This window comes from Protomyctophum bolini (assembly GCF_963924005.1).
Source record: "Protomyctophum bolini genome assembly, chromosome: 15".
Classification (NCBI taxonomy): domain Eukaryota; kingdom Metazoa; phylum Chordata; class Actinopteri; order Myctophiformes; family Myctophidae; genus Protomyctophum; species Protomyctophum bolini.
This window is the reverse complement of record NC_137876.1, coordinates 13,611,726-13,672,673: the sequence shown is the minus strand read 5'-3', so window position 1 is coordinate 13,672,673 and position 60,948 is coordinate 13,611,726. Positions and strand designations below refer to the sequence as shown.

At 42.3% G+C, this 60,948-nt stretch overlaps 1 protein-coding gene across 1 annotated transcript; it reads left to right on the top strand.

Annotated features, from left to right (window-relative positions):
- Positions 1–290: 290 nt before the first annotated feature.
- Positions 291–47,783, top strand: LOC308329245 (pleckstrin homology domain-containing family G member 3-like). Its single transcript, XM_080783451.1, has 17 exons — positions 291–421; positions 6,350–6,417; positions 23,996–24,447; positions 29,693–29,793; positions 33,023–33,092; positions 33,197–33,243; positions 33,889–34,039; positions 34,810–34,941; positions 35,229–35,411; positions 36,350–36,442; positions 36,688–36,781; positions 37,158–37,247; positions 37,746–37,782; positions 40,674–41,064; positions 42,523–42,639; positions 44,118–45,615; positions 46,058–47,783. The coding sequence occupies exons 1-17, from the start codon at positions 318–320 to the stop codon at positions 46,888–46,890; spliced, it is 4,461 nt and encodes a 1,486-aa protein (XP_080639577.1). The 5' UTR covers positions 291–317; the 3' UTR covers positions 46,891–47,783.
- Positions 47,784–60,948: the final 13,165 nt, after the last annotated feature.

Genomic DNA, 60,948 nt, shown 5'->3' with positions numbered 1-60,948 from the left:
TCTACAAGCTCACAACATGTCACACTGTGACACGTGAGACACCTGTGACACGTGTATATCGGGTATTTTCGCAATTGTGGAAAAAATGTGGTTTAAGGGGTTATGTTTGTGCACTCTGGAGACTAGAGACTGGAGGTTAGAGTGAGTGTTTGTTCCTCCAACACATTGTTGACAGATGAGCCTTCAAACTTGACATGAAGGCAAACGCCACGTAATGCACCTTTAAGTGGGCACACGCCAGATCTATTTCTGAAAACTTGCCCTCTAATTTTAAACCAGCCACCATCTCCTCTCCCCTCCTCACATTTCAGCAGATAATGGAGGACCACTCAGACACTCGTTCTGTACCACGCACACTCTATTGGACGGTGAAGTCTTCACTTGTCGTTACTCAATTATGGGGGCGATTTTCACTTGCCAGGTATGCATTTCCAACATGCCTTTAGTCTTATATGGTTGCAGGTCGTTGGTGGTGAGGTGAAAATTACCCTGCGTTCTCTGCCACAGCGGGAAATAATTATACCGCCATTAGGGCCATTTTGGCTGTGGTGCTTGTACGCGCGCACTGTGCGGGTACAGCTCTTTGTTTGTCTTCACAGCTCTCTGGTAATCCAGAGGAAAGGACTGCTTAAGATCACCCCAGCTAGGCAGCAAAATGCAATTGTGAGGATAAAAAGACTAAACTCATATGTTGTTGTCTTGTCTTGTGGGAAGTGTCACAGGTTTTGAGCCGTGCTATTCTAGGGGCCGTTTGGATTTGATTGAAGCGGAGGGAGAGCGTCTGGTTTATTGTATTCCCGAGTGAATGAGAAGCTGTTAGTCACTTAAACTAAAGGCCCCAATGTCAGGGACAAACTGCAGGAGTAATGTGGGAAAGAAGGCACCAAGAGAAAGGCTGTTTGTCAGAGTATTTTCTACTGGGGTAGTTCAGGGGTAAGAGGGTACGAAGGAGGTCATGCAGTATAAACATAGCCCCCGATGTTGAAATAATAAAGGCTCTCTGTCTCCAGACCCTCGGACCTCTGCCTGCCATTCGCATGTTGGCTTTTTATTTTCACTTTCAGAGGGTCCCTGCTGACTGATGGGGTCTGGACGAAATGCCACACCATCATGTTGGAAGACGTCCTACAAGGCTTTGGTCGCATTTCCACCGAATTACCCCACCGGGTCTTGTTGGGGGTAGACGGTGCATGCATGCATGGGCAAAGACAATGTCGTGTGGTGTGTGTGTGTGTGTGTGTGTGTGTGTGTGTGTGTGTGTGTGTGTGTGTGTGAGAGAGATGGAGAGCACAATTTCTCTTGAGTATTTTTAACTCCTATTTAACGGTTCATCAGCTGCTTCCACTCAAGTTAACGTTGGCAATTTGCGTGTGTGTTTGTGTGATGCTCACTAAAAGTGTCGTTGACTTATAGAGTCGGCTAGAACCGGGGTTCCTAAACCTTTCCATGCCAAAGTCCCCCAAATAGCCATAGCCTCTAGCTAAAATATTAATAATATATTTTTTTCTTTTTTAAGCACTTTCACATGAGACACCAGCACGAGAATAAAAATGTTCATGGTTCAAATCCAGATAATGTTGATTGGCAGCAGACTTGTATATGGCCATAATGAGGTCATATCCTTCCTGTCCTGTCTGTGACCCCTCTATCCCTTCCTGGAGAGACAGAGACAGAGTGGCATGATGTCTGCCCAGCCCAGGAGCACAACTCCTCTCACTTTCTGCTGTCTGCATGGAGCAGTGAGTGAGGACCCACTTCATGGTTTCACTTCCTTGATGGACTGCCAAGTTAACGGTGAAAAACAATCCAGATAGTCATCACTCCCAGAGGAACGGTGTGTGTGTGTGTGTGTGTGTGTGTGTGTGTGTGTGTGTGTGTGTGTGTGTGTGTGTGTGTGTGTGTGTGTGTGTGTGTGTGTGTGTGTGTGTGTGTGTGTGTGTGTGTGTGTGTGTGTGTGTGTGTGTGTGTGTGTGTGTGTGTGTGTGTGTGTGTGTGTGTGTGTGTGTGTGTGTGTGTGTGTGTGTGTGTGTGTGTGTGTGTGTGTGTGTGTGTGTGTGTGTGTGTGTGTGTGTGTGTGTGTGTGTGTGTGTGTGTGTGTGTGTGTGTGTGTGTGTGTGTGTGTGTACATTACTACAAGCTTGCTCGCCTGTGGCGCGCTCACGTCTAACGCCACACATCTATGGGTGAAACACACACAAACCGTACAACAAAGGACTGACAGCGATTTATCTTTGGCCACTGACAACGCAGAGTTAAAGGCGGTGACGTATCACGACCACCAAGCACAGGCGTAAATGCCACCTCCACATAAGTCACAGTCTATGTCGTGGCTAACCAAACCGTGCACAAAGTGTGCTCTTCTCAATTGTGTATATTTATAGATACTTGTAGTGTCAAATGTCCCCACGGGTAAAAAAAGATTAGTATTAGGCATTTAGAGGTTAGGGTTGGAGATACACCTGATTTATGATTACTTGTGTACCAATGTCAAGCACCAAAAATGGCAGATCTGTAAACTAACAATATGTCGCAGATGCGACGTGTTGTGAGCTTGAAGATCTGCTATAACTCTACTAAGTAGAACTCTCGCTTTATGCTGGGTTAAGGTTAAAAATAGCCTTTATACAATTGCCGTCCTAAAATCTTGATGTCCTCACAAGTATAGTAATATGTGTGTGCATGACTGCACGCAATTTTGTGTATCACACATTTGTGGTGGCGATGACTCAACCTTGAATTTCCTCAGCGTTTTCATGAGTCCGATATCTTGACCAACATCTGTCTTCCTTAAGCGTCTGCTTGTTGTTGTTTTGAAACAAAAGCTCTCTGTCGGAATTCCCGGTTCAGAGACGTCGCCTGGATCAGCTTTAATCCAGACGGTTTAGAGGAACAAGGAAAAGTTGTATCTCTCCATCTGATAGGGACACAGGAGAAGTGATCCATTGCAGTCTTTAGTTTAACAGCCAGAAGATTGGCTCTTGTAACATCTGTCATCTATTAAGGAGGTCCATTCCCATACGGGAGGTTCATGTTGCGGCTAACGTAATCATCAGCTGTGGTGGGAAACAAATGCTCTCCATTTGGGTGGAAAGGGCTGCTGGCTCCAGCACAGGTGGCTGACTAGACTACTCCACATGAATGTCAGCCTGTATCACAGTGTTTTTCTTAGGACTTTGAACATAACCTTGCTGCTTCACTCTCCTCCTTAGGAAAACACTGATTTTTGGAATTGCCATTGCTCAGCAAACTGGAGATGAGGGATAATGAGTTAGAATGGTTGAAGTCTGTCCATATGTTGAAAGTTACTCTGCTTTATACTAGGTCCTTGCAGTGAGACATTTTACAAATCTTTAACCACTTTAAACCTGGCATCCCTAATAATGTTGGGCATGTCATCATAGGTGAAAATAAGCAGATCTACAAGCTCGCAGCGTAACAAGATGCGACACATTGTGAGCTTGTAAATTGGCTATTTTTGCTATTCGTCGTGCAATGAACTGTTTAGCTGCCTGCCATAGCTGAATGGGTAGAGAGGCCGTCAGGGAAACAGAGGGTCTCGCGGCCTGGCCCCTGGTCCTTGTTGAAGTGTCCCTGAGCAAAACACTTAACCCTTTATTGCTCCCCGGATGCTACCCCCGTAGCACGGCGCCCACTGCTCCTAATGGCTAGAATGGGTTAAATTTCCCAAAGGAGCGGGGAATATTATTAGTAGGGCTTAAAGGACAACTTTAGTTTTCTTTCAACCACGGTTCATGTTTTAGGTTGTCATTAGAGAAAGTAAAAGATGAGTGTTCATTTTTTTGTTTTTGTTTTAGGGATTTTAGCTGTTTTTGACAGGGGGGCGGGGGCATTTTATTATTTACTATAGTCCTACTAGACCCCAAGAAATTATATCTGGCCAGAAAAGATCACGGGATCTACTGAATGTGTCAAACTGGCAAATTGAGCCCCATGTTCGAAAATATATACATTTACATCTACAATAACAATTCAGAGCAGAGCGACCTACAAATTGCGAGGTCTGAGTAAGGGGCATTTGTCAACCAACAACAATAACATCAGCAGTGATTGAGGAACTGTCGACCTTTTGAGAACCCTTGTTTTTCAGCCTGGCCACTCACTGTCCAGAAAGATAATAGCATAGTTCTGGTCTGGGTATTGAGCAGGGATAGTTGTGGGGATTTGACTAGTTCAAAGCATGCCCTTTGACCTCAACACCCTCCCCACTGTGTGTACAGGCTCTCCACAAACCACTTGGAAATCAATGGGCCTCACTTGGAGAATGAGCGTCGGGGAAGGCTTCACTGTGTAAGAATGTCATTCTAGTAGTTCTTCATTGACAGAGCCCAAGAAAGACTCCGGCTCAGTTGGCTCACAACATAATTTTCCCTTCACGGTAAAATTCAGAGTGTTAAATCAACGCTGAGAGTGTAAATGCTCTCAGCGTTAAATTAATGCCCTGGATTTCACAGTGTATTTTCTTTTGACGTTGCAATGAGAAAACCGATGGTGCCTCACAAGTTATGCCCTTGTTTAAGATGGATAAATGATAATAACCGTGTTCCTTGGCTACTTGAGCCTCCTGACTTAGCACACATCCTTTCCTCTGGTGCGGTCCACAGCTGCAGGCAACCAGCTCAGTGATCACGATGTGCACATCCATCCAACACTGTGAGTGTCTGTCTCCCTCCCCCCACCCCGGCTCGCTCTTCCTGTGCATCTTAATTGACAAACCTGCCCTTGGCAGCGAGCTTTGCTTGGCCTGGAGTCCAGGACCAGAAGAAGTACACTACTCAGATTTACTTAAGTACAAAAGTAGCGGTGTGAGAATACACTAAAGTCTTAATTAGTAAAAAACCTTTTTACATCGTGATGCGATGCATTGTGAGCTTGTACATTGTCTATTTTCTAAATCTAAATCGGCAACGTAACTTGTCGTGGAGTAAAAAGTACAATACATTTGCCTCTGAGATGTAGTGGAGAAGAAGTAATAAAGAAAAAAAAATGGGAATACTCAAGTAAAGTAAAAGTACCTCAATATCTTACTCAAGTTCAGCACTTGAGTAACAAATATACTTAATTACTTTCCACCACTGTCCAGGACGACTGGGTTGGCTGTCAGCTCGGGACAGTGGCCACTGGCCAGCGGTGCACTCGGGAACAATGCCCGTCTTAATCCGCCAAGAATTCCCGCTTCTCTGATGTGCCTGGCCCGAGTATGGGACTGTTTGAAAGGCTGCAGGCTCACTTGGAATCACAGGAGACAAGTTCTCAGGCACAGTCCTCTGTGTTCATTTGCTGTAAAGAGGCCAGAGAGGGAGAAAAAAAACGTGACTGACTGTGTGAGCGCTTTGGTTTGCTCTGCTGTGACACTCGCTGGACGTGGAGATATTAAAGAAGCCGTGCCAGGCAGCCGATGAGCATGAACTTTTCAGCCTCATCTGACATATCGATGATGGGAAAGTTCCTTCAATGTAACGCAAAATGAATTACCGAAAGTGCTTGTTACATAATACATGTTCTTATCTTTTTCAGAATCAAGCCTTTCTTTCTCGTATATAATTCTTTTAGCGGACCTTGTATTGTACGGTACTGCCCTGTGTTTGTTAATACAGTATTCAATCAATCTATATTTGATTTAGTCTTATGGAATCCGTTTTGTTTTTAAAAATTATATGCCAAGCATTTTTATAAAGCACAGGTTATTTCATCTATTTGTTGCGCGAAGTTGCATGGATTCTTTTGGATTCATTTACCCTGTGAGGACAGCTGTTTCAGTAAAGGTCTGGGTTTCCGAGGCTACTGTTTCAGTGACTTTAAGCTTTTTGTAGTATGACAAAAGTGAAAATAGCGGATCTACAACCTCACAACGTGTCGCGTTGCAACACATTGTTACCTTTCAGATCTACAATTCTTTTCTATATAGAGACACAGTGTAATAATGGTTTGATCAGTCTCAAACGCCTGCCGTCTATGGCCCCAGGGTCCTATATGTCGGCATGTGTCTGGCTGGCAGCACAAGCTAGCGAGTAGCTATGCAAGCAGTGGAATGAGAAGAATTTCCCATTTCAATACAGATAAGACCTGGATAGTTTTAACTTCACTTCAGCTTCGCGGAAAGTATTCGACTTTTAAGGCGGCCTCCAAAACGTATGACGCACAAGACAAGAGAACTATGACTCGCCTAATAAGAGGTTTTATTATTAACTAATGGCATTGTTTCTGTGACTGCGCTTTCACAACTCTTATGTGTGAAAGATCAATATTGCTGCAATGTATGTACAGTAAACTCTGATATGGAGTGCTAAAGTGTTGTTCAACGCTTAATGTTTGTTTTTTGTCCCGTCAGCTCCAGAGGCCAGAGTGCCATGCCAGAGGAGTCGCACCGTGCTCTCCACCAGCGCCCAATGGGGGAAGGTAAGACCCTTATCTTAGAGATTAAGGACACAGTCATGCCTCTCACTGCGGTCCTTTACTAAGTACACCTGAGAAATGGCCAGACGTGCATTAACACACATTAACACATTATCTTTGGTGAGTTCTTTCTCATGGATGGAACTGTGCTCTCTTGCTTGAACGTGTATGTGGTGCTATAAAGTGGTCAACATGTTGATTCCAGCAGCTGAAGTGCAGCAGAGGTAAGTGGAAACGTGCTGGAAGTGAGAGTACAGAGGAAATCCAGCGTTTCTTTAAGGGTAAGAAGCGGTGAGCAGTGGAACGTCCCTCCTACGTCTTCTAGGCTGGTAGAGAGGCTCTTTGTGTGGCTCTGGAAGTGGGCCAGTCCGTCCCCCCCCCCCCCCTCCTTTAAACAGCTGAAAACTCAGTGTACCCAGACATAAAAACCGAAAAGTGTTGGAATCCCCAACAAATCCATCGTGCAACAACTCCCTGTACGCTGGGGGGCACTCGCTCAAATTACATATTATTTCACTGTTCATTATCTTCAGCATCAGAGGTCTACTGCAGCATTGACACAGTGCCTCTTTGTATCTGCATGTCCACATTGTGCCTCTCCACCCCCACCACCGCCCCTTCCTATCCCTCTCTCTCTCTCTCTCTCTCTCTGGCCCTTCTCTCTCTACTGAACACATTTGGCGCTTGACTTCCACTTTGGCTGGAGAATACCGATGTGTCAATGGTTCCCTTTTTCCTTTTCCGCCCGTCCCTTTGATTCAGCCGTGGCCAAAAGAGGCCGCTGGCTGGGGGGAAAACGTGTGCCGCCCTCGTGAAGATTTGTGTTTCTCCGTCCGTCAAAAGGTCGCATAGCTTCTCAGGGTGCATGTTCTCACAGCTCGTTTCCAAACTCCAAACTCGCCTGACATCTTTACTCAAGATGACCCACTTGTAGCTGAGACATTTTTGGATTGGTTTGTTTGTGGACCAGTTGGAGTTGGGTCAGTGTTGGTTAAATCTGTAAGATTCATGTCCTACCCACGATTCAAATCCGGGTATCCTGTGCGAGTGCAGAAATGTAAACCACTGAGCTCATAGAGCATGTCTGATTGCTCAGGAGAGAGAATGCATTCTTTTGCCCCCGGGAAGTTCCACATCAGAATTTCTCAATATAAGAGCAGGCCAGGGAGACCAAATTCATGTACAACCGCAGTGATTGTACATGCTCTACCATGCAGATTAGGCAAAGTAAAGTTTTATTCACTAAAAAGTGTTATGGAATGCAGCTTTAAACTCTCAGTCAGGGCAGCTGGAATGCTGTGTCCACATGAGGTGGTGAGTTGATGTAGTTTAAAGAGGCAGGAGGAATGCATGCGTTAAGGGGAAGCCTTAGCTCTGTGTCAAGGTAAACAATTAAAGAGACTATCTAGTTCCACCTCACCTCAGAGAGTCACAAGAGCCAGAGGGTTTGTGAAGTGACCACGCCATTGAAACAGAACCCAGGGGGGATTCTCGATGCGTGTAATGTCACTGTGGTAGGCATGATGTAAACATTTTAGCGCTGCTACATGACGCACCCACCTCACCTAGGTTGTAATGTAGAATCATACATGAGTGATTCTAGTTAAGAGTTTAAGTTTTTTCCCTATTCATGCCTACTTCATTGTCATTGAAAGCCTAAAATGTCCTTAGCCTTTTCATTTTAACTTTACTCAAATGTGAGTCTGCTGCATTGTCAATAAAACGTTTGTTTTGTTGTGCATGGCCACTCCTTGGCAAACCAGTACGACTGTAATCATCCTCTGAAACCCCAAACTATGAGACATGTCCAAGCTGACGTCCATCCCGGTCCCAGTCTGTCAGCTCAAGAGAGCTGACTTCACCCATCCACCATGCAGCCAACCTGAGGCGGGCCGGGCACCGCGCTGCTCACATAAACACACGGCAGATTGATAAGGGCTCCCTCTGACCTACTTAACCCTGGGCATGGAATGTGTCTGTGTCTGCAGAATGTACAGCTTTAAAGAGGGTCCTGTGGGATGGATGGATCATCCCCATTGACTGCAGCTTTTCCAGACCAGTGGGCATAGGGGTTGTGGATTCAGGGATGGTTGCACCCCTGAGTGAGCTTGTTAACCGGAGCTCCCCCCACCAAACACACACACACACACACACACACACACACACTGCAACGCCTCCACTGCTTAATGGGCTGTAGCAGTGCTTCCTAAATGGTGGGCACAACACATGTCCAGATGTCCTGTGAGACACATTATCATTAATGATTATACTATGTACCGTAATAATTGTTTTAATTTACTTAACCCATTTTGACCTGGGAACTATTCCATAAATGTTTTCTAAATCCTGACGGTTTTCTGAAAAAGCTATGTTTCTGTCAGTCGTTCTTCGACTTTTCAAAAATAGCAGACTTACAAGCTCATAGAGCTTGTAGATCTGATATTTTTCAATAGCTAAAGCATAACATAATGCTTACACCAAAAGGGGTTCCCGCCCAAAATGGGTTAATCAGTATTTGTGCGCACTTATTCCCCCCCCCCCCCCCACTTTAACCACTTTGAATCTGGCATCCCTATTTTGGGTGAATTAATTCTTCACAAATTAATTAATTGTGAGCCTGTAGTCTTGTAGATCTGCTATTTTAATGAATTCATTGTGAGCCTGTAGATCTGCTATTTTAATGAATTAATTGTGAGCCTGTAGATCTGCTATTTTAATGAATTCACTGTGAGCCTGTAGATCTGTAGATCTGCTATTTTAATGAATTCATTGTGAGCCTGTAGATCTGCTATTTTAATGAATTAATTGTGAGCCTGTAGATCTGCTATTTTAATGAATTCACTGTGAGCCTGTAGATCTGTAGATCTGCTATTTTAATGAATTCATTGTGAGCCTGTAGATCTGCTATTTTAATGAATTAATTGTGAGCCTGTAGATCTGCTATTTTAATGAATTCACTGTGAGCCTGTAGATCTGTAGATCTGCTATTTGCGCTGTGAATACTGAGGAGCGACTTGAGATTTTTGACTTGCCCATTGGTGTGCCTTAATTGTGCACAAAAAGTTTGAAAAGAACCACTTCTGGGTAGCATTAGTCACTTGCTGCTTTAAGGACATGCTGTAGCAGAAAAACCTGAACGACTAGGGTTGGACATTTGCACCACCAGCGTGCCGGGTTCTGCATCTATATTTAAGTAGATCTGTGTATTGTGATATTGTGGAATTTGTACAGAACTACAGTCGCTGTATTTAATTTCATTGTTCGGCCCGTCGACTCCTGCACTCTCCACAAAACCCATTTCTTTCAATGTAAATTATTTTATTGCCTTGTACAATAGCATTCCTACCATTGAAGTCTTCCAGTGGATTAAACACATTAGTTACAGGCTGCTGTCAGATGGCCTCTCAGAATCTCATTTGAATCTGTAAAACTCATTCCTAGCCTGTTGCGTAATTGTTTACGTGCAGTCAAGTGTTATGCAATGTTTCAACACAATTTACCATGATGGTAATCATGGTATGGTATGCACCAACCATATTTTATAGGAGCTAAAACCTCTGCATTGCGGTGTATGCTCAAGTGTTGGGGCACATAATGAACAACGCATGTGACACCGTCTCCTCTGACAAAGTGTCTGAACACTCTTCTGCATGATGATGCTGGTGAGATTCAATATTCAAAGTTTCTAAGCTGTTTATTTGTCACTCACTTATACAAGTTCAAACAACTAAATGACAGTGTATGCTCTGCTTTGAGCAAAAATAACTCTTTACAGTTTTGACCTTGCTGTTTTGTCTTGTCTTTGTCCAGGGTTCTGATAGGGGGGGGGGACATGATGACATCACAGGCACTTGTTTGTCCGCATTGAATAAAGCGCTCCATTGATGGTGTGATATTTGTCCTTCAAAGTCCTTTTAGCTCTGCTCAACACTATTGTATTAAAAGGATTTATAAAGTTGGTTAAAAGGAGGTAGGCTGGACTCTGGAGTTGTATCTCTTACTCCTCCTATCACAGTAAACATGAATGTTCATGTGCGCTGATGGCAGTGTCATTTAGTTGTGGCATCTGCCCTCCACACAGCTGTCAGTGCATGTGGACCCTCCAGAGAGGTGCTAACAGGAATGTAGCATGGCTGTTGACTGTTGGCCTGGTGGTAAAGTCTACAATGGACTCACACCTCAGGACTACATCAGGCCCCAGATGTGTGGGTGTGTTTGTGTGTGTACGTGTGTGAGTTAGAGCCCAACCTATCTGTCACGCCACGTCATTATTTGACTTTTGTATCAGCAGTTACGCACCTGATTTGTCCCGTTTTTTTTTACCACTTTCAACCTTTCAGTCCATATATTTTGGTCATGTAATTGCTCATGTAAGAGCTCACAATTGTAGATCGGCTATTTTTTACATTTGTTAACTGGGCAAGTGTATGTATATATTCTAGATGTTCTCAAAAGGAAACTAAACAAATTAGTTTAGATTTTTTTCAAATTGATTGGAAAATGTTGCACTTTTTGACAACATATCGGTCAAAATAATAATAATCGGTGGTCTAGGACTCTCCAAAATCTGGCATCGGACGGGCTCTAGTGAGTGTGTGTGTGTGTGTGTGTGTGTGTGTGTTGTCCTGAGGAATAGAGGGTATGCACGTGACATCATCGTCAAACCAGGAAGTTATGCAGGAACGCCTACTGAGTGGCAAAAAACTACTTTCTGGCCTTGACAGCCCATGCATCCACACAGAAAAGTCATATCTGATTGCATTAAACAACATTAAACAATGTTAAACTCACTTTGCATGTTGCTTTGCCACTCGATTTGCCACTCGATGTGCCATTCACTTTAAGCATGCATGCTATACACTATTGCGAGTGTGGACCGGCCCCAGGTCTGACAGGGGGCCTCTTGGTGGGGTATAGGCGTGTTGAATGGCGGACCTTCCTTAAGTGGATCATCACATGCCTATGGACTGAGGTCAGTGGGCACTGCGGGAAGCTTTAAGATCCGGAGGCCGAGAGCACAAGAGAAGTTCACAGGATTAAACGTGAGCCTTTTGAGTTAGCTTTATCTTTACAGGTACTTTGGAGAGATCCCCAGCCTGTCTTTATTGCAGTGATTGACTCAGCCTCTTTGAAAGGTGTCAGCAAACCTTTTTCAAATCTCGACTTTTATTGGTGTAAATTACAAGTTTGAGTCCTACAATCTTCCTGGCGCTTAAGCATATTCTGTCGTGCCTATGTTTTATGATGAGATTACAGTTCAGCAGCCACTATAGTAATAGTAATTCACAGGGAAATCTTTTAGGTCACGGCTTCTGAATCTGAACAGATAACCAATTTCGACACGCTCCAGCCGCCAATCCTGGGAGTTACAGGGAGTTAACTTACAGGTCACACTATCTCATTGAGCTCCCAGACACTTACCCTGACCGTAACACACCAAACCAATGGCTACACATACTATCTCAAATGTTATGTCTAAACAATCATTTTAGCATTAGAACAACATTTGGGTTTATTTCCACTGTGGCTGATCATGCAATAATAACGATTTTTAAATGGGTCTGTGATGTACAGTAAATGGTTCAGTTTTCAGTTTTTATGACCCAGATAAAATAAAATAAAAATTCCCTTGTGGTTGTTTCACCAAATGCAATAATTTGAGTTGCAATTTAAACCCACATCAATCACACAGTACTTTCACTTTTGAACAGAGGAATTTCCCCCCAAACTTCCCAACACAATATTTTTTTTTTACCGTGTCTGTCTGTGGAATGCAAGTCCAACATGTATGTATGTGTGCCTAGTCCCTGTTTGTCCACAGTGGTTTATTTACTGACCTTCATGTTAACTATTAACCACTTAAACCACCGGAGTCCCCCAGGGCTCTAAACTTGATCATCCAATTTCTTCCCTCTACAATCTATCAATCTCTTTGCCAAAAATAGCCAATCTACAAGTGTTGTGAGCTTGTACACTCGCTATTTTTGAATATCTGCCCCAGAATAAGGTTGTAAGGGTTCGCGGTATGTAAAGGTCCTCGCAAGGTCACAGGGGGAGGCGTTGATAAAACAAAATCCAGTCACAGAGGTGTCGGAAGCAGAAACTTTCAAAATGCCTCAAACTCCACTGCCTGTAGGGTCGGTGGGGGGGGCATCAGTTGTTATTGTCATTATTGTTGTGTTTCCCGCTGCGTGATAATGGTCTGCAGAGACTCGAACCCTAATCCTCTGTCACCCTCTGTGCATGAGCCCCCTGCACTCCTGCCATTCACCGTTGTCAGGTGGGGAGGAGTCTTTCACAAGGGGATAAACTACAAACTACCCCTGGCCCACCTCTCTCTCTCTCTCTCTCCATCTCTCTGCCCTCTCTCTCTCTCTCTCTCTCTCTCCTATCTATTCAATTCAAATTCAGTTGAATTTGGATCTCCCCCCACTTCTCTCTCCATCCTAAATCAACCTCCGTGGGTGGGAGGTGTAGAGAGCCAGTGGGGGGCGGGCGACTGTATCTTGAGGGAATCGGAAAAGCTTTATTGAGATGTGGTGCAAAACATGATTCCTTCTGTATCCCCAAGGAAAACAGTTTAACGTGATAACATGATTCCTTCTGTATCCCCAAGGAAAACAGTTTAACGCCGGGTCCCCTCGCCTCTGAGATGATGAGTGAGCTGATTAACGCCGGCTTTTATAAGCTGTGAGAAGCCCCCCCCCCCATCCCCCTCTTGGTCTGCTACGTAAATGGCGGCAACACACAAGAAAGGGCCATTTAGCATGAGCCGCTAGAGCCAATTCTTGTTTGCATTAATGCATCATTTACAGTACGACGTGGCAGTGTGTTGCTAGTTTAGTTTAGATCGGCTATTGCTATTTCATCCTATTTCATCCATGCTTCACCGTCATACATAGTATAAATTATAAATCAGGCTTTAATGTGGAAGGCGAAAGTTGTGTTTATGACCGACTGACTGGTGGTGGGGAATCTCCACAATATGGTGACTCTGTGAGAGAGAACACTGTAAGGAGAACCAGATGCACGGACGTCAGGAATGTCCCGGTGACGTGATTTTATTTTATTTTATTGTATTTTGTCTGTCGGGACCGTGTGGACTAGAGAGTGCTTTTATTGGAGACATAAATCCTGATGAAGAGACTAGTGTTTGTGTTGTAGACCCATCATTCCCAGACTAATCATGTCTTGTAGAATGGTTTTGTGTCTGAAGTGAACAGCAGTGGGTTATCAGGGAGGCTTTTGCGTGCCATGCACTGCCATGATGCATCGCCTCTCTGTTTACCCAATTTTATTAATGTTGTGAGTCAACAAGGTGTAAGCACCTTTTATTGTTTTTCCAGGCATATTCATCATTATTGTAACATGATCAAGCCAGTGTCTGCCTGGTGGGCAGGACGCAACACAGTGGTTTCGTCTTAGCTGTGACTCACTGTGAGCTTGAGTCGGCGTGAATAGGTGAACATGTACCCTGAAGCCAGGGTTAAAGTGCAAGGCAGGTAAAGGCATGTGTCGTTGCTGTAGGGTTAGGTCTCCCCCTCCTCCAAGTCCCTACAAGCTGCGGTTGTTTATCGTTGTGGTTCGTGTCCGCACTGGAAAAGGAATTGTGACACTGACGCAAATGCACATGTTCAGAAGGGCAGTTGTGTGTGTGTGTGTGTGTGTGTGTGTGTGTGTGTGTGTGTGTGTGTGTGTGTGTGTGAAGTCTAATTTATGCTTCTGCGTCACACGACTGTGTCGCACGGTGAAAACTACGAGCTCACAACGTGTCACATCCATGACACGTTTTGAGGTTGTAAGTCTCCTATTTCCGTGCGATAAAGTGTGAATCGAGCTTCAGAGTGGCCTCTCCTATCTGGCACCGGTTGCTCGTTGTAGAATCGATTTTCAAATCCTTTTAAGCACTTATAAAGCACTAGACAGCCTGAGCCTGGCCCGGCTCTACATCTCACTGCATCCACTTGCCAATGTGAGATCTTTCCCAAAAACACTTTAGACTCAACTAAGGGTGATCAACTCTCTGAAACCATCTGACCTTAGTTTTTCTTTCTATGTGGTTTATAATGGGTTTTATATTGTTTAGTTCTTTTTATTCGTCATTATTTCTATGTATTGTGATATTTGCACCTATTTTTTTGAAAAGTGCTTTCTGATCAAAGTTTACGTATACTTCTCTGACAAAACCACAAGCCACAACTGTAGCTACAGCATGACGTTCACTGTGGGTTGCAATTTGCAACACACATGTTGTTAACTTGTTGCTACGAATAACGTCTAACTGATCATCATCAGTTCATGCAAAGTAGATTCAGATCCTGATGCAAACTACTCCACATGTCTGCCCAGCTGAAGTAGCTGCTGGCATGGGACAGTTTTATTGCCACACTACATAAAAATGATGGCATAATAAAGTAGACTCAAACAAAATACCAAGTTAGATTTAGTGATAAGAAACAAACATGATGTAAGGTGTATTGGTAACAATAATATCACAAGTCATGTTCAAAAACGGTATAGGAATGGTTTAAAAGACTCACTGAGTATAATAAAAATGCTTATGCTATGATCAGACTGGCAGCCCAAATTACATTTTCTGGCCAATCCAGATTTGAATCAGGCTGCTTGTAAGTCTGATCAGCGTAAAACAACGTGGAAACGGATATTTGTAAATGAACTGCATAAAACCAACCCGACTCCAATGTTCAATCTGATGAGTACATCAGATTTGAGCAGGATTTAGTCAGCCAGTCTGAACAAGGCCTGATATATGAATTACCTACTGCGATGATGAAACTCTTCCACCCTGTTAAGAAGCTTGAGAGAACATGAGGTGAGAACTTCCAGTCAACCTCCTCTCTGAACTCATCAATGTTGTTCAACTCATCTCCAATCTTGCCAACCTCTGTGATTCAGTGTTTAATAATGATGAGAAAGCACCAGTAGATGACCTGTCCTCATAACTAGTACGAGACACACCCGTATGACTCCTCTACCTGCAGTTACTAGTTGGCACCCGATCTCACACTTGTGCTCATGCATCAGCAACAATACATTTCTAAACTATACACAGCATGAATGGGATAAAATCTGGATTTGATGCTTCACCATCAACAGCATCTGTTTGCCACAGTGATAACAATTATATGTTTGACTTGGATCAGAGTTGGACTTTTGTTTTTGTCCCAGTCAAAAAGTTAATGTCAAAATAGTCAAAGTCTAACCACCTTTAACCTGACATCCCAATTTGTCAGGCAAAAACAATATTTCACAAACTGCGCAAACTTCTAAACATTCCGAAATAGCGAAAATAGCAGATCTGACAACACATTGCATGTGAGCTTGTACGGAACAAAGTGGTTCAGCCCAAGTGGTTCACCCTATGATTATACAGAGCGCGTGGCTTGGGTGCAGCATCTCTAGTGTTACTGAGGGTCCTTTGATTTCCAAGCAAATAAGGGTCAAGGTCGAGGCACCAACGACGCCTACGACAACATCTACCATGCAAAGCTCCGGTGGTACATACACATGGAGTAGGGGTGTACATTATTTCCTCTCACCACTAGGCGAGTGACAGCCTTGTAGAGCAGCTAACACTGGCATAATATGTGACCTACGTTGTGTAGCCCAGTGCTTCTCAAAGTGGGGTCTGGGGGTCTGTGAACGAATGCATGCCAAACTGGTTGTCCATGATATTATAAAGTTTGACCATTGTAGCCTATTTTTTACAGTAAGAGTCCAGCATTATTGGACTAACAACTCTGTGGTAAAAAGTGCATTGCAGTGGTTGGAACACTTAGGTCTTTTTGCATTCCAAAGAACACGACAGTGGAGGAGCATAGTAACGTATTTGCTACTCTCCTGTCATTGCCTAAGACGTGCAAATATCGTCATTACATGGGTTATACATTTTTTCCATAATACAGGCTGGAAGTCTTTTGTATCCGTGACATAAAGGCCTGGCTAATAAGACAGTCTATGATAGACAAATCACTGTCATTTACAAGGAGCTGTTGCCTCCCAGAGAGAGACTAATAAGTAGGTGCTGCTGAGAGGTGTTCATTTCAGAGCCTCCGTTTCTATACCTCTGCCACTGCCTTATTAGGGAACACACTGCATATAACCATGAGGTCATCGTCAGACGAATATATCGGCCGGCTGTGTTGTCGGTTGTCGGATAACTCGAGCCTGGAATGGAAACAATCCTAGACTTTATACATCTGTTTCTAGACAAGTTACTCATCAAGCACCCCGTGCCCCCTCCCCCCTGTACAGTACTCTGTGGGTGAACGTCTTACCTGCCGTCGGCTATGAAAACACAGCTTTATCCTTCTACCCTGAGACTGAAGCGTTCACACTAAATCAGCCAGGCTATTCCTCACGCTGACATGTTTCCCCATTGAGGGAATATGCTTCCAGACTTTGGGCTTTAATAAATCAGACCGTTTCGTTTGGACTGGTTCTACACTCCATTGATCGCTCGGTTTACTGACATGTATGCTGTGCAGTAGCCCGATTTGGTGTCTCCCCGGCCCAGGATCCAACTTTACAAAAAATCATTATGAATTATTAACCACAAAGCATTTCCAATTCTTTTCATTTCACAGAACGCTTCTAATTGAATTTATATAAATCTCTATCTCTATCTCTATCCACAATAAAAAAATAATCATATATATATATATATATATATATATATATTAAAAAATATTGTGTAAATCATTATAAAATAAATGTAGGAAACATTACTTGCGACCCATAAAAGCGAGTCTGTGGCCCAAAACTGGGTCCCGTCCCATTGTTTGGGAGTCACTGCAGTAGCCTATAGCAACGCTCCATTAAAGCCAACCACTTGCCAGAGGCTCGTGGATTCGGGGAAGCAACAAAGAGAAGAAGCAGAGCTCCTGCTTGTAGCGTTAACATGCCTTTGTCTGTAATGTTAACCTGCGCTTAACAGGCGGCAAACTGGAATTTGAAGAATTGTAATGAGGGGTTAAGAGGGAATACTGTCTGGAATTTCTAAAAAAAAAAAACTTTTTAAGCAACAACATTCATACAATATGAAGCTTATCCTATAAGCATCTAAGCTGTTACACAAAAAAAGGTTGACTTCCAAAGCTTTGTCATTGAGTTATTGAGGTTAATGTGATGTCTGACGTGTCTCTAAATACTATACTATCTCCCTCACCTTGACTTTGTTAATGGTTATGTCTTTAAGTTAATGATTACATGCCAGGTTGAAACAAATAGGGGCTTTGTCTTGTGTTTGGCCTGAAATTGTGGTTTGTCGATATTTGAGTCCACAACTTGGCTATGGATGATATTTTAGTATTGTAGTGTACTTAGTATAGTAGCTCTCATGAACATTTCCTTTCCAAACTCTCATGCAGCACAGCACACATGGTGATAGACCGGCTGGGAAGGAAGGACCAGGAGCTATTCATAAAAAATGCAAATATTCTTGCAAATCCACACACAAGGATTATGGAAAGTTTGGAAAATCACCCACTCCTAGGTGACATGCAAGAACATTTTGCAACTTTGTCCTCTGCCATTGTAACAAGGCATAGATGCATTGGATCACCATCTGTCCTCAAATCTACTGGTCCTGCCTACACATGTCCCATCTGTATGGAGATAAAACCATAAGCCCTCTTATCAGTCATGGAAAGTAACTAAGTACATTACATTACATTTACATTTACTGAGAATTTTTAGGTACATTCACATTCACAAAAATCAGAGGCCAATTTTTTCTTTTATGTAATTATGATTATATTGTTTTTCTCATGATTGGCTGATGGCCGATACCGATCTTGTGCGTAAGGGGAAAATTTGAATATTTCCAAAATGATGAACTGTGAAAACCTAGTCTAATAAGGTATAATGACATAGTTCATTGTTTCAATGATGTTGAAAATGAGTGCCCTATTTTATACTTCAGCTATTTGAAAGTAGTTAATCTGCAAGTTAACAGTATTTTCATGTTTTGGTATTGCTACTTTTACTTGAGTAAAAAGGAGTACTTCTATCTATCCTGTACATCGGCTGTCTGCTTTGCTGTCGGTGCTTAGCAACTGATCTGTGTGGCAATTGTATCTACCATTTAAAGTGTTAAAAAGTACCGATTATGCGGTTGACACACGGTTATCACCCTTTTGAAACCTGTGAGATGAAATGGTAGGGTGTGTGTGTGTGTGTGTGACCCTGAAGCACGCTAAGAATGTGTGCACCTGTGAGGAGATGTTCTGTTTTGACTATGAGCAAGAGATCTGTACAAAACACATGTATTGGCTTGAAGTCGTTTGTTCTCTCTTTCCTAAGCTGGTAAAAAAAGACAGCGGATCAGCTGTTCTTTATGCTTATTGACAAAAACCCATGGCATCAGTAGAATGGGTGAGAGATGACTGCTCTCTCTCTCTAATGGAACGGGGTCCTTCAAATTCAAAATGTTGTTTGTATTTTTTACCACTTTCAACCTGCCCATCCCCATTAGGAGAAATAGGTGAACATGATTGAACATTAACACAAGATTTGCAGAATTTGCTAAAATACCAGATCTACAAGATCACAACATATCGCGATGCGTGTAAATCGGCTATTTCCGCTTCGACACCACCGTATCACAAAGTATAATATGGGTCTTTAGATTATTTGATGGTGGATATAGTCAGGAAAGAGAGTAAAGGAATGACATGCAGCAAACCGTCTGAGCAGCCAGGAATCGAACCAGAGACTGGCTGGCGGCTGCTTGGAGCATTTACTTCCATGTGGGATGTGGCCTAACCGCTCAGCTAGTGGGGTGTCCTGATTATTACTAATTAATCCAATTTAAAACGTGTTGTCAGTAAATGGAATGTTGTTTGAGCGTGGCAGAGTGTTATGCTTGTGTTTAGAGCCCATTGGGGGGTGGGGGTAATGAACAGGGTAGTGCCAGTGGTGGATCCCTCGGGGATGGATCAGGGATAACTGTTGGCAGATGCTGACATCGCTAAGTGGCACCGGGCAGAACATCTGTTTGTTGTCTGATTGGAATGTGTTCCACAACATCAATCCATCCAGAGTTTTAACTAAAACTAAGATGAGAGAACATATTGCTCCAGTTTTAGCTTCACTGCATTGGCTTTCGGTTGTTTTTGGGATTGATTTTTAAATTCTTTCACTTGTTTATAAAGCTCTCAATGGTCTCGCACCTTCCTACCTACATGTCGGGGCGGTGGTGGCTCAGGGGCAGAGTGGCTGGATGGCAACCGCAAGGTTGCCAGCTTGAACCCGGGCTCCCCCAGAGTTGGTGTCAAAGTGCTTGAGCAAAACACTGAACCCCTAATTACTCCTGATGTGCTGTGTATGAATGTGTGTGTGAATGGGTGAATGTAATGCACAATATATGTAAGGCGCCTTGGATAAAGGTGCTATATAAATGCACCATTTACCATTTACACGTCTGCCTGCCTAGATCCCAAACCCACCCCCCCCCCCTCAGGTCGGGAAGCACCCTATGATCCGACGGACCATTGCTCAGAAGGAGCATTGGTCCGAGGTGCGCTGGGGGTCGGGAGAGGGTGGGTGGTTAGGTTTAGGTGTCTGCCCCGGGGGAGGTTAGGGTGAGGGTTTGAGGTAGGTTGTCGATCGGACCAATGGACCGTCGGCATATTGACGCGGACCCCTCAGGTCCTCCACTGCTGGTCTGATCGATGTGCCTAAAAATGGCAACTAAAAAACACGGTGAAGCAGTTTTCCCACTATACCTTCGACAGGCAGCCTCTGTACACACATCTTGTATGGCAGTCCCTGGCACAAAATCTTTTCAGATGGGGGTCTGTGGACAAATGCATATTCATTTGGTGGTGCTTGACATGAAAATGTTTGAGAACCACTGGTTTAAACGACATTAGGAAGAAAGCCCAAATAAGCAAACAAACTGCCAAAACTGCAACCAGCTACTATCAATATTTACAAGTGACTTTACAGAAAAACAATGGAATGGCAACACTGATTCAGACTTGGAGCTGATCATGAGGTCCACCCTCTTTGTCCTGATGAAGTGCAGCAGGATGGAAACACTTGGCCCTGCAGCGCAGTGGGCCAGCTAGCCCTCCGCTTATCAGCCACCCACATGTTTACAAGGTCATTTGCATTCCTCCACAATGCCTGTTTCAACAAAGTCACTCAGTGGACTGGTACAGCGCTACGCTCACAGCCTCACACTAGTGGTTTGTAATGTGTATGTGTGTGTGGTGCACTCAGACTATCGGGGTGACATTCTCACCTGAGCAAGTGACAAATTATGAGTATAGGGGACGACATCACAACGATGGGATGTGGGTTAATGGGCCATGTAGACTCAACATTGAAAACAAGTCAATGTTGGCATTGAAAACAAGTTTGACATACTGACAGAAGCGTGCTTGGGCAAAATACGCATTTTGGTGCATGTCGTATGAGGCTGGGTGTCCGTCTGTATAGAACTGGGACTCAAAACTCCAATCTGAGACTTATTTTAATTTATAAAACATCTTAATTAACCATCTGTATAGTTTGTTAATACAACTATTTGCAGCGGTTGGAGGTGGACTAACTCCTCTGTTCCATTGAGACATTTTGACCTTGGTGTTGACTTTTGACACCTACTGGCTGACAAGTAGTACTGCCAGAAGCTCAAGCACAATATACTGTATCTATATCCCCATGGCCAAGCAGGGAAGCACAATATATCCCCATGGCCAAGCAGGGAAGCACAATATATCCCAATGGCCAAGCAGGGAAGCACAATGTATCCCCGTGGCCAAGCAGGGAAGCACAATATATCCCAATGGCCAAGCAGGGAAGCACAATGTATCCCCGTGGCCAAGCAGGGAAGCACAATATATCCCAATGGCCAAGCAGGGAAGCACAATGTATCCCCGTGGCCAAGCAGGGAAGCACAATATATCCCCGTGGCCAAGCAGCTAAGCACAATATATCCCCATGGACAAGCAGGGAGGCACAATATATCCCCATGGACAAGCAGGGAGGCACAATATATCTGCATGGCCAAGCGGGGAAGCACAATATATCCCCTTGCCAAGCAGGGATTTTGTCCTGGCAGAGCGACAGAATCGCTAGAGATCTGGTTCATATGCCAGGTAGGACATGAAACGTAGGGATTCTGGCTTGAAGTGGCAGAGCTGCTGGTGTGGCTTACTGTAAGTGTTTACTGTTATAGTAAGTCATGCGTACATCTGGATAAGGCATGGTTTCCAACAGTGTTCGTGCTTTAGCACTGGGCAGTTTGTTTGTTATGTCTGGTCTTGTCTTGAGCTGGGACCACGCAGCTACTATCAGCTGGTAGGTCAAGATTCAAGAAGAATGTTGTGCACAGTGAAATGTTGGTCTGACATGCTCTGCCAGACTGTGCTAACAGTAATAAAAACAATAAATAAGATGTAAAAAAAACAGGCGTAATAAAGTTGAAATCTAGTAATAAAATATAAAGTTTATTCAGTATGGCAGCCAGGCAGTGTGTACAGTAGACAATTCAGAATAATCTTATAGGTGCTCTGTAGGCCAGACAAACTGTCTGTCTAAAACACTTCAAGCTCAAACCGACAGTTGTGAACCGGTGCGCTCAGACTGAAACTTGGCTAACGTGACTCTGGTTACAGCTGCTGAGTCGCCCATGGTCTTTTAGTGCTATACCCACAGCATCTTTTTTGAGTGGAGCTGGAGGAGGAGTGGGAGGAATAGCGCGAAGGAGCTTCGAAATGGCTGACTCAGAACAACTCAAAACCAAAAGTAAAGACAAGACGGGAGTAGTAGTGAGGGAAAACAGCGTCCTCATTCTAACTCCCGCAGTGAGTGAGTGAGTACAGCCGCTTCCCACTACACTCCCTTCCTGCTGGCCCCAGGCCAAACCCACGGCTTGTCATGGAGCTTTAACCCTGCGTTTCTCAAGTGGTCACTCGGCCTGCCAGCTCATCCGCTGTCCTCCGAGAGGCTTGGCATGGGAACGCTGTTGATGCCGATCGCACTGGATTGTTGTGTACTGTGGGCCAAGCGGTACAGAATGCAGTGAGCTCAGTACTGACTCATGGAAAGTTTAAAGATGCCGGGAGGGAAGTGTGTGCGTGCGGCCATAAATAGAGAGGAAGTTCGATTCTGTTTATTTCTCTATTAGACATTTTCTTTCCCCATATCCTGGAAAGTTTGGTTCATTATTTACATTAGATGATATACGATATGTTATGTTGTCCGATGAGGATCATATGCTTCCTAAGGCGCTGTGTCCTTGCTTATCTCTGCAGCAACAGGCCTGTGTTGTTGCTGTTGCTTGCCTGCCAGTGACGTACATAACTACCGCCTTAATCATTAAGTCTACAATTTGTCATCACTGCTACACTGTGCTGTAAGAACCTGTTCCAAACATGCCCATGATGACATAGTCTGTCTGCAGGCCACAGCCTGATTCATACCTCATCGTACGACCGCAGCTCGCATCAGAAATAGCAGACCTAAGCTGAAAATATCAGACCTACAAGCTCACAACGCGTTGCGGCGCGCTGTGAGTTTGAAGGTCTGCTATTTCCGACTTCTCACACAGCATCGTGTAACGGAGAATAAATTAGGCTTATCAACCCGTTTTCTCCACTTGGTAATAATCGCAGACTTGACTTAAACAACAAAAAACTAAAAAAGATACATGTATTAGTCCAAAGTCGAATTGCACGACAAAAAGTCCTTTTCTTTAGACTTTGTAAAATGGTTTTGACCCGTAGACCTTTCAAATATTTAAGGAAATCGAGCGCTATGCACAGTGGCCACCGACCGCTCCGATGTCATACCGCAATGACTTCATATATTTGGGGAACGTTTATGCGGGAAGAATTTCCCATCTGGCCAGGAAGGATGTGAAATTGTATATGGATTCCATTTCTCTTGATTTCAGACGTTGGCCAATAAAAAGACATATAAACAAAGGCCCTGGTCCCCCTGCCCTCTTTTTTTCTCATCAGCTCCCCTCCCTCTGTTTTTCTAAGGTTAAGCCTTCACCAGTCAGTGGAGCGAGAGGAAATGGCTGGGTTTTCCACAGAATGTGCAGCGTCGTAATTAGGCAATGTCAGTAATGATTTGAACAAGGCCTTTTACAGTAAACTACTGGCTGCGCTCTACAGCTGGGAGTCAGTGTAGTAACTCAACTGAATTACTATGTTTGAATGAATTATATTGATCTGAAGTCGTCCCCGGACAATGTCTCCGTTGTTTCCAATTTAGACATTTTTAAGCCTATTCTCCCAGTGAGTATCGAATTCATTCTGAGTCTGACTCGCCACTTACCTCCGCCAGTGATTCTCAAAGTGGGGCCCGGGGACGCTATGGGATCCTTAAAGGGTCTCACGGGATACCCTGGCTCAACTATTGTTAGTCAGGAGCTAAATTGACCCTTACACATCTGTAACTCTTAGCACTTGCAAATAGACGTTCTCTGAGTTATGAGGGGCAGTGGCCTAATGCATCCCAAACTGGAAGTCCTTAAAATTTAAAGGTTTGAGAAACACTGACCTCCCCATTTCTTTTCTCTCCTATTCTTCTCTCCCTCCTCCAGAATCTCCTCGGCTGTGCTCTCCCCTCTCCACCAGTGAACATGACCAGGCAGGTGTGGACCTGCTGGGACCAGACTGTTATGGCCGGCTGTGCGCGGAGCCCCCCGGTGGAAGCAGCGGGGGCGAAGGCGAGCGTCCGGTGAGCCTCGTGTCCACGCTGTCCTCCGACTCGTCCAGGGACGGACACAGCCTCTTTGGCAGCACGGCGGCTTTCCCGTCCTCGTCCACCCCGCCCATACCCAGTGAGGACGACATAGACCTGGAGCTGAGCCCTGCCGAAGATCAGCTGGAGCCCAGGGTGATACGCTTGCAGTGGAACAACAACAGCGCTGGGTCGCCTGTCATTGCAGACGCCATGGCGCCCAACCCAAATCTGACGTACTCGGACCGGGTCGTCATGGAGATCATAGAGACGGAGCGCATGTACGTGCGGGACCTTCGCAGCATCGTGGAGGTGAGTTGGATTATGATGTTTTATGACAGCTGAAGCTTAGCATGAAGTTTCCATTCCAACAAATGCATTTCAGGGCCTTCACCTTTAGCCAAGTATTCACTCTGAGCCAGACGCCTGATGCTGCAGAAAGTGCAACTTTACGGGATTTCCAAGTGTGTTTCACTTGGATTGGTATGAAACTATGACTTCATGTCTGCGCTGAAAGACTTTTTTTGTTAGGTGATTTACTGGATTTTCTCAGCTAGGAGACGAAAAAAGGAACGGGTCTTAACGGTTGTTGAGATTCAAATAGTCTACTGTGTTCCTAGAGAGTGTTTGTGGCCATAAATGGGCCCTGCACCCGTAAAATACCCATTTGATTGTTTTTCCAGAATCCGGTTTGATTTCCTGTGTTCTACATCAGAAATGTGTGTCCAATATTTGACAGTTTGTTATGTATGGTTTTGTTGTTGTTTCAGATCACGATTTTATGGTCTGACTGTGATGTTGTGTATAACTCATTCTGTATATTTACTTTACAGTTAAAGCTACATCTTAGAGAGCCTGGAGGAATCTTGGCCTCTGCTAAAGTCTGGAGTTCAAACGTAGTCAGAACCCAGACACAGAGCAGGTCTTTGAACGCGGCAATCTTGGGCTCTGTGATCTTTGCTTAAAGATAGCAAAAACCTCTGTGCATCTCTGAGCCGTGAGCTACAGCAGTGCGCGACATGGGCAGGGGGATGGATTCCCCAGTGCGGCAGCTCGCTGATCTATCATCGCATCTTTTGTAGTCTCTCTAAAGTACTTCCAGAGGGAGCGATCTCTCAGCTTTCCTCCGTATCTGGACATTCATCTTCCATGTCCTTTCTTCACAGAGAAACAGGAGCACTCCACTTTCCTACAGCCTCCTCTATTGATGTTAATGTCTTAAACACGTGAGGCAGCTTTGTGGCAGACTGGCGTGGTATGCTAGCCAGCACCTGTCCTCACCTTGTCTCTGTGATTGACTTCGCTGGCGCCCGGGAGGTCGGCATGGGGGGGCAGTGCCCTCGCTGTAGTCTGAGTAACTAACGACGTGCTCCTGACGCGGACACTCCCAGGACTTCCTCTGGACTTCAAACCATGTCAGTAACAGGAGCAGGAGCCCCCTGCCCAGTCTGGTTGTGGCTCTATAGGTCCCAGACCAGCCTGATCCTTCTGGGTCTCTCACCGGCCAACACAAACACGTCCATCTTGACGCCAACTGGAGTTTTTCCATACACTACAGTGTGGGAATATGGCCTAGTCCAGTAGCCTCTATAAAATATGTCCAACTAGTAATTGACTCAAATGGATTCCATATGTTTCATTAATTCAGACTAGGATTTAAATTGGTCAAAGATGCGTGAAACTGGACTCTTTTTGGTGTTGTCCTCCAGCAAATGGATGTGCCGTGCTGCAGTGAACTGACCTGCAAAAGTTAAGATGGCATCAAAACAAATTTAACAACCTAAATACCTATTTATCAGCTACCCCCCCCCCCCCCCCCACACACACACACACACACAAAAATGTAAGAACCCAAATCTTGGGTATGGGTGGTCTCTTGCACAATATAAAATATATTTTCAGGTATGGAGCCTAGGAGGTCTGGGGGTTCTTGACTTGATCAGAAAGTTAGAAAACCACTGCCTTTTGGATGCACTGTGTCACGCCTGGCGTTTGTCTTGTCTCCTTGTCTATTGATCACGGGTCGTTGAGCCAAGAACAGCTGTGTGACTCAGCTGGTCCCTCGAGGCTACATCCACCTCAACACCTGGCCTGGACACACCCAGGGTGTCCATACCCCAAATTCTAGGAATAGGAATGTAGGGAGGCGCTCTGTGCGTCCAGAGATGATCCCCCGTAGCGGAACATTCCTTGGATGATTTGGAACGCAACTGTTTTTTATGTGGCCACTTCTTGTTGCAGTGATGGAAAAAGTACTCACGTTTTGTTTAAGTAAAAGTATACTGTATTGTAGACATACAAGTAAAAGTCCCGTAATCAAAACGGTACAAAAGTAGTGTCATCAAAATATATAGTACCAAAAGTACCAGTAGGACACCCTGAGGGTGAGAAGCGACCTCGCCCCTAAACAACAGAACTTTTTAATATGGCACAGTTGAGAAGCAGGAGTTAAACTATTAATCTGGTGTCAGTGAGGTCAGTTGCTGGTCGGCTCCATATATGCAGATCTAGTATGTCAAACCATTTATGGATATCCAGGGTCTGATGAGGTCAGTGTCGTGATCTTCATATATGGAGATCCAGATGATAATAGTCAGCTCCACATACAGTATGGAGAGCCATGTGTTGTACCAACTTGGTTCATTTGCAAGTGTGACTTGCGTTGCGGCAACCACACTGGTTATCACGAGACTGTCACAATTTGGCCATATATTGATATTCCCATATATGGGCTTAATATCGATAACATCAGGGATGTCCATATATGGGCATAACCGGGATTGTATTAGGCCATTGGCTGGGAATGCCCATATAATGGACCTATGGATTGGATATGTTATATTTCCGGCCCGAAAATATTCACGTTTTCGGGCCAGGTAGGGCAGAAAATGTGTGCTAATTAGAAAGGCCAGACGGGGCCTCGGGCCACCCCAGTAGCCCAGGCCGGGCCTTAATTTCCGGCCCTGTTGAGAACGCTATTCGAGCCTGGTAGGCTCGCGACGGCGTCCTCCGTGAAGCGGTGGCGCCGCTGCTGCTCTCTGCTCAGGCGGCGCTGGCTCGCGATGGCGTCCTCCGTGAGACTCTGGCCGTGGCGCCGAGTCCATTTGTTCCATGGCCTAACTCACTGATTTATCGGATACCACCACACAATGGAACGTTTCCACTGCACTGGCTGTCATTCATGAAAGCAGCAGCCAGTGAGTGTGTATCAGGGCTTCAATGGCGGTGCGTGCGTGTACGGTATTAACCCTATAGAGGACTGTGACTACAGGAGCCTATGAGACGCCCTGCTGAATGCCAGTCAGCATTGCTGTCACTACAGTGGAATGCTTTTTGTTCAGTGTATGGTGTGTGTGTGTGTGTGTGTGTGAGAGAGAGCGCGTCAGTATCGCTGTCTGTTTGCCTTATGTATACCACATCACTGGGAGTCTGGGTGTGTGTACACAGTTGTTTACTGGTGCTGAATGTTTAGTCTCTGCCTGTGTGTTTGTCCCCTGTCATTTTGCTCCTCTGAGTATCTGGTTAAACTTATTTGTATGGCACATGAGTGTGTAATTGGATAAAGGGGCTGGGTGGGCGGGTGGGTGGGGCGGGGAGGGTCTTCTCAATAGTGGCATGTATCTGGCCAGAATGGCCACAGTGTGCCTGTGTTGTATTTGTTCTTCCCTTCTTCAGAATAGCCCTCTGGTCCATAGGGAGTTGGGGTTTTGGAAGCGGGGCAGACTGTGGTTAATGTTTTTAGTCTGCATTCAACAGAGGCACTGCCAGACTCCCAGTCAATGGAAAAATCCTTAAAAGGATCACATTAGTTTGAAGATCACATCCCCAATAGATTAGCGATTTCTTTTAACGAAGAATTCACAGAATTCCGGACAAGGAAACAAAACAAAGCTAAGGACCTTTTCATGAGCTGCACATCTCTCAGCATGAACTGCAGTCTCTCCAGTGCCATGGCTGGCTGTACAAACACAATGTCATGTGATAGGTATGTGATATTTTGAACAGATCTCACACCAAAGCATTAATGGGGGAGAGAGCCATAGTTGTGGGTTCCACAATACATGCACTCCCTCTGCTGGAAAGAAGTTGGAATTGCAAATAAAAATCACAAGAGTCAGTGCATCATGTTTCAAAAGTATTTGTTACATTACATCTGTCACAGTCACAGACTCTGCCTGTCTAGCTCTTGTAATTCTATGTTATGTTCTAGTTGTTGTGGTTCTATGTTGTCTTCCCCAGGTGTTTCTCATGTGTAATCACTAATCAGCCCTCCTGTGTATATTAGTCTTGTTCCCCAGTCAGTCCTTGTCCAGTCATTGTTTGTTGTCACTCCTTGTTCAGTTCAGTGTCTGTGTTGTTTTCCCAGTTATTTTATAATAAATCACCCATCTTGCATCTTGAACTCTGTCTGCTTGCTGTCCTGCATTTGGGTCCTCACCACACCACCGGAACGTGACAGAATGACTGGACCAGACTGGACCCAGCGGACAGCACCCTGGCCACAGCCTGTCCAGACCTGGTGAGGTATTGGGGTGTCAAATCAAGTCGACATCTAAAGCTCCAGCTACTGGATGTTGGGGGGCAAGTCGAAGTCCTGGTTGTGATGCTCCGACCTCACTCCTCAGAGGTTCTTGTTGTGGAAGAGCTGACTGTCCAACACCTCTTCAGCCCCAGGTTCTATGTCCCTTTCCCTGCCCTTTGGACCCTGTGACTGCCCTGTTCCTGTCCAAGCAGCGGAAGAAAGCTCCGGGGGGTTTCAGCCCCTTTCCCTGCCTTTTGGACCCTGTGACTCTGCCCTGTTCCTGTCCAAGCAGCGGAAGAAAGCTCCAGGGGGTTTCAGCCCCTTTCCCTGCCCTTTGGACCCTGTGACTCTGCCCTGTTCCTGTCCAAGCAGCGGAAGAAAGCTCCGGGGGGTTTCAGCCCCTTTCCCTGCCTTTTGGACCCTGTGACTCTGCCCTACCCGTACCAGCAGCGGAAGAAAGCTCCGGGGGGGTTTCAGCCCCTTTCCCTGCCTGCCCCCCCTTCTACCTGTACCCTCAAGCCCGTTCTTGTCCCCTCCTCTTCATGGACATTATGGGACGTCATGAGCCGTCCCTTGAGGGGGAAGTACTGTCACAGTCACAGACTCTGCCTGTCTAGCTCTTGTAATTCTATGTTATGTTCTAGTTGTTGTGGTTCTATGTTGTCTTCCCCAGGTGTTTCTCATGTGTAATCACTAATCAGCCGGCCTCCTGTGTATATTAGTCTTGTTCCCCAGTCAGTCCTTGTCCAGTCATTGTTTGGTGTCACTCCTTGTTCAGTTCAGTGTCTGTGTTGTTTTCCCAGTTATTTTATAATAAAGCACCCATCTTGCATCTTGAACTCTGTCTGCTTGCTGTCCTGCATTTGGGTCCTCACCACACCACCGGAACGTGACAACATCTCATAATATTATGAATTGTAACAAATACTTTGGTTTTGGTTCCTCAACATTGTAGCAGAAATAACAACTGGCAGCATCGAAACTCAGGAACATTTTGACATTTATCTAAATCCATACTTTGTGTTTTCCCATCAGGACTACTTGGCTCACATCATTGATGTGGGGAATCTTCCCATACAGCCAGAGCAGGTGTGTGCCTTATTTGGAAACATAGAAGACATCTATGAATTTAACAGGTACGTGCACATGAACATACACAAACATATTGCATCATGTTTTACATAGTAGCTCCTGTTACAGTTAGAATAACTCCTACTAACAGCAACTATAATTAACCACTTAAACCCTATTTTAAACTTGTGTCACGCAAAAACATTGCCTATCTACAAGCTCACAGTGTGTTACGATTTTGAGCTTGTACATCGGCCATTATTTTGTAAATCCTTAATCGTGAAAGTGGTTAAGTAAAGTGGTGTGCATTTCTATAGTGCCTTTATCCAAAGCACTTTGCAATGTGCGTTACATTCACACACCAACGCAAAGCCGGCAACCATGCAAGGCACCAACCTTGGGGTTCAGTGAATTGTCCAAGGGCACTTTGACATGAACGAAGCCAGGACGCTGGGGATCAAGGTGAAAACCTTCCGTTTGCAAGATGGTGTTTACTTTCTACCACCTGATACTATTCACACTAGTGCTACAAAAAAGCTACAAGCTACAAAACCATGCGTTTTGTAGCTGGCCAGCTACATTGGTGTTCAGTTCGAGCCACACTGTACGAAAAAGATAGCATTAAATTGCCCAGGCAACTGATTTTAATGGAAAGAATGAGCTCTTTTTCCTTTTACAGAACAGAGCAGGGAATTATGTGGAGAGAAGAGGGGAGTGGAAATGATGAAACAAAAGCATATGATTGATTGACGCTACACTGCTTCATTGGAGTGCTGCAACACAGTTGAAGTCGGCTCAGCGACACCTGTCATGTGTTGTGCTTCAGCTGTTTCAGATGAATGCTATTCCTGTAGACTGTAGTCTATAATATGTTTTATACTGTATATGTACTATAGCTGCTACAGTCAAACCAGGTATTGCATGGTCATTGGAGAGATTGATTTGTTACTATGACCTTTTTAATTAACATGACCTTGTAGTGTAGGTAGGCTCTGTTTTGCCTGACAATCAGACCGACCAACATGGCCTTCCAAAGTCCTGAGCTACTAAAATTAAACACAAATAATTACACCCTTTAAAGCAGCAGAGTAGCAATAGAACTAATATTAACTAATATAACACACTGGGATCACTAAACAAATTAGTCGCATATTATTAGTCACATTATTATAATGGCTCAGTTCAGATCCTGAAATCTGGCATCTGCAGTATAGCGCTGTCTCTCATGACGGTGTTCACAGTATTCAGTTGTGTATTTCTGTGGGTGTACATTATTCTGAGAGATGAAGAGAAATATTAGTCAAATCAATATTGGTACAGAGCAGCAAGCTTTGCCTTTAGTTGTCCTGTGTTATGTCTGCGAGTGCTAATTACTGGCCAAGCACCTTGCCAAAGTGCACATAGCATTCCTCTCTTCACGGTAAGAAGCCTCCCTCACAGTGCCAAGGCCATTCCTAAACTCCAAGTATGAAAGATATGACTGTTGCCTTAATGAGATGATAACTCACTAAGTGGGATATATGGATTTTGAAACACAGAGCCATGACATTTAGTCCTTATCGGAGAGTTCCAAGTTTGTGGTCTTGGCTCTGCAGCAGAATGGCATTATATTATTACATTGCAAAGTACAGTCGTATTGTCTTTTTGTGAATACACTCGAACACAACAACAACAAGACACACACCACAAAACTGTGAAACACACCCACGAAACACAGCGAAACACGCAAGCACAGCCAAGCAGCAAATAGGGAGTCTGTTTAATTGCATTGTGTGGGTGCCTTTTGGTTTTTGCAGTCTGGGACGGTGTGCCAGTACTTCACATGCCAAACAGCAACTTAGGCATGGCAATTTTGCAGGAAGTTACCCTGGGGGAGCCAAATTACTGGCGAGCAGGAGACATTTGTTCTCCGACAGTGAAAGGGGGAAAAGCACAACACTGATTCGTACTCCACAGGTGATCAGAGAACTGATGCAGTCTAGCAGAACTGATACAAAGCTCTAAATGGCATATTAGCAAATTGAAATGGCATTTATCCTTCTGGGGTTTATTTGGGAAGGATAAGTTAAAAGGCAGACCGTTTGAAATTTAGTTAATAGACGGAATGTCCTTCAATCTGTTTGTGTTACTTGTAAACATCTTTTAACCTGGTCACCCCATTCTTTCTCATTCCTCTGGGAGTATGACACTGACATGAAAAGAGAACGTACAACATTTGTCAAATAATGTCAAACCCCCTTTTCTGTTCCCACAGACTGAAATAACATTTTGGTTCAACCTGGGCATTTTATCTCTGCTACCCACCATCCACAATTACTCACGAGAGTCACAAAGCAATCATACTCCCTAAGAGAAAATGAATTTTCAATCAGAATTTAATCTCATTTTCATTGCATCATGGGCATGTTGAAACGTTTGTCCTGTTAGTCAGTCAAGTCACGCAAACACAGTATTGATGTTGGCAATGGAATGTACCATGATATATGTTTTGTCTCTTACTGTTGGATCAGTAATGGTTACATTTTATATGCAGCCTTTGTTCCACAGTACAGTATGTTATGTTTGATTAACCAGATTGAAAGTGCTTTACTCTGTCTGTGGATTTTTGGGAAAAAAAGTATTACGTAAATAAAAAGAAATAAATGAGAACAAGAGCATTTCCTGAAAAGCTATTGTTATGGACATAAAAGTGTTCCGCCCAACAGCAATGATGCTCTTTATTATAGTTAACTGCCTCCCTGCCCTGAGGCTCCAGGAAGTCTACCCTAAACAAACAACAGCCATTGTTCATTCAGTGATGCATATTACTGTGAGGATGAGCAACACATAAATGTTCTAATGTCCGACAATGCTCTTGCCGGGTGGCTGCCCTCAATACGACTAATCTTTAAAACTGCAATCCGGAACTTATTTTAGTGAATAAAACTTTATTTTAACCAATCTGTATAGCAGAGATGTTTAACTTAATACAATATGACTAGTACATCTGCAGTTAGACCCTGACAAGTAGCTACTAGTACTGCCTACAAGTGCAATCCTCGGTATGATGACATTCCTTGACATTCTCATCATGCCTCATTTGAATTCAATTTCCCCTGAGTTGTATTTTCTAGAATGTGTCACTTGGGACCATGGCCATGTCTAAATGGTTATGTCGCCCTCTAGTGGTAAACCTCCTGATGGGGAGGGAAAAGCCAAATGACACTGAATGTACTCCTCTGGACTGACTGTTCAGCCCTCGTTCTCCATCGATCCTTCATGTATGTTTACTTCTCACCCTCCCTGGTGTCTCAGTGAGCTGCTGCAGTCGCTGGACATGTGTGAGAACGACCCCGTGGCCGTGGCGCGCTGCTTCGTGGACAAGGTGAATGTTCTCTCCCTCATACTGATTCACAGCGCCGTCTGCTCTGCCAGGAAGTACACTATTGAACTATTGATCCGTCTTGTCTTGCCTTTTGTCTCTCCCAGAGTCATTACTTTGAGATCTACACCCAGTACTGCACCAACTATCCCAAGTGAGTAGTTGCAGGAAAATGCCAACCGTTATCTCGTTTGTCGTTTTTTTTCCTTATTATTCTTTCTTCATCACTCATGACGACGCACTGCAGGGGTGGGGAACCTTTTCCGGCACATCACCACTTAGCCTATTTACACGGTTGGTGTAATGTGCTCACCCAGTGCCTGGAACTACCCTTGCTTTGATGTCTTATTAGGCTGCTAATTAGAATAATGTAAGTTAATATAAGACAAACATAAAATAAGTCAAGTTTATAATGAAACCTAACACAGATCTACCAGCTCAAAACACATCACAATGTGTTGCTTGTTTTAGTTTTATCTATGAGGACTATGGATGGAAAGCAGCATTCTTGCTAAATCCTGTATATTTACATTATCTCATGTATGTATTGTTCATTAATATGGACTGTCCCATCCAAATAAACAAATAAAAGTCAAGTGACACATTGTGAGCAATTCTTTATCTTGTTGGAAAAACCAAAAAGCTTTACTTTACTAACGAAGAAATCGAACAACAACAAAAAAACAACAATCATTGGAACACAGGTTCTGTTTAATTTCTTTCTCCATTTCTTGAAAAGTTGTTCTATGCGAGACAAAGTCTCTGACTTGTATCTGTGGCTCCTGTGTTCTTCCTGCAGCTCTGTGGCGGCCTTGACCGACTGCATGAGAAGCAAGACGCTGGCCAAGTTCTTCAGGGACAGGCAGGCCTCTCTGAAGCGCTCCCTCCCTCTGGGCTCCTACCTGCTCAAACCGGTCCAGAGGATCCTTAAATACCACCTGCTGCTTCAGGTACGCCTCCAGTACAGTGCTTCTCAAAGTGGGGTCTGGCGGGTCGCCAGACAATCCTTGAGGGCCTTCCAGAGGGTCCCCAGTCTAAATGAGTGAATGTAGAATGAGAAGAAGAGGTAGCGCATCAACAGTGCAGTGCTAGACCCAAAATCCAGTGTACATACTGTATCGAAAACAGGAATTGAATTTACTTTGTTTAGTTTTTTTGTCTTTATGTCTGGTGTTTGTTGATGTTGTATTTGTATGTTAAAAACGGGAAAATCCTAAAGTACCAATCATAAAAGAAATACAAAAAAGGAATTGAAAATAATCCAAGCCTTCGTCAGAGCATGCTTTGATAATGTCTCTTAGCCGAAATGCGTAATTATTGGTGTGTGCCAATACAGTGGAAATGTGAGTACTTTGTTCTCCATTGATTTTTAATTCTGGACTTTTCAACCATTCGGCGACAATAGCAACACGATGCGTTGTGCACTTACGTATAGATCAGCTGTTATGAGCGAAATTGTGTGTAGAGTGAAAAAAGGAGGGGAAAAACTGTAGTTCCCTGGCAGATCTCGGTCAACAAAGTATATAGGGTTTATTTCATCATAGACAAAATTTGTCTATGATGAAATAAACCCTATATACTTTTCACCATTTAATGGTGAAAATAGCAGATCTACACAGGTAACGGGTCACATGTGCATCTGTTCTCGTCCACCAATAAGCCGTCTTGTGTGCCAAAACTATGCGTGCTCCATTGAGCCCAAGTTTCTGTTGTGCTGCAGGAAATCGCCAAGCACTTTGACCCCGAAGAGGAGGGCTATGACGTGCTTCAGGAGGCCATCGACACCATGACGGGGGTGGCTTGGTACATCAACGATATGAAGAGGAAACACGAGCATGCTGTCAGAGTACAGGTCAGTTAGTGTAACACACACACACACACACACACACACACACAGATTCTACACACACACACACACACACACACACACACACACACACACACACACACACACACACACATAGTCTCTATGTGGGGACCAGGTGCTGTACAGCCTTGACAGATTCATAACGAGATTACAATCACAGACAATCTGTGCAAGTATCACATAGTATAATACTAATAATAGTTTGTCATATTTTTCACTCATGAACATAAAACATATCTCTCTCTCTCTCTCTCTCTCTCTCTCTCTCTCAGGAGATCCAGTCTCTTCTGATCAACTGGAAAGGTCCTGATCTGACCACCTATGGAGAGCTGGTGCTGGAGGGAACGTTTCATGTCCAGCGGGCCAAGAACACGCGGACACTCTTCCTGTTCGACAAGATGCTGCTCATTACCAAGAAGAGAGGCGAACACTACGTGTACAAGACCCACATCTCGGTACGGCCTGGACCACAACAGCCACTGTCCTCCTCGACACGGGCTCACTAGGGGGTTAATATAGCGTCACAATCATTTTAACCATATTTTATAATTTGGCTATTCAAAAATAACAAATATACAAGCTCATCAAATCTGCAAATCTTTGAATATATATTTTTGTGAAGTGCACATTTTTGAGTGTTGCAACCACTCCTACAACCAGCAATGTCCGTGTCTACCTATGTGACTGTGTCATGAGCACGAGTATATGACTTATTAGTACCAGTAGGGGGCGACAGAAACAGAGGGATAGTGCTGGGGGGGGATTGCTCAGTTCACACGGGTGTGATTTTTTACTCAAATCTTTGCTTCTGGAGATACCCTGGCACACAAAATATATTGGATAAAGGCTATGTTCACACTGGTATCTCAAATCTTAGTTTTGGCATCATGTAGATTGGTGTCTGGCTTTCTTGTTCTTTCTTTCTATTCTTTTGACTGAACAGCAAAACAAATAAATAACAGTATGGACAGTCAGTCCTAAAGATCAGATTAACAAAGCCTAAATATTGGCTGGAGGAGGATGATGTTCCAAACAGTTAAAATAAACAAAGAAAGATGTGTAACAAATTATTTAAAACTAAGAAAAATCTACCTGCAGCACTGGATTACTTGGTTTTAATGTCAAACAGTCATAATTGGTTTAAAAACTGTTGGTGGACAGATTTGCAGAGTTGCATTAAAACCACTTAAACCCTCTTTCCATAGAGAAACTGACTTGAGTTAAAACTGTACTTGGCCTTAGTTTCTTTTTCTACACCAAATTTCTTCGCCACAAATATCCGCTGCGTTGTGAGCTTGTACATCTGCTATTTCTGGCGAATGTTCCCCCCAGAATGGTGGGCCATTTGGGTTCAAGTGAATAAAATGTTAATTCAAAAAAGTTCTAATTGCAGTGCTCTACCCTCATGCTGCTTGACGGTGCAAAGGACCCCCTGTTGTTCAGCGTCCTCCACTTCAAACACCCCAAGCAACCACACACTGTGCAGGTAAATGTCATCTCTGGTTCCACCACCTATCTACCTGTTTTAATAGCCATGCATAAACTAGAAAAACATTTTAAGTGCAGGTGGGTGACATAGATTGTATAATCTTGTTGACATACAAGCAAACCTACAGGAACCCACACAGCAAAGAGACATTGATAGGCAATGTATCATTCTCTGTAAGCATGCAGCATGCATGCTGTGTAACTAAGGGACTATTTCTAGCAGACAAATCCTTTTTGTTGCAGGCCAAGTCCGTTGAAGAGAAGCGTCTCTGGGCCCATCACATTAAAAGACTCATTCTGGAGAACCATCACACCCGCGCTCCACAGAAGGTAAACAGTGGCCTCCTTACAGGAATTAGATCTATTATGTACAAATCTCTGTATTATTGTATTATTCTGTTTCTTATTCTATTCTTTTTTTTCTTTTAGGAAAAAGAATCCATCCTGGAAATGAATTCTGTCTGTGAGTATTCCAAGTAGTAACCTTTGGACAAATTTAACTGCTGTCTCCACAGCAACCAAAAAATATGCAGTCATTGAAAAGCAGCATGAATACTATTTCCACTATTTGTAGATTGGCTGGGTCCTGGCTGGGGATACAAATCCCAAATTTCTCTTTTGGGTCTCGAGCTAAAACGTTTGGGAACCATAGTGGATAAAATTATTTTGTTATTACTGTTCTGAGTGAAATGCTGTGTCGCCTCGCTGCCCAGATGCAGGGAAGTTTCGCTGCAGTCCAGAGGGGCTGAAGAAAGCGGAGGAAGACTTTCGTCTGGCTGGCCGAAATGGCCGGAGGAGATCAGGTGAGAGACACCCCCCAGTAAGTCTGGCATGCATATGCCAGAATGATCAGGGCTACAGAATGTGCATATTGAGTCGCAATTTATCATCTTTGGATATGGTGCTTCTGAAAACATGTGTGTTGATTTGGGTTAAGTGTCTGTATTTATTACCAAAGCACTGATCACAATGAAGTTTTAACCGCTTACGTTTTGTAAATTGCAGAAAACATCAGGTCAAAAGGTATTATTTGTAGTCCAGCTTTGAGGTTTTGTATTGGGGGTGATTGTTTTTTACTTTTTTTTTTTTTACAATGCTCAGCTATAATCAGATGGCCAAATTAGAGATGAGATTGAAAGTGGTACTGCCAAAAGATTCATCAGAGAATACTCCACCTACTGGCAAAACAAAGTTTGGAGCCCTGATCTTTGCCATAGAATTATATTATATTATTATAATTATATTATATTATATTTGTGACTTATTTGCGTATCTTTTGATTCTTTCCCCCACTTTTTTAGAACCAACGAAGCAGATCACAAGGCCTACAAAACGTGAGTACTGTACATACAACGTTTTCCCACATTATTGGATTTATAATTGTAGGACAATATTGTCAGAGGGAAGTCAGGGAACCCAAATTGATATTGTCCAGTTTTATTGTACATTTTCAATGTACAGTGTACTGTACACTTGTATATGTATATAATATAACTTACTATAAGTATTTATTCTAATTTAAGCTTTAGTCTTTGTGTGGATGTGTGCACATGCATTGAGCCTGTCAGAAATAGCAAAAAAACAAGTGTTTTTTCTAACACGTTTTAGTGGTAGATCTTGGCTTACAATTGGGAATAAAATGGGCTCTTGGGCTTGAAAAGGTTGGTTACCACTAGTCTAATTCATGGGCCTGGATTTTTTTTCTCCAAAAATTCAAAAAACGATGGGTTATAACCCGTCGTTTTTTTATTTTTTTTTCAAATCCTCAAAAATGATGAAAAACGGCGCGCTATAGTATGCCGTACGATATGGGCTATAGCCCATGGTCCAAAATGATGAGAAACGAGGATAACTCTTTTTTTCAAAATTTCAAAAAACATGGGCTATAACCCATCGTTTTTGTCATTTCGTCATTTTTTTCAAATCCTCAAAAATGATGAAAAACGGCGCGCTATAGTATGCCGTATGATATGGGCTATAGCCGATGGTCCAAAATGATGAGAAACGAGGATAACTTTTTTTCAAAATTTCAAAAAACATGGGCTATAACCCATCGTTTTTGTGATTTCGTCATTTTTTTCAAATCCTCAAAAATGATGAAAAACGGCGCGCTATAGTATGCCGTACGATATGGGCTATAGCCCATGGTCCAAAATGTTGAGAAACGAGGATAACTTTTTTTTTTCCAAAATTTCAAAAAACATGGGCTATAACCCATCGTTTTTGTCATTTCGTAATTTTTTTCAAATCCTCAAAAATGATGAAAAACGGCGCGCTATAGTATGCCATACGATATGGGCTATAGCCCATGGTCCAAAATGATGAGAAACGAGGATAACTTTTTTTTTCAAAATTCAAAAAACATGGGCTATAACCCATCGTTTTTGTCATTTCGGCATTTTTTTCAAATCCTCAAAAATGATAGTATGCCTGGTGGAGTACTGGTAGTGTATTTTAGTGTACTGGTAGTGTACTGCCTAGTAGTCTACTGGTAGTTGCACTATAGGCTATTGGTTGTACTGGTATTGCTGGGGTCTAGTAAGCCTAGTTTCCCCCTCCGCCCCTTACTCAGTCTCCAATGCAATTCTCCTTTGTTCTGCCTCAAGGACTCCTAAAAAAAGGATCAAAAGACACACGTGCACATACACACTTATGTAGCCTCCATAATGAAGTGACTGATATATCGCAAGGCACATGACGCAAAGCACATTCAATCCTCTCATTCTGCCTCCTTGACAATTGACTCTCAACCTTTTTGAATTTCAAGCACCGTTTGATATGCATAAGGCCACGGACCCTTTAAATCTCTGAGACCACAATATGCACTGTAAAATCCTCAATCCTCATGGAACCAAATGGACCCATCTGTACTGTACACTCTCAGAGTTACAGACCTGTAAGTGTCCATTTGGACTCCTGGGGGTCCCCGGGCCGACGTTGAGAACCAACGTTCTAATTGGTCATTATAAAAGAAGAGAACCTATGTGTTCTCCTCCAGAGTGCCTGCTGCATGTGCTCCCAGTCCAGATTTTTACCCATAATAATGAAGATTACATTTTCTTCTGACAAATCCATCCCCTCCCCTCCGCCCACTCGCCCATCCTGACGGGGGGAGTCGGTCATTGAGTCCCGGCTAATCGCATCATGGCCAGCTCGACAGAAGGATGTTCCTCTTTTTGTTATTTATCTTATCGGAAGAACTTCCTCTTGACGTGCGCCAGATAAAAGGCTGCTACACCGATCACTGCCTGTGGAGATGCAGAGAGAGAGAGAGGGAGAGACAGACAGACGGTTAAAGCGAGACAGCACTGGCCACGATAACAGAATGAAAGTTCATGGAACGTCCATGTGCTTTATTGATGTGGTGGGGTCCCCCAGGGCTCAATCCTTGGCCCATGCCGTTTTTCCTCTCTACACCAAATTCCTTTGTGGAACATTGCCGCCCTACAAGCTCTTGTAGAATCTACAAGATGACATTCGGCAAATAATCGATCTACAATGTAGATCGATTATTTTTGCCGAATGTTCTTCCATTATGACATGCCCACTTGCCCAGAATAGGGATGCTATAATAATAAGGTTGAAGTTATTAATGAATCGCTTATTTGTGTTGTTGTCTTCCGTGAAATGGGACATGACGACATTCTCTTTTCATTTCTCTCCCCCTCTTCTCATCATGCAGGCATTTTACAGGTAAGCGTCCCTTTGTGTGTGTGTGTGTGTGTGTGTGTGTGTGTGTGTGTGTGTGTGTGTGTGTGTGTGTGTGTGTGTGTGTGTGTGTGTGTGTGTGTGTGTGTGTGTGTGTGTGTGTGTGTGTGTGTGTGTGTGTGTGTGTGTGTGTGTGTGTGTGTGTGTGTGTGTGTGTGTGTGTGTGTGTGTCCCCTCATGTGCTGCAAAGCACTGATTGCATTCAGCATGTTGTAGAAACATGTAGCTCAACCAGGTTTGACTCAGCAGTTCAAACTTCATTTATTTTCGCAAAAAGAAAGTGCAAAGCTAAGCTTCAATAGAACAGCGCTTTGTGTTTTCCCCTGAACCGGAGGAGTTTTCAGGTGTGAATGGAGATGTGATTTGTTTGCCGCAAAATGGGCACATCACGGAATGACCTGATTTTAGGATTTTTCACATATCACGCAAAGTCAGCTTTTTAGTGATTCTATCTGTCTTCAAAAGCACCGCTCTGGCTATGCCCTCACAATAACCACCACCCCACATCTTTGTGACTTCACGCTACAGCACTCAGACAGTGAGGGTGCACTGCTGGGGGAGAGGCGCTCCCTCCAGCCAGCTTCTAGTGTCAGTACACTGGCCTCCAGTCTAGGCGATCCTGAGGCTTCTGAAAGGCCTTGCATGGAGGAGGAGGAGGAGGAGGATCTACTCGGCTCCAGCAGGGACTCTTCGGCTCAGCTGAGTCCTTGCAACAGTGACCCTAAACTGGGCTCTTTGCCCAGAGAGGGTGGGTTGGAGCTGGAGAAGGAGGCAAAAGAGGAGGAAGAGAGTAACAAGGAGGATTTACTAATGGGAGACGACCAGGTAGCCGACTTTGCCAGCTCCATGCTGGCGGCCATCTCGTGCTGGCACTATAGGGCGAGGGCTTTGCTTTCTGCTCACTTCACAACGGTGAGGCTAGGCTCTCTGCCACACAGCTGGTTTCCCATCTTCTGCTCTCAACTCCTCCGGCTCGACAGTCAGCTCTCCTCTCCAGGGTTCGATTTGTGAAAAGTTCAAACGGCGGGGGGACATTTTCTTAACTACTTAAGTCCTAAATACTTCTTCCTATTACAAATAGCCAATCTACAAGCTCATAAAGTGCTCCATCGCATTTCATTATGAGTATGTAGATAAATTATTTTGACATGTTTTCACAAATTTTGAAAATGTGCCCCAAAAAGATACATTTTTAATCATTTACATGTATGCAATTGTGATATTATCAGACAGTATACATTTATTTCATTCAGTTTGACCAGAAGAGGGATAAAACCTAACACCACCGGTGATGAGAAAATGATCACCCCCCAGCAAATCGAACCCTGCGATGGCCTCTTCTCTCAATGTAATTTTCCTCTCTCGTACTTTCAGCCCATTCTTCCCCTTTCTATGTATCTCTTCCTCTCACTTTTCCTCTTCCTCTCATTTCCCTCTGTCCCTCCTCCCAAAAAACCCCCATCCATCAACAACTACCACCGTTTGCTGTGCACGTGGAATGACACACCATAATCAATGCATGGACTGATCACACCATAATCAATGCATGGACTGACGCGCTCCTCCCAGCATCCTAACGACAACCTGCATGTTCATCACGACAACTTCACCATTCCATCCTGGTGCATTCGAGTTTGGCCACGTCATTTTGCCTCGGTGTTGGACGTTACCACGCAATGCATGCCGTGTTCCCGATGTATGCATGAGTTTTTGTTTTCAACTATGTCCCATTCACAATGCAGCGTATTCCATCATGCAAGTCTGAATTTGATTTGGATCGTGGTGTTGAAAGGATGAATGAGAACATTTGCATTAGAACAACTGACTTAATGTGCCCTCAGAAAGTGATTTTTCAAGGGTTAATGTAGTCAACTAGCCATCTAATTACACCAACATTGTAACAACCAGTTGCTTTGGTCTTTCATTATCATATTTATCTTTTGAATATTCTTAATCGAGAAGTCTTTGTTTAAGCCGACTGTCTTAATTTTTTACTGTGTTTGAATATAAACGAATGCATGTCATTTCAACAGAAAGAATATTATTGCTGAATATAGTTTGCCTCATAGTACCCATAAGAGCGATGGTTCTCAAACATTTCAAAGACCCCCAGTTTGATGTGGTTTAGGCCACGGCCCCCCAGAACTCAGGGAGTTTTTACAAATGGAACCAACCAAATGGACTTGTAAGGGTCCATTTTGGTTCCATTTGTGCACTCAGACCCGTAAGGGTCCATTTAGTTCCTAACTTATCAATCTTTAAGCTGTAGGACGCCTGGCGGTCCCCAGGCCCCACTTTGAGAATCACTGCCTAAGAGGATAAAAAAGGAGAAGGAAATACACTGTTTCATCTGGAGACTTGCTCTTTCAGGCTGATCAGAACGGCGATGCTGCAGGACTGAGGACCACCCAGCGAGAGGAGTTGGAAACGTCTCCCCAGGAGGAGCTGCCTGGAGACCAGGCTAAAGAAGAGGCCCCCAACAGCCAGGTATATTCATTAAAACGCCACTATGCCATTTTTAGACATTGAATTCCACACGGGTGGAGTATTATTGCATTGCATGGTTAAAGTGTTCTCTCCATCTAGAGCAGTGGAAAGACAGACCAGAGTGACGCCTTTGGGGTACTCTGGCTTGCTTGCTCTAGAGCAGGACCAATTGTTTTGTTCAGTGTTCCCAGTGGGAATCGAACCCAGGACCTAGCTGCGGGGACAGGGGACAAATCATGCTTTTAATTTTTCATGGTTTTCCACGATAAAAAGCTTGCAATGCTTTCACGCCGCATTGGGAGCTTGTAGATCTGCTATTTCCACTAGTTTGTGACCTGGGCAAAACCTAAATCTAAATTCTCTTTTGGGTCTTGAGCTAAAAGGTTTGGGAACGACTCTGTGCCTCTAGACTAGAGGCACAGAGCATTTGAAAAAACTTCACCTGATACGAATAAGAACTTCTGATGTCTAAAAGTGTCTCGTTTTCAAATGTCTACCCTGGTTTAAAGGCTTTGATGTTACGTGTGACATGTGATTACCGCGTCAAAGGACCGCCATCCACCCGCTAATTACAGCATCAAAGGACAGCCATCCGCCCACATGCCCTCAGGTGCATGTGTGTGTGTGCGCAATGCATTGAATTACATTCAATCAATCAATCAATACTTTATTTAAGACCCAGGGAGATCTATATCACAGATAAAATACATACATCACAGTATAAAACACATACAGTACAGTAGAAAAGAAAGAAAAAACTAATATTCGTATTGCTTGTTTGTTATTTATGTCATGTATGCAAGCAGTTACTAGCCTAATGGCCTTGACTACCAAATTCAACACTTTTAAGCCTGGAAATGTCCTACTGAGTAGGTAACCCCGACTACGACCTGGGTATTTATAGCATGGTCTATTTATGTCAAACAGTGCCCGGGGCTCCTGGAAATTAGAATGCTCCCTGGCCCGTGCTGGTGCCCTGTGGGGTTGAGAAGAGACAGATTTTCTTAGATTTGATGATTTATTTATATTCTAGTACTGCAAAAATATTCTAGTACTGCAGGGTGAGATAGAGTTTGCATCCAAATAAAGTATGACAGGTTGTTATTGTCGCTCGCTAGCTGCAGCTTGCAAATAACCTCCTTCAGGGTTACGCACACCAGTTGGAAATTAGGCTAGATTAATGGCAGACCAGAGTTATGTTGGTGACGTCTAAAACTGCCACATTCACCACTATAACGGATATGGGGCCAGGGAGGAATTATTGGCGTTCAAACTGGAAATGGGTTCGGAATGCTGTCGTTATGCTTTGATGATGTAATGCATAACAGGACCATAAAATGTAACTGCGGAGGACACCGTAGTAGGGTCTAAAACATGTGTCATAAAACTTGGTCCATTAGCTTTCTTGGGAATGGCGAATGCTCATGATTACCTGATCACTATCATAACATGATTGCCTTTACCAATTCTGTTCCTAGGTCAACGTAGAGGAGCTGATCACTTTCGCAGGGGAAAACGGGCAGATGGAGGAGGACTCCACCCAATGTCCTCAGTCAGCCGTCTCCCCTACTCCGCCCCCTACTCTGCCCCCTACTCCGCCCCCCGAACAGCCAGACGCTGCATCTCCAGGACCGGAGGAGAATTGCTCAAGAGGAACTGGAGAAGAAGTAGAGAGTGAATCTTCTTGTCTGCAAGCAGACGATGGCAGTATCCTGACGAACGGGGGTTTCTCAGAGGAGGATGAGGATGTGGGTTCTAATGGGAAGAGCTTTCTGCCTCCTCCTGTCCCGGACCAGGCCAGTGTGATCACAGAGCACTTTGAAACCAGACTGCTGCGCCTGGAGACTCCAGTGACAGAGGAACAACCCCAACCAGACAGGCAGTCCCCAGACACCGAACCCCCCCACAACATGGAGCTCCAGGAACAGACCCAGGTCAGCCCTTGCCCAGAATCCCAGCAACTCCCAGATGCTACACCCTCAACGTCAGTCCAGGAACCTGGCCCGACACCCCCCACTGATGCAGAGCGCAGGTCTACTCTTTCCAAACTGGAACGCCTGCTCATTCACAAGATCCGGAGTTACTATGAGCATGCTGAGGATCAAGATGCTAATTTCAGCATCAAGCGCAGGGAAAGCCTCTCTTATATTCCAGCCGGTCTTGTGAGGCACCTGAGTAGACAGCTTAATGGTGTTCCTCAGGACCAGCCTGTCCAGGTTCACAGGAAAGGCTCATCTCATTCTCATAACAGACCCACATCCTGGTCTGTGTTTGACCTTCCCGGGTTAGAAAAGAGCCCGACTGAAACTCCTCATAAGCTTGAACCAAAGAGTCCAAAGACTGAACCTCGTCATAGACTTGAACCTCAAAGGCCAGAGGCTAAAGCTCAGACCCAGTGTGTCATTGACACCTCTACGACAGATGAAGTGTTCAGACCATCTTCAGAAATGGTCAAAGTTTGGCAGGAGATGGAGATAAATGGTAGCCTTGAGGAGAACCAAGAAGTCCAACAGAATGTGGAGGAACAATCAAATGATTCTATGATACGGGTGAGCCAGCAGGGGCCGAACATGTCACATACCTCATATGTGAAGACCAGGGAAGAATCGCTAAGTATTTCGGAAGAGTCCGAAATGGACATTGTTACAGAAGATTTTTCACCTACTGCACCTTCTCCAGCTAGGGATGAGGAATCCATGCAGGATTCATGGCTGAATAATAAAGGGTCCCAAGAAAGGTTTTCCCGGGCTCCACTACCCAGGATCATTAGCCTTCGATCGGGCATAGAAGAGGAGCACATCCTACAGGACATGGGAAAGATGAGGAACAAGGTGTTTCAGCTGGCCCGACAATACAGCCAACGCATAAAAAACAACAGGCCTGTCATCAGACAGAGGAACCGAGAGCGTGAGAATCACCACAGCACCCAAAACATGCCCGCTGTGCATGAAGAGAAGATGCAGTGGAGAGACAAGTGTGAGTGAGTTATGTCCAAAAGGTTTACCTTTTACTGTCTTCTGGTGCCAGTTTTATATCAAGTAATCGAGATCATCAGAAACTTTATCAAATAACATCTTAGTTTGGTTTAGTGAAAAAAGTCTTAACATAAACGATATACAATATCACCAAAATGCTTGTGGTTTTAATATTATAACATGAAATGTGTGTTTTGACTGATGTACAATACGGACAGTATTACACATTTGTGTGTGCGTTAATATAACTTGTAATGAGCATTTAACATAATTTTTACTTGATTTACCACTCAAATTAATTGTAGTTAATTGAGTAATCAAAAAAATATTGACAATTCTGGATGAAATCAATAATGGTAATAATAATTAGTTGCATAATAATTAGTTGCAGCCATCCAATAGAAACTTGTCCAACCTGTATCTTCCTCTGTGTATAAATGCAGGTAAAGCCAACCTGACACTGCCCTTGAACACTTATGATCAGGTGACCATCCATGAACTACGTTCGCCAAGCCCGGGCCAGACCCCAAGTTCTGGGGCCAGCTCCCGGGTCACCTCCCCCTGTCCCCCCCTGGCTACCAGCTCCCGGGTCACCTCCCCCTGTCCCCCCCTGGCTACCAGCCCCCACAGCCCACTTCAGTCAGAGACCTTACATTGGCCAGACGTGCACGAGCTGCGCTTCAAGTACACCCGCCCTAGGCTGGATCCAGGGGCCTCCGACCACTCAAGAGTGGGATCTAGCTCATCTAACCCAGAGCAGATGCTAGACTGTTGCACTGAGATGCCCAGTAGGTCATTGTGGATCCCTGCTGACTACATATCCAGCTGCAACGGCGTCCCTGACCCCCACACAGTTCTGACGGACCATCCCTACATAGAATCTGGCATGGCGCAGCCACATGGCAGCCATGTGGAACAAGATGGCTCCCAGCCTCCGTTGTGCAGCTGGAGCTCCTTGGATCACATGCTCGGGACTCTGCCTCTGCAGGAGGTGCAGAACCTTCCAGATCCTGTACGGACCTGCAACATGGATGGACAGGCCACTCTGCGTGATGAAAATAAGGTCATCATAGTGGAAAGGGTTTCTGGAGACAAGCAAGGGGATGGAGGGATGCACAGAGAGCAGGAATTAATGTCAAGAGGCAATGTCAAACTGCTCCATGATGGATTAGACTGTGCCGAAAGTTCTGCTGCACTGAATTCAGGAAAGAAAATGGAGAGCAACCTAGTTAGGAACTTACGGGAGAAGTTTCAGAGCTTGAGCTCTGGCTTGTGAACACTTGAATTTTGTAAAATTTATATATTTTATAATTGTCATCAAATGAATATGAATAATGACCACCATGCCATGATCATGGAGTTCTTTGCCAGTAATACTGGCAACTTTGTATTTTCACATTTCTCCTATCTGCACAATAATTTCCTGTTAATTTAAAGGACACTGGGTGATATAACGCTTTGTCAGTTCAAATGTACTATACAAGGGATATTATGGGTGATCAGTCAAGGCCATGGTGGGAAAGCGTGACTCTGAAAATGTGTAAATGCAATATTTGTATATTGGTTTTTTTTTGTCTACACTGTACTATACAATGTTTATTTAGAAATGTATACACATACAGTAGTCTGGACTATTGTGTTCCATACGGCAATATACATTTTGAAGGTATACCTGTACAGGTCCACATTCTTTACGTAATTATATTTTGTTTTTGTGCACTGCTGTTCCACCCACTGTTAGCGACTTCTTGGTGGACACTGAAATTATATGTAAACTGTCACGTAATTTGGGAGGAAAACAACACGATTGACAGGTAACAAACCTGTGTCTCTCTGCAGTCTTTGTTATTGGGAGGGTGTCACTATTCACAAAAGCTCCTCACAGTTTGAACCATTGACCAAAGAGTTTGTTGCCCCTTGGCTGAGTATTAATTGGTGTGTTTAAAGCACTATCTGGCTCCCACATCACGCTGCTTCTTAAGAGGTTTCCATAACGTCACTGGAGCTTTTTCCCCTCAACTTGTTGAATATTTTCTTCAATGTTATTTATGAAATTGTATATTTGAATAGATCGTCTTCATCCCTTATGTTTCCATTCCAGAAAAAGAATAGATTATCGTTTCATACTTGAAAGCTGCATTTTCAAATAAAAGCAGAAATGTAAATTATGCCTGCAAGTTCCATTTGTAGCCTGCCATCAATTTAAAATACATCAATATTGGCTTGGTAACTGCACACACGCAGCAGTGCTCTAGCCAATCAGTGACTGAGCAGCATCTGAAAATGCATCAGTACAACTTCCGGAGAACATGAAGAAGAGGAATGAATGATGTGTTGCTATAAAAAGGAGACAATGGTCATGATTATTACTGATACGCTATTACTGATACTAGAATTTCGCCCCCCTTCGGGGGGCTCATCCCAGTGTCGTTGCAGCGCAATATGGGAAGAAGGAAATTGCGGGAGTTGACAGACTCCACTTCATGTTTCAGCTGTGTTTTTAAACTCAGTAGTGTGCCCTGCACACAGCGCACACTCGCAATTGCAGCTGGAGGGCGACGCGACACACACACACGCCCACACACACACACACACACAGAGCGATGTGTGGATAAATCACTGAGATTTGGGAAATGTGTTCTGAATGGGCCTGAATATATATGTGTGTAGGCTGCAACAATGATTTCATAAAGTGTAGTTTAGTTTTGAACAGGCAACTAATGTAGTGATAGATTAATTGAATGGGCCTGAATAGATAGATAGATAGATAGATTTCTTTATTTTTGTGTCATGCACCAAAGGCGCCCAGCCCACATGGGCTTACAGGACACACCATATCATTGCATTCAATATTGCATTGTGTACAATAAACAGATATGTTTTGTTGATATTCCCTTTTTTTTTTACACAAACAAAACATTCTGCCTTATTTCCCAATGCATTTTGCAATGTAGTCTATATGTTTTGTGGGAGTGTGCAGGTTTTATTTTGCATAGAGAGATGTGTGGTGGAAGTGTGGTTTGGTCGGAGATAGAGCACGAATGAACGGCCATGTTCGGCCGGTTCAAATCCCACATTATTCATGTGTCTCTGTGATGCTTTGCTTTGCACACTGACTTTCAGAAGGACAACTTTAAAGCAGCACAGAAATTCCCCGTGATTGTGTGCCTCAGTGGGCCAACGGATAAGTCAAATGATATCCGTAGTATACCTAGTAGAAGTGTGCCGGTTCGAACCCCGACATAATCAAATCTTTACTGACACTTTGCATTCCACACTAACATCAACTAGCACAGAAAATCTGTGTTGTAGTAACCAGCAGTTAGCTCAGTGTGATGAGTGTCTGTACTTGTCATCCACAGGTCCACGGTTCAAATCCCACATTATTCATGTGTCTCTGTGATGCTTTGCTTTGCACACTGACTTTCAGAAGGACAACTTTAAAGCAGCACAGAAATTCCCCATGATTGTGTGCCTCAGTGGGCCAACGGATAAGTCAAATGATATCCGTAGTATACCTAGTAGAAGTGTGCCGGTTCGAACCCCGACATACTCAAATCTTTACTGACACTTTGCGTTCCACACTAACATCAACTAGCACAGAAAATCTGTGTTGTAGTAACCAGCAGTTAGCTCAGTGTGATGAGTGGCTGTACTTGTCATCCACAGGTCCACGGTTCAAATCCCACATTATTCATGTGTCTCTGTGATGCTTTGCTTTGCACACTGACTTTCTTGAATAAAAAATAAAAACTCAAAAGCACCAGGAGACATCTGCTGAATGCCCCAAGGTGCCTTGGCTCAATGGTGTGGAGCGCTTGACCCGTTGCCTCTGCTACAGACAGTTGGCCGGTTCAAGTCCCATGTCATGACATCAAGGTGCTGGGAAGGACCATCGGGAGACGGTGCTCTCTCCCCCTGTTTCCTGAGATGTAACGGTTGGGGCTTATGTCTGAAAGAACCCTGTCCACCTAAAATTTTACAGATAAGAATTAGGTCAAACGTTTAAAAAAAAATAGTAATGCATTTTCAAAAAAAAGTGAAAATGATGAAAAAACGACATTGCGGAAATTGCGGAAATTGCGGAAATGGTAATTGCGGAAATTGCGGAATTGCGGAAATTGCGGAATTGCGGAAATTGCGGAATTGCGGAAATTGCGGAATTGCGGAAATGGTAATTGCGGGAATTGCGGAATTGCGGAAATGGTAATTGCGGAAATGGAAATTGCGAAATTGCGGAAATTGCAGAAATTGCGGAAATGGTAATTGCGGAAATTGCGGAATTGCGGAAATGTTAACTGCATGGTTTTCGCAACGATTTAAAAAGAAAATGTGAAAATTATGAAAAAACGACATACTATAGTTCAAAAGGTTAGCTGGACAGGGTTCTTTCAGACATAAGCCCCAACCGTTACATCTCAGGAAACAGGGGGAGAGAGCACCGTCTCCCGATGGTCCTTCCCAGCACCTTGATGTCATGACATGGGACTTGAACCAGCCAACTGTCTGTAGCAGAGGCAACGGGTCAAGCGCTCCACACCATTGAGCCAAGGCACCTTGGGGCATTCAGCAGATGTCTCCTGGTGCTTTTGAGTTTTTATTTTTTATTCAAGAAAGTCAGTGTGCAAAGCAAAGCATCACAGAGACACATGAATAATGTGGGATTTGAACCGTGGACCTGTGGATGACAAGTACAGCCACTCATCACACTGAGCTAACTGCTGGTTACTACAACACAGATTTTCTGTGCTAGTTGATGTTAGTGTGGAATGCAAAGTGTCAGTAAAGATTTGAGTATGTCGGGGTTCGAACCGGCACACTTCTACTAGGTATACTACGGATATCATTTGACTTATCCGTTGGCCCACTGAGGCACACAATCATGGGGAATTTCTGTGCTGCTTTAAAGTTGTCCTTCTGAAAGTCAGTGTGCAAAGCAAAGCATCACAGAGACACATGAATAATGTGGGATTTGAACCGTGGACCTGTGGATGACAAGTACAGCCACTCATCACACTGAGCTAGCGCGCAGGGTCCGGCCCATTCCTCTCTGTTATGTCATATGACGAGCATTTAACTTTTCTTTCTTAAATTTTTATCCCACGATTTTGTAACCCAGTTTTCTTTTCACCCAGTGCCAATTATCTAATGTAATCCTGGGCGCTACACTTCCTCTGCCAACCTGGGGGGGCAGCGGACTGACCTCATGCCTCCTTCTATGCATGAGGAGTCCAAGCTGCTTCTTTTCACCTGACAGAGGGGAATTTCCCCGGCCGGACGTAGCGCGTGGAAGGGACACGTTATTCCGACCAGTTCCTTTCCCCTCCATCAGGCGCCCTGGCTGGCCAGGGGGAGGTAGTTTTAGAGACCAGGATTACGGCATGTTTTTGTGAGGGTATCTACCCTAGGGGACACGGGGAGAACATGCAAACTCCACACAGAAAGGCCCTATCGCCAACCCCCGCCTTGGGTATGGGCACTGATGACGCGGAGGAGGGAACACGCCCCCAGCGGGAATCGAACCCAGGACCTTCTAGCTGTGAGGCGACAGCACTACCAACTGTGCCACCGTGCATTTAACTTTTAATATCACAATTATTGTAGCTTATCTTTAACTGAATCTGGAAGTATTCCTTTATTAAATGATTCTTCATAGTCTGGAATTGTAACTGATCAATTTTCTTTTGTGACTTTCGCCTTTATTTTATATGGAGGGACAGTCAGTGGTGTAAACTTTATTTATATAGCACATTTCATACATAAAATGCAACTCTGTCACATTCTGTCTCTCCCTCAGTCTCCACACTGGCCTCCCATATCCCATTCCAGCACACCCAGTTCCATTTACACACCTGTCAACTACCTAATCAGCCCAGCAGTGAACACTTCTCCAATCAACCTGCTCACTATAAAACTGGACTCAGTACAAACACTCATTGTCAGTTCATAACCTGTGTCACAGATGTCCTGCCTGTTCATGTGTTGACTTTGATGTCATTCTGATTCATGCCTGATTCCTACCTGCATTCCCCTGTGTAAGATATCTCGTAATTCTTTATTAAATACTTTATTATTATACTCTAGTTTGTTGTGACTTTGCTCCTGGGTTCAACTCTGTCTGCATCCTTGACAACTAAAGTACTTCACATATTAAACTTTATTTATATAGCACATGTCATACATAAAATGCAACTCAAAGTACTTCACATGAAAATAAAATAAAAAATAACAAGCAGCGGAATGCCAGAAACAAAAAGTAGGTCAATCTACAATTAGCAAATAAAAATAGCAATACAAAACTAAAACATTAAAAATGGTAAGGAAATTTGTATTGGATAATACATTTTAAATTGATATTATTAGATATTCAACTTTATTGACATTTATAATTAAATTGGTGTCTTTACACTGTATAATCCATTGTTGTTTGTTTCTGTTGCTTAACTCTGTTGCTTTAACTACATATAAGTGTCTATTTGTTTGTCTCTAAATGTTTTGATGAATTGAACAATGCCCTTTGTTCAATTCATGCCATACTATAGCACGCCGTTTTTCATCATTTTTGAGGATTTGAAGAAAATTCAAAATTTCAAAATTTCAAAATTTCAAAAAGCCCATCGCTTTTTGAATTTTTGATCATTTTCATCATTTTTGAACATGGGCTATTGCCCCTACCGTACGGCATACTATAGCACGCCGTTTTTCATCATTTTTGAGGATTTGAAGAAAATTCAAAATTTCAAAAAACATGGGTTATAGCCCATTGTTTTTTGAATTTTTGAAAAAAATGTTATCCTCATTTTTCATCATTTTTGAACATGGGCTATAGCCCCTACCGTACGGCATACTATAGCACGCCGTTTTTCATCATTTTTGAGGATTTGAAGAAAATTCAAAATTTCAAAAAACATGGGTTATAGCCCATCGTTTTTTTAATTTTTGAAAAAAATGTTATCCTCATTTTTCATCATTTTTGAACATGGGCTATAGCCCCTACCGTACGGCATACTATAGCACGCCGTTTTTCATCATTTTTGAGGATTTGAAGAAAATTCAAAATTTCAAAAAACATGGGTTATAGCCCATTGTTTTTTGAATTTTTGAAAAAAAAATTATCCTGATTTTTCATCATTTTTGAACATGGGCTATAGCCCCTACCGTACGGCATACTATAGCACGCCGTTTTTCATCATTTTTGAGGATTTGAAGAAATTTCAAAATTTCAAAAAACATGGGTTATAGCCCATCGTTTTTTGAATTTTTGAAAAAAATGTTATCCTCATTTTTCATCATTTTTGAACATGGGCTATAGCCCCTCCCGTACGGCATACTATATCACGCCGTTTTTCATCATTTTTGAGGATTTGAAGAAAATTCAAAATTTCAAAAAACATGGGTTATAGCCCATCGTTTTTTGAATTTTTGAAAAAAATGTTATCCTCATTTTTCATCATTTTTGAACATGGGCTATAGCCCCTACCGTACGGCATACTATAGCACGCCGTTTTTCAGCATTTTTGAGGATTTGAAGAAAATTCAAAATTTAAAAAAACATGGGTTATAGCCCATCGTTTTTTGAATTTTTGAAAAAAATGTTATCCTCATTTTTCATCATTTTTGAACATGGGCTATAGCCCCTACCGTACGGCATACTATAGCACGCCGTTTTTCATCATTTTTGAGGATTTGAAGAAATTTCAAAATTTCAAAAAACATGGGTTATAGCCCATCGTTTTTTGAATTTTTGAAAAAAATGTTATCCTCATTTTTAATCATTTTTGAACATGGGCTATAGCCCCTACCGTACGCCATACTATAGCACGCCGTTTTTCATCATTTTTGAGGATTTGAAGAAAATTCAAAATTTCAAAAAACATGGGTTATAGCCCATCGTTTTTTGAATTTTTGAAAAAAATGTTATCCTCATTTTTCATCATTTTTGAACATGGGCTATAGCTCCTACCGTACGGCATACTATAGCACGCCGTTTTTCATCATTCTTGAGGATTTGAAGAAAATTCAAAATTTCAAAAAACATGGGTTATAGCCCATCGTTTTTTGAATTTTTGAAAAAAATGTTATCCTCATTTTTCATCATTTTTGAACATGGGCTATAGCCCCTACCGTACGGCATACTATAGCACGCCGTTTTTCATCATTTTTGAGGATTTGAAGAAAATTCAAAATTTCAAAAAACATGGGTTATAGCCCATCGTTTTTTGAATTTTTGAAAAAAATGTTATCCTCATTTTTCATCATTTTTGAACATGGGCTATAGCCCCTACCGTACGGCATACTATAGCACGCCGTTTTTCATCATTTTTGAGGATTTGAAGAAAATTCAAAATTTCAAAAAACATGGGTTATAGCCCATCGTTTTTTGAATTTTTGAAAAAAATGTTATCCTCATTTTTCATCATTTTTGAACATGGGCTATAGCCCCTACCGTACGGCATACTATAGCACGCCGTTTTTCATCATTTTTGAGGATTTGAAGAAAATTCAAAATTTCAAAAAACATGGGTTATAGCCCATCGTTTTTTGAATTTTTGAAAAAAATGTTATCCTCATTTTTCATCATTTTTGAACATGGTCTATAGCCCCTACCGTACGGCATACTATAGCACGCCGTTTTTCATCATTTTTGAGGATTTGAAGAAAATTAAAAATTTCAAAAAACATGGGTTATAGCCCATCGTTTTTTGATTTTTTGAAAAAAATGTTATCCTCATTTTTCATCATTTTTTAACATGGGCTATAGCCCCTACCGTACGGCATACTATAGCACGCTGTTTTTCATCATTTTTGAGGATTTGAAGAAAATTCAAAATTTCAAAAAACATGGGTTATAGCCCATCGTTTTTTGAATTTTTGAAAAAAGAATTATCCTCATTTTTCATCATTTTTGAACGTGGGCTATAGCCCCTACCGTACGGCATACTATAGCACGCCGTTTTTCATCATTTTTGAGGATTTGAAGAAAATTCAAAATTTCAAAAAACATGGGTTATAGCCCATTGTTTTTTGAATTTTTGAAAAAAATGTTATCCTCATTTTTCATCATTTTTGAACATGGGCTATAGCCCCTACCGTACGGCATACTATAGCACGCCGTTTTTCATCATTTTTGAGGATTTGAAGAAAATTCAAAATTTCAAAAAACATGGGTTATAGCCCATCGTTTTTTGAAATTTTGAAAAAAATGTTATCCTCATTTTTAATCATTTTTGAACATGGGCTATAGCCCCTACCGTACGCCATACTATAGCACGCCGTTTTTCATCATTTTTGAGGATTTGAAGAAAATTCAAAATTTCAAAAAACATGGGTTATAGCCCGCCGTTTTTCATCAATTTTGAGGATTTGAAGAAAATTCAAAATTTCAAAAAACATGGGTTATAGCCCATCGTTTTTTGAATTTTTGAAAAAAATGTTATCCTCATTTTTCATCATTTTTGAACATGGGCTATAGCCCCTACCGTACGGCATACTATAGCACGCCGTTTTTCATCATTTTTGAGGATTTGAAGAAAATTCAAAATTTCAAAAAACATGGGTTATAGCCCATCGTTTTTTGAATTTTTGAAAAAAATGTTATCCTCATTTTTCATCATTTTTGAACATGGGCTATAGCCCCTACCGTACGGCATACTATAGCACGCCGTTTTTCATCATTTTTGAGGATTTGAAGAAAATTCAAAATTTCAAAAAACATGGGTTATAGCCCATCGTTTTTTGAATTTTTGAAAAAAATGTTATCCTCATTTTTCATCATTTTTGAACATGGTCTATAGCCCCTACCGTACGGCATACTATAGCACGCCGTTTTTCATCATTTTTGAGGATTTGAAGAAAATTAAAAAATTCAAAAAACATGGGTTATAGCCCATCGTTTTTTGAATTTTTGAAAAAAATGTTATCCTCATTTTTCATCATTTTTTAACATGGGCTATAGCCCCTACCGTACGGCATACTATAGCACGCCGTTTTTCATCATTTTTGAGGATTTGAAGAAATTTCAAAATTTCAAAAAACATGGGTTATAGCCCATCGTTTTTTGAATTTTTGAAAAAAATGTTATCCTCATTTTTCATCATTTTTGAACATGGGCTATTGCCCCTACCGTACGGCATACTATAGCACGCTGTTTTTCATCATTTTTGAGGATTTGAAGAAAATTCAAAATTTCAAAAAACATGGGTTATAGCCCATCGTTTTTTGAATTTTTGAAAAAAGAATTATCCTCATTTTTCATCATTTTTGAACGTGGGCTATAGCCCCTACCGTACGGCATACTATAGCACGCCGTTTTTCATCATTTTTGAGGATTTGAAGAAAATTCAAAATTTCAAAAAACATGGGTTATAGCCCATTGTTTTTTGAATTTTTGAAAAAAATGTTATCCTCATTTTTCATCATTTTTGAACATGGGCTATAGCCCCTACCGTACGGCATACTATAGCACGCCGTTTTTCATCATTTTTGAGGATTTGAAGAAAATTCAAAATTTCAAAAAACATGGGTTATAGCCCATCGTTTTTTGAAATTTTGAAAAAAATGTTATCCTCATTTTTAATCATTTTTGAACATGGGCTATAGCCCCTACCGTACGCCATACTATAGCACGCCGTTTTTCATCATTTTTGAGGATTTGAAGAAAATTCAAAATTTCAAAAAACATGGGTTATAGCCCGCCGTTTTTCATCAATTTTGAGGATTTGAAGAAAATTCAAAATTTCAAAAAACATGGGTTATAGCCCATCGTTTTTTGAATTTTTGAAAAAATGTTATCCTCATTTTTCATCATTTTTGAACATGGGCTATAGCCCCTACCGTACGGCATACTATAGCACGCCGTTTTTCATCATTTTTGAGGATTTGAAGAAAATTCAAAATTTCAAAAAACATGGGTTATAGCCCATCGTTTTTTGAAATTTTGAAAAAAATGTTATCCTCATTTTTAATCATTTTTGAACATGGGCTATAGCCCCTACCGTACGCCATACTATAGCACGCCGTTTTTCATCATTTTTGAGGATTTGAAGAAAATTCAAAATTTCAAAAAACATGGGTTATAGCCCGCCGTTTTTCATCATTTTTGAGGATTTGAAGAAAATTCAAAATTTCAAAAAACATGGGTTATAGCCCGCCGTTTTTCATCAATTTTGAGGATTTGAAGAAAATTCAAAATTTCAAAAAACATGGGTTATAGCCCATCGTTTTTTGATTTTTTGAAAAAAATGTTATCCTCATTTTTCATCATTTTTTAACATGGGCTATAGCCCCTACCGTACGGCATACTATAGCACGCTGTTTTTCATCATTTTTGAGGATTTGAAGAAAATTCAAAATTTCAAAAAACATGGGTTATAGCCCATCGTTTTTTGAATTTTTGAAAAAAGAATTATCCTCATTTTTCATCATTTTTGAACGTGGGCTATAGCCCCTACCGTACGGCATACTATAGCACGCCGTTTTTCATCATTTTTGAGGATTTGAAGAAAATTCAAAATTTCAAAAAACATGGGTTATAGCCCATTGTTTTTTGAATTTTTGAAAAAAATGTTATCCTCATTTTTCATCATTTTTGAACATGGGCTATAGCCCCTACCGTACGGCATACTATAGCACGCCGTTTTTCATCATTTTTGAGGATTTGAAGAAAATTCAAAATTTCAAAAAACATGGGTTATAGCCCATCGTTTTTTGAAATTTTGAAAAAAATGTTATCCTCATTTTTAATCATTTTTGAACATGGGCTATAGCCCCTACAGTACGCCATACTATAGCACGCCGTTTTTCATCATTTTTGAGGATTTGAAGAAAATTCAAAATTTCAAAAAACATGGGTTATAGCCCGCCGTTTTTCATCAATTTTGAGGATTTGAAGAAAATTCAAAATTTCAAAAAACATGGGTTATAGCCCATCGTTTTTTGAATTTTTGAAAAAAATGTTATCCTCATTTTTCATCATTTTTGAACATGGGCTATAGCCCCTACCGTACGGCATACTATAGCACGCCGTTTTTCATCATTTTTGAGGATTTGAAGAAAATTCAAAATTTCAAAAAACATGGGTTATAGCCCATCGTTTTTTGAATTTTTGAAAAAAATGTTATCCTCATTTTTCATCATTTTTGAACATGGGCTATAGCCCCTACCGTACGGCATACTATAGCACGCCGTTTTTCATCATTTTTGAGGATTTGAAGAAAATTCAAAATTTCAAAAAACATGGGTTATAGCCCATCGTTTTTTGAATTTTTGAAAAAAATGTTATCCTCATTTTTCATCATTTTTGAACATGGTCTATAGCCCCTACCGTACGGCATACTATAGCACGCCGTTTTTCATCATTTTTGAGGATTTGAAGAAAATTAAAAATTTCAAAAAACATGGGTTATAGCCCATCGTTTTTTGAATTTTTGAAAAAAATGTTATCCTCATTTTTCATCATTTTTTAACATGGGCTATAGCCCCTACCGTACGGCATACTATAGCACGCCGTTTTTCATCATTTTTGAGGATTTGAAGAAATTTCAAAATTTCAAAAAACATGGGTTATAGCCCATCGTTTTTTGAATTTTTGAAAAAAATGTTATCCTCATTTTTCATCATTTTTGAACATGGGCTATTGCCCCTACCGTACGGCATACTATAGCACGCTGTTTTTCATCATTTTTGAGGATTTGAAGAAAATTCAAAATTTCAAAAAACATGGGTTATAGCCCATCGTTTTTTGAATTTTTGAAAAAAGAATTATCCTCATTTTTCATCATTTTTGAACGTGGGCTATAGCCCCTACCGTACGGCATACTATAGCACGCCGTTTTTCATCATTTTTGAGGATTTGAAGAAAATTCAAAATTTCAAAAAACATGGGTTATAGCCCATTGTTTTTTGAATTTTTGAAAAAAATGTTATCCTCATTTTTCATCATTTTTGAACATGGGCTATAGCCCCTACCGTACGGCATACTATAGCACGCCGTTTTTCATCATTTTTGAGGATTTGAAGAAAATTCAAAATTTCAAAAAACATGGGTTATAGCCCATCGTTTTTTGAAATTTTGAAAAAAATGTTATCCTCATTTTTAATCATTTTTGAACATGGGCTATAGCCCCTACCGTACGCCATACTATAGCACGCCGTTTTTCATCATTTTTGAGGATTTGAAGAAAATTCAAAATTTCAAAAAACATGGGTTATAGCCCGCCGTTTTTCATCAATTTTGAGGATTTGAAGAAAATTCAAAATTTCAAAAAACATGGGTTATAGCCCATCGTTTTTTGAATTTTTGAAAAAATGTTATCCTCATTTTTCATCATTTTTGAACATGGGCTATAGCCCCTACCGTACGGCATACTATAGCACGCCGTTTTTCATCATTTTTGAGGATTTGAAGAAAATTCAAAATTTCAAAAAACATGGGTTATAGCCCATCGTTTTTTGAAATTTTGAAAAAAATGTTATCCTCATTTTTAATCATTTTTGAACATGGGCTATAGCCCCTACCGTACGCCATACTATAGCACGCCGTTTTTCATCATTTTTGAGGATTTGAAGAAAATTCAAAATTTCAAAAAACATGGGTTATAGCCCGCCGTTTTTCATCAATTTTGAGGATTTGAAGAAAATTCAAAATTTCAAAAAACATGGGTTATAGCCCATCGTTTTTTGAATTTTTGAAAAAAATGTTATCCTCATTTTTCATCATTTTTGAACATGGGCTATAGCCCCTACCGTACGGCATACTATAGCACGCCGTTTTTCATCATTTTTGAGGATTTGAAGAAAATTCAAAATTTCAAAAAACATGGGTTATAGCCCATCGTTTTTTGAATTTTTGAAAAAAGAATTATCCTCATTTTTCATCATTTTTGAACGTGGGCTATAGCCCCTACCGTACGGCATACTATAGCACGCCGTTTTTCATCATTTTTGAGGATTTGAAGAAAATTCAAAATTTCAAAAAACATGGGTTATAGCCCATTGTTTTTTGAATTTTTGAAAAAAATGTTATCCTCATTTTTCATCATTTTTGAACATGGGCTATAGCCCCTACCGTACGGCATACTATAGCACGCCGTTTTTCATCATTTTTGAGGATTTGAAGAAAATTCAAAATTTCAAAAAACATGGGTTATAGCCCATCGTTTTTTGAAATTTTGAAAAAAATGTTATCCTCATTTTTAATCATTTTTGAACATGGGCTATAGCCCCTACCGTACGCCATACTATAGCACGCCGTTTTTCATCATTTTTGAGGATTTGAAGAAAATTCAAAATTTCAAAAAACATGGGTTATAGCCCGCCGTTTTTCATCAATTTTGAGGATTTGAAGAAAATTCAAAATTTCAAAAAACATGGGTTATAGCCCATCGTTTTTTGAATTTTTGAAAAAAATGTTATCCTCATTTTTCATCATTTTTGAACATGGGCTATAGCCCCTACCGTACGGCATACTATAGCACGCCGTTTTTCATCATTTTTGAGGATTTGAAGAAAATTCAAAATTTCAAAAAACATGGGTTATAGCCCATCGTTTTTTGAAATTTTGAAAAAAATGTTATCCTCATTTTTAATCATTTTTGAACATGGGCTATAGCCCCTACCGTACGCCATACTATAGCACGCCGTTTTTCATCATTTTTGAGGATTTGAAGAAAATTCAAAATTTCAAAAAACATGGGTTATAGCCCGCCGTTTTTCATCAATTTTGAGGATTTGAAGAAAATTCAAAATTTCAAAAAACATGGGTTATAGCCCATCGTTTTTTGAATTTTTGAAAAAATGTTATCCTCATTTTTCATCATTTTTGAACATGGGCTATAGCCCCTACCGTACGGCATACTATAGCACGCCGTTTTTCATCATTTTTGAGGATTTGAAGAAAATTCAAAATTTCAAAAAACATGGGTTATAGCCCATTGTTTTTGAATTTTTGAAAAAAATGTTTTTCATCATTTTTGAACATGGGCTATAGCCCCTACCGTACGGCATACTATAGCACGCCGTTTTTCATCATTTTTGAGGATTTGAAGAAAATTCAAAATTTCAAAAAACATGGGTTATAGCCCATTGTTTTTTGAATTTTTGAAAAAAGTGTTATCCTCATTTTTCATCATTTTTGAACATGGGCTATAGCCCCTACCGTACGGCATACTATAGCACGCCGTTTTTCATCATTTTTGAGGATTTGAAGAAAATTCAAAATTTCAAAAAACATGGGTTATAGCCCATCGTTTTTTGAATTTTTGAAAAAAATGTTATCCTCATTTTTCATCATTTTTGAACATGGGCTATAGCCCCTACCGTACGGCATACTATAGCA

Coding starts and splice junctions, on each gene's coding strand:
- LOC308329245 (XM_080783451.1), top strand. CDS start 318: ATGGAGGACCACTCAGACACTCGTTCTGTACCACGCACACTCTATTGG. Junction 422..6,349: donor GGGCGATTTTCACTTGCCAG/GTATGCATTTCC, acceptor TTGTCCCGTCAG/CTCCAGAGGCCAGAGTGCCA. Junction 41,065..42,522: donor TTTCTGCTCACTTCACAACG/GTGAGGCTAGGC, acceptor TTGCTCTTTCAG/GCTGATCAGAACGGCGATGC.